The following is a 63,852-nucleotide window of genomic DNA, read 5'->3' as shown; positions in this document are numbered from 1 at the left end:
TAGTACGAATTAAATATAAGCAGTGGGCATGGCTCACGTCTCTCCTTTTTGGTGAACAAATGACTTTTATTTTTTGGGAAATAAGTGGATCATTGACACCTTTATCTCAATTAATTGTCTGGAATCATTTCTAAAAATAAACACGTACCAATTTGAAATTTATTATGTTAGGTTTTTGGTTGGCATATTTCATGTGACAAAATCAACGGATGCATTTATCTCAATTCTAATTGATACTGAAAAAATTCAAGTTCAAAGATGTTGGGTTTAGTGTTTAGGTTAACAAACTGTGAACAAAATGTGTCTTGTAAGTGTATGTTCTTTTAGAAGTTTATTTATGAAGACAAGACAGCTGTCAAGTTTTGCATTTCAGTTTCTAGTTTTTGTAATTTCAAAAACTCTTCTACCGTTCTTCGATCAATCGAACATTAATTTGGATCGATCAAGCTAAAATTTAGATCAACCAAATTGCAACAGACCAGCAACGTGTTTCAGCCCTTGCAGCCCATCAAGTCACTAGGGTTTCATGTTTCCAAGCCTATGTATAAGAAGAGCCTAGGGTCATGAAATTTTTTTTAGAGCTATACTGATTGTGAATCCGAAAGTATTGGGGCCTCCTACTCTCAAAAGCCTCCACCAGTTATTGCAAATTCAGATCTGGTGGTGTTGAAGTTGTTGCAAATTCTAGAGTATCAAGTGTTGGACCAAAATCTTCAAGTAGATAATTGAAGTCATGAACGGAGGTTCATATGCAACAAACTCCATAACTGAAGAGTCTATGGATTCGGAGTTGTGTTGGGTAATGTTAGTAGTAGCATATACTACTAGGTTGTATTAATTTAGAATTGGGTAATTCTATGTTGTAAACACTTCAATTCAATTATTGGATTTGTTTTGCCTTGTGGTTGTTAAGGTCAAGCCCTCCCAATAGTTTTTACTTTGAAATTGTTGTTCTATTGGTTTTTCCTAAGTCACCACATCGTGTGTTATTTATTTCTGCTGCACTCACTTGTTTACACAACATTGTTGTTGATTGCACAACCAAGGGCTTTTCATAATTTGATTAATAGATACCTTGTCCTTAAAATTGGTTACATGGTACTTTTTGGGGTCTACAAAACTAATAAAATAATTTTTATTTAAGTGAAATTCAAACTCGCTTTAGTGAAACAAATAATGCAAATAGAGACTTCGTAAGAATTTTGCTCGACTCTCGCTCAAGCAAATTCATGCATAAAGAGAAGCCAAGTTTCTGATGCTTTTTTCCCCTTTAATAAAATTTCAATTTGATGCCAGAAAAGGAAAAATCAAGTGACATTGATATTGATATTATTAAGTACCCCCGCCCCCCTCTAGAGCATGATTGCTTCAATAGAAAGGATAACATTCTTTTATCAAGAGCCTTCTTCCTGAGTGATATTATTATTTATTTGATCTCTTTTATGAGGAGAATCTAAGTTTAAATTCCACTCTCCTATTGTTATAATTATTAATTTATTAAAATAACCAAAAAAACAAAAATTTTCTTTTTCTCCCATGGTATGTATAGCCAGTGTGGGGCAGCTTTCATCTTTTTCCTCCTTTTGATCAAGAATGTCATGTCTTCAAAAAAAAAAAAAAAAAAAAAAAACAAAACAAAAGAGCAGGCCTAGATCCACTTAATCCTTCTTTACTGGCTTATTTAAAATAACATGAGCAACCGTATCAGCTCATGAAAACTTACTGTTTATTTTGCACAAAAAAACTACTTTTTCTATTTTATACACTTATTTTTACAAAACACTCACATCAGTCTATCTATTCTACACATCTATTCAATAAAATATTCATTCTTTTACAATTTTTATTATTTCCTCACTCACTACCCCTCTCTCTCACAAACCCAACAATACCAAAAAATACTAAAATATTAAATGCACAAGCTACATTAATCGTGCATATATGCACGGTTACGGTAACACTTGTGCATTTATGCACAATTTTACATCCACTGAGATGGGTGTTTTTTTGCTTAAAATGTGTAAAATTGACTACTTTTTGTATTTTGCAAGATTATACATGATCTGATGCGATTGCTTTGAAAAGAGGATCCACTATGCTTGGCTTTGCATAAAGTTTACAAATAGTTTTTTCTCAAAAAAAGAAAAAAAAGGGTTTACAAATAGCTATATATAAACAAAAATCTTCAATCTTGTTAAAGAATAATGTTTCCTTTTATGTTCCATTACTGTAGTATGTTGTGTGTCGAATTTTTTATTTATTAAAATTTTGATTCTTTTAAGGAAAAAAAAAAAGAAAAAAAAAAAGAAAAAGAGGGGCCTGTAGTTGTGTGGCATTGTTTCTTTCTTTCTTTTTCTATTTTTATTTTATCTTATTAATTTGCTGAATATTTATGTTTATTTATTCTTCTTTTCCTCCCTTTTTAAAAGCAGTCACAAGTTTCTGATGCCCTTCACTTTTTTTTTTCTTGAATAAAGTTTCGATCTGATGCCAAAAAAGAAAAATAAAGTGACATTAATATCGATATTATTAACCCATCCCCCATCCTAATTAGCATGATTGCTATAATAGTAAGAACAATTTTCTTTTATTAAGAGTCATGTACTTGAATGATATTATTTGATTCACTTGATGAAGAGAACCAACGTTCAAATTCCCCTCTCTTATTGTTATAATCATCAATTTATTAATAAATAAAAAAAAAACAAAATAGCTTTCTTTTTCCCATGGTATTCATAACCAGTGTGGGGTGCTTTCATCTTTTTCTTCCTTTTGATCAAGAATGTCATGTCATGACTTAAAAAAGACAAAACACAAAAAGCAGGCCAAGATCCACATAACCCCTTCATTACTGGCTTACTTAAAACAACATGGTTCGAAAAGAGGATCCAATATGCATGGCTTTGCATAGCCATACCAATAAAATTTACAAATAGCTATCAATATGAACAAAAATCTTCAGTCCTGTTTCCTTTTATGTTCCATCACTGCAGTATGTTGTGTCTCTAATTTTTTATTAGGAAGAGAAAAGAGAAAAAATGACCTGTGGTAGGCCAGGCCACAATGTGATTTGGACTTAAAATGGATCACACACATTAGGATTTATTCACCACAATTTAAAAAGGGCAAAAAGTTTTACCAAATTCACATTTGTAATCTAAAGCATCTTTCCTTTTGCAAAATCTCACATATTGCATTTCAAACGTGCATTTGAAGCCAATAAAACGAAGTTGGAGCTAGTTGTAAAACCACTTCCACCCTGTCATCTCCAACAAAATATATTTGTAGATATAGCATCTCATCATGTCAAGAATATGAGTGGTGCATAATTGAATTAATCTGCTTGGGAGTCGTCTAATAAGCTCGATGGCAAAGGTGAAAGATGCATAATAGAAAGTAAAAAAAAAAAAAAAAAAATTTGTGTGATCAGCTGAACCACTATCTAATGTTAGTAGTGTTAGGCTGGAATTTTCAAAGTATATTTGAGTTGAGTCCATACTCCATAGTAAGCAGTGACAATATGTAACCACTCTCTCATGGGGATGGACCCTGCTAGCATGGGATTTGCCCCTATGTGAGAGGGTAATTGAGTCTGTTTGAGAACAGCTTATTTAGTTGAAACTAAAAACTTTTTGTTGAAAGTACTGTAGATAAAGCTAAAAGGTAGTTGAAATAGTACAATGTGACTCATGAATAGTACTAAAAAGTGTAATGAGACTCATGAATAGTAGCAAAAATAAGCTAAATAGTAAAAAAAACTAGCTTTTTAAGTCAATGCCAAACACAACACTTTTGCTCGATACACCAAGTTAATAACATCTTAGTGTTAATAGTTTAACCTTAAAACTCAAAATTCATCAAAACTTGAAGTTATACGTAGTACACACCCATTTAGCTTCAGTCATTCTAATTGTAACAAATCTATTTCAAATCCTCAAATTTTGAAAATGAGCCCATTATCTTTCTCATATCATCATAATCCAAGAAGTTTGGCACATTATCTTTGTCATATCATCATAATAAGGACAAACGTTGTCTCTTGAAGAGATGATTTCAGCCCTTGTACTCATCTTTGCAAGATATGATTTTATGAAAAGGTTATTTAAGAATTATTGCAAAATAGTGCAATTTTGTCAAATAATTATTAAAATTATATTATTTATATATAAAAAAAACCCTTAGGGTTCTTAAATTAAATCCAATGAAAACTTAACTAACCATCATTGAACATACCACAAGCCGATTAGAACCTTCAATTTTATGTAGGTGTGGCTTGTTTTGAAAAATTATACTTGGATGACAAAACCCCAATTTAAGGAAAATTTTCTATCAATTATATTCCAAAAATAAAATAATCATAAAGCTTAGTTCTTGTCATCAAAATGTACTTGTATTTGCATGCGTCAATTTCAATTGTGCACTTTAAAGTTGATAGAAAAACATTCAAATCATCAAAACCCCAAAATTTGGCCAAGTCCTAACCTTAACGTTTTTCATTCTTTGATTACTCTTACATATATTACGATTTCACCCAATTGCTATCACAAACACTACTTAGATGCCCTAGTTACATATTATTTCAGTCAGTTTAGTGCAAATTTAGTGAAATCCTTTTTAGATTGTAAACCCCTAATTTAATGTTGAAAGTTTAGTCCTAAAAGACCCCTACTTGACAGATCATTATAATCTGGTCATATCTGACCAAATTGAAAGTTCCATTCTTTATTTAGGAATATTAATTTCATTTACTAGCATTCAATTTAGTGAGATAATAGCTGGAAAACAAAAATCCCCAAATTAGAAATGCAAGTTGTAACCCTAACCCTAACCCTAATATTTAAAATCTTTAATAATTCACTAACAGCCACTATCTATCCTAATTAATGGTTTAAATGTTCAATGTGGGATCTCAATTACATGATTTAATGATCAACTAGAAGAAACTATAGCTAGAGAATACAAACCCCCAAATTAGGCACAAAATTTGGAATTTAGGGTTAGTGGCTTTGTGGGCACAAGTGGAGGTTAAAAGAAGGGAGAACAAGAACAATAGAGCGTCTCAAGCTGTTAAGGTTTCACTCTGCCACTGAATTTGGCTTGCTTTGATATATTAATTAGAAGAATTAGCCTTCCTCATTATGTGCTTTATATTCTTATTTTTCTCTATCCCATTACTAATTGTTTCATGGCAGTTCTTGAATAACTGTGGATACCTATAATAGCTCTTTGCATTATTAAAATCAAAATAGAGAGTTTTTTAGGTTTCCTCAAAGAGTGGTGTTTTTAGGCTTTGAATCTTGGTTTGTAACTACGTATGTAAAAACACTGCAAAAGGAACGCTTATTCTACTTCAAACATTATTGACATTTGAAGTAGAATAAGCATTCCTTTAGTGGGTTTTTACATACAAACATCTCTTTGAGATAAGTTGATATCCTATTGAAACTTTTTAGCTTATTTGCTTAGTACAGCTTTCTAAAATCTTACTACTTGTAGGTACACATTTAACTTTTGTCAACTTTCAATAAATAAGTAAATAAACTTTAAGCAAAAAGCTATTCCAAACACATGAGAAGCTTAACCAATGGACACCTGCCAATAAGTGGCTGCTATTTGACAATCTACAGTAATTCGTACCACTTATGAGTTTGACAAAATTTCAAACCTGCAATATCCATTACTTCTTGTGTTCGATTCTATAATCTGCTATCTATTCCATGTTCAAATCCGTTAACTGCAATTTAAAACCCTGGCTACAAGATAAAGTCCTTTAACCTCAACAGTCATCATTTGCTATGAGTTGTTTGATAAAAAAGGCTAGAGTCATGGAAAGTGTGCTACAAGAGATTAAAAAAGCGCCACATGTCATTCTGGAATCATTCTGGAAAACTATAAGTAGCTTAAGGAAAAATTGTCTACAATCAGTTTGGCAAAAAAAGAGGGGGGGGGGGGGGGGGTGGGGGGGTACGAGTTGCAGAAGGAAAGAGTGCTACATTTTATTTAGCACAAAATGGGGCAAGTATAACGTCTTATTGTCTACCATTTGTCATCATTCCAAAGCCAATGTAGAGTGAAACTATTTCTGAACTAAGCTGTATTATTAGCCATAAATTTTAAATAGATTGATAGTTTTGGACATTGTCATCGATCTGTTGAGACTTTGGACGAGGAAAAAGCCATTTTTAAGGTTCAACCCCAAAGCATTGCTGCAGTCTGGGAAAAAAGTGCATACGAGAATAATCCTATCTTCAATAAAAGGTGGAAATTGTAGTCCGTAAAAGTGGAGCTCTTAAAAGTTTTAGTGGAATTCATTGCATTTTGGAGACAAGGATTCATGCTGTTTAAATATGTCTGAATACATTATACAACCCACAACATGGCCTTCCAATTCTCATTTTCCTCTCTCTGTCCCCATTGATACTGTAATGTTATTTATACTAAATATACTTATTTTCTTCCCATTCTTTCATGGTACCAAGCCAGAGCCACAAAAAGGCTATGTTGTTAGGTTCAATATGATCATGCAGTCTGAAGATTAGACCAGTATTCCTTGACAAGCTGCCCAAACAGGGAACCTTCTGTCTTCATTAACTTCATTGGTTCATCATACTCCACTAGTTTTCCTGAAATAAAATAGAGACATTTCAGAACATGCTTCATGCATCTCTATTAAATATCACAGTTTTATATTTGGGTTTTTGTTACTTAATTGTATATAGTATTAACTTCAGATCCTTCTATAAAATGCATACTGCACATACAGTTGACACACATTGTTAAAGAAGTAGACAAGTACAACATGACACATCTGCACATTGTGAAGAGAAAAGTGAATTGCCTTCTCTACACTGTAAACATTGTGAAGTCAGATCTAGCAAATGATTATGTCTAAAACAACACCTTAGTTCAGAAAATTAGGATTAAAAACTTTAGAAATTAGCAAAAATTGACATAATGAATGGCATCCACAGAAAAATAGACGATTTTGGTGCAAAAACATGGGGAATATTCAATAGAAAAGGGTTGAAGTAATGTATGTGACTCACCATCACTAATAGAGAGAACCATTGTGCAATCCATCACTGTAGGTATCCTGTGAGCCACAGTAATCACAGTACAATCAACAAATTCAGTCCGAATGGTTTTCTGAAGAATCATATCAGTTGCATTATCAATTGATGCAGTTGCTTCATCAAGCACCAATATCTTACATCTCCTCAAAAGTGCACGCCCTAAACAGAAAAGTTGTCGCTGCCCCAGGCTCCAATTTGACCCATATTCCACAACTGAGTAGCAGGTTTATTTTTGATAAAGATCGAAATCTCAAAACAGAGAACTTTCTGCATATTAAAAAATATTGATATGTTACCTAAGGAGTCTAGGCCATTTCCTTTCTCTTGAAGACTCTCTTGTAGCTGGCACTTCCCAAGAACCTTCAAATGGAAAAATTGTCACTTCAGTCATGTTTGCAATTCATGCAGAAATTTATATATATATATATATATAAGTATTGTTCACCCAATGGAAGATTAATAAATACTTCTGATGTTAAAGCAACCAGAAGTGGAAAAGGACCAATGTAATACCTCCCAAATTTCTTGGTCAGAATGTTGAGACAAGGGATCCAAATTGAATCTCACAGTCCCATTAAAAAGAGTAGGATCTTGAGGTATTATTCCAAAACGTGACCTCAGATCATGAAGTCCAATTGTAGAGATGTCAATGCCATCAACAATAATCTTCCCCCCTGCAGGCTCCACAAGACGAAAAAGAGAACTTATAAGGGTTGTCTTCCCACTCCCAGTTCGGCCAACAATACCAATCTTGTGCCCTCCTTCTAAAGTACAACTTATCCCACAAAGAACAAGTGGTGCATTGGGCCTATATCTAACCTGTTTTCAAATAAATTTTCTCAGTATATACAGGAACCTTCCTTTGATTTAACATTAAAGGAATTAAACTTTACCTGCAAATCTTGTATCTCCACTTTACCCACAGCCGGCCAATTAGTTGTGGGGCGGTTTCCTTCTATTACTTCAGGGGCCTCACTGGGAATATGCATGTATTGGCTTAGCCTTTCTACACAAATGATGTTATTTTCTAAACTGCACTGCTTTTGAACTGAACGGACAAACATCATGTTTAAGGAAAGACCATAAGAAAGTGCCATCCCAATGAATCCTGCAATTGAAAATTCATATGGGAGATTCAGTAGTTCAATATCATTCTATGTTTAATATTTCCCAAAAAAAGAGCATAAAGATTTTGTAAATAAACAAATGATTGCAATGGTCATACTTCCAAGAATGATATAGGTAGACTGACCAGAGCTAAAAGTTCCGGGAGGAAGCAAAACCATGCAAAGTGCAGCAGAGGCAAAAACCGTCGAACTGATCACTTCTATCCATTGAATCAGCCACTCGTTTGCAGAAAAACTTTGGAAAAATGGACTAGCATTTCTGTCAATGAGGTCAAGATTCTTTGTGAAGAACTGGTCTTCCTTCTTAAAAGCCCGTATTGTGATGACTCCTGCTGCAGACTCTGCTAGATGATTTGCTACTAAGGACTTGGTTGTTCCATTGATCCGCATCATCTCTTTTGCAGAGGCAAAGTAATATCTCTAGTAATGTAAAAGGCAATGCTATTTTCTGTCAAATATACTCGCTAAAACAGAAGAGAACACAATTACATTTCACTTGAACTGAAAGAACCACCCCCCCCCCCCCCCCTCCCCCCCAACGGCCAAAAAAAAAAAGCCCCCTTGAAGAGGGCAAAAAAGGACAATTGCTACTCTGCAAATTTGTTCCAATCAGATGAGCATTATCATCAAATTCTTGAACCCTTTCACGGCATACCTTCAAAAGTAATTTGGTCCTAGAATGAAACTTACAAGTTCGGTACTCTTATCTAAAATGAATGAATCGTTTACTAAATAATAAATTTCATAATTTGGTGGCACATATTTCATCTAGAGTTATTCATATTACCTTGCTGATATGATTTTAGACATTGAACTCTTATTGATGCGAAGCAATCCAACATCCAAAATTTGTTTATATGCATTATAATAAAGTTCACCCCACTTCATGCACTTATCTATTATATTAGCATCATGAGCCAAGGATATTGGTTCATAATTTTCTTAAGTATTATTGGTTTAAATGGCTTTGAAAGAAAATTTTTTCCACAGAATATAATTCATGAAAGGACCACGTCTGTTGTTTACCTGCAATCTGATTACAACATAAACAAATGGTACTGCGACAAACAAGACCTGCCAGGTGACAACAGCGAGTACCACAAGAATAGAATATGCATTAATGAAAGACGAAACAGAGAAGTTAAGGCTGAACGGGACATCAAGATCTATGATACACAGGTCAGAAGACACCTGCACATAATACCAGGAAAAGTGAAGAAAAATGAGTTGTAGAAATCAAACAACATGTTCATTTACATTTTATGTTTGTGATGCTTACCCGACTAAGTATCCTTCCTAGAGGTGTGGAATCGTAAAATGAAGTGGGTGCATGAAAAAGGGAGTCTAATAACTGTGAAAACAAGGATTTCGAAGATTTAAGTCCCATAACAACTGTAGAAATAGATCTACAGGATAAAAACATTATTGAGGCTAATCCAATCAACATATAAACCATGACCAATCTCAATGTGCTAACATGAGGATTATCAACATTAGCAGCCATCCATGAATTCTGTAATATCTGACCAACTGCAAATATAAGGTGAGAGAGACTGGCTATGAAGAAGAACAAGAACCCTTTGTTTTGATTCAGATATTGCTTGTATGGTTTAAAGCCGGTGTCTCCTGTTTCTCTCTCTTCTTGCTTAATGAACTGATCCCCTTCACATGCTTTTAATTGCTTCTCTACGTAAGTATTCTTAATCTCTCGGGAAGATGTTCCACGTCTATGGGCAGAACCAACAACGGCAACACTTTCGGAACCTGCCGTCTCTTTGTGTGCATTAACAAGGTCCTGAAATACTTTGCTTGAGGCCAACAACTGATGATATGGAGCTTGTTGTAATATTTCCCCGTTTGACATGAACTGTGCAAAAAATCAAACTCACACCAAATCAGCATTTGAAACTAACAGATTCTAACTAATGATAATCTCAATATTGAATTGCAAAACAGGTAAAGATCAATATGTTTTGCAGGCTAAGTGGCTCTTGTAGTGCATGATTCATGACATAGCTAAAGATGACTGGAGCTCAACCAAATTGAGATGAGTGATGGAGAGATTGAGAAAAACAATGGTAACAGATAAACTACCACCATTTAAAGACAAGATTCAACATCAAGCCCACCTACTCTTATGCTATCATAAACTACAATTTGTCCTAAAAGTTAAAGTTGTTAGGAATTGAGAAATTTAATCATTTGACCATTATTCTAACAGTAGAAAATTTAAATTCTTCTGCAGGTTTTGGAGATTTTTAATAATAGAAACAGACAAGTTGGCCATTAAATGCCTCAAACATAGTTGCTGTAGTTCTAATTGGGAAAATAAATACCAGATAAATAAGATTTCTATGTACTTAAATAGGAAATTAGGTATACTAACCAAAACAGAATTGAAAGCAGGCAAGAAGTCTAGTTGATGGGTCACAAGTAAGACTGTCTTCCTTGAAAGTGCGCCCATAACATATTCCTGTCACAGTTGAAGTAATCTTACATTTAAGTTAGTAATTGAACCCAAATAAAATTGTAAAAAAAAAAAAAAAAAAAATATGGAAGGTGTTTGGAAAATTAAATTACATTAAATATGCTTGTTGCAGTCTGGGCATCCAGAGCACTTAATGGATCATCTAAGAGAAATACATCAGCATCCTGATAGAGAGCACGGGCAAGTTGAACACGTTGCTTCTGACCACCACTCAAATTAACACCTCTCTCCCCTATTACAGTGAGATCACCAAAGGGAAGCAACTCAAGGTCCTTAACCAATGAACACCTCTCTAGTGCTTCTCTGTATCTGTCACCATCCATAGCAGACCCAAATAAAATATTCTCTTGTATTGTCCCGCTTTGTATCCATGCTGTTTGAGAAACATAAGAAATCTTCCCACTGACTTTTATCTGTAATTTCAATAAATGAACCGGATGGCTTAGTCAGAATGCTTGAAATTTTTCCAATTTAAGATGAGCATTACATTTACATCATAGGGACACATAGCAATGCCTAGGCATTGAAGTGTTGGAATACTTATAATTAAGAGACAACTCAGAGAGAAGTTGAATAGTAACTTACGGTTCCCTGAATTTTTGGAACTTCTCCGAGAATTGCTGCTAGAAGCGTTGACTTGCCTGAGCCAACTTCTCCACATATGGCCACCTTTTCACCAGGTCTAACCTCCAAATTTATGTTTCTCAATGTGGGCTTCAATGAAGTCTCTTCCCATGAAAATTTGGCCAAATTGATAAAAAGGGAGTAATTCACATTCTCCGTGTTGCAATTGTTCTTAACATGTGCATTCTGCAGCTCTGGTGCTTCAAGGAATTTTATAATACGTGCAAATGCAACCTTGGCTTGAATGACAACCCCTATGACATCAGGAACAGTTCTAATCGGATCCTGAACAAGGCGAAAGGTTGCTACAAAGGTGAAAACGTTATTTGCATGCAGAGGAATTCCAAGGAAATAACATGCTCCAAATGTTGCAGAAGAGATCAAAACAGGAGTTGACCAAAAGAGAATGCTATGATATGTTTTCTCTGACTGCACTTTAGATAACCATTTGTACTCCATCTTCCTTAAATTTTCTATGACTTTCTTGAAATGGGCTTGCCAAGCATACAATTTCAAAACCTTCATGTTTACTAGAGCCTCAGAACTAGCCTTCAGTCTCTCATCTTGTGCCACTGTTAGCTTAGACTGAAACTTATGCTGTAACTTTGAAAGTGGAATATTGCAAAGCACGGTGAGAATTATCACCACCAGTGCTGCAATTGTTGCTAGCCCCACCGCACGAAAAAGAATCAGTATTGCAATACATAGCTGGAGGCTTGTTGTCCATGTCTGATGGAACCAAAATGGAAATTCTCCAATTCTATAAGCATCTACTGTAACATAGTTCATTATCTCAGCACCTGAGTGCATTAACCTGGCAGAATTGGATAATCTCAGCTGTTTATTATAAATGGCTGCTAAGAGCAATGATCTCACTTTCAGTCCAACAAGCCTGCTTCGGAAGAACCACTGCCTTTGTGAAATGGATTGTATGCACTTTGAAAAGAAAAAGGCTATTGCCAATACATGTCCTTCGTACTTGAATTTTCCTTTTCCCTCATAAGCCAGTATGAAGGCATTTAGAAGTACTGGACCACTAGACAGTGTGAGAATATATAACAAAGCAAAGCACCCAGATAAGAACATTTCTTTACAATGGATTAAAATTATTGCCTGTAGGATTGATGTTTGGGATGCTGGTTCTGCTCTTTTCTTCTTATTCAATTGCTCCAAGAACTGAAAATAACAATTTTCTGCTCGATCTGCCTTGCGCAACTTGGGTATATGTTCATCCTCAAGATTTTTCTGCCTTCCCATTTTCATCAATGGATTCATCCACCAAAACCACAGTCTACTAAAGAATCCTGCTTTGGCATATGGAGTTACTGTAGGGAATTTAACCAAAAATCCCAACCTGTGAGAAACAAAACAAATAGAGAAAACACACGTCAAAGAAAATAATCACACGCACAAGACAATATTTACGTGGTTCGGCAATTTGCCTACGTCCACGGAGTTGCAGGGATTTCACTATTATCAGGGAAAATACAATAGTGCACAAGAACACTCTCAAGAAACCCAAATCCCAATTACACCCTAGCACTCTCTCACATAAAAAAATAAGAATAGAAGCTGACTGCCTCTCTTTTCTCTATTTTCTCTCATGCGGCTGCTCACTAGGTTAATTAGGATTTCTCTCTTTTTAATCTCTCGGCTGCACCTGCTTGCACTTAATACAATATATATATATGTATATGTTAAAGTCGGTAGAGACAAAAAGAAAAAAGGTTTCCTATTACAAATAGGATTTGGCAACTAAGGACCGACGTGGGCTTGTGGCAATTCAAGCCACACGGCCCACTTCAACAAATCTCCACCTTGGCTTGAATTGATCAAGCTACATGAGCAAACTCCTCCATCAGCTCCACCTTAGCCCTTAAGGGCTCACAAGCTGCAAACATCAGCCACAATCCTCCATAACACAATCCCTCATCCCTGCAACTCATCCTCTTGTCCTCAAGCTAGAAGACCAATTGAAGCTGCGCACAGCTTCAACTTCTCAATAGTGACACCCTTAGTCAACATGTCTGCCGGGTTCTTAGATCCACAAATTTTCTCAAGCATTACCAGCTTATCTTCAACAAGATAACGGATAAAGTGGTATTTTGTCTGTATGTGCTTCGACTTTGAATGAAAAGCCGAATTTTTGGCAAGAAAGATTGCACTCTGACTGTCACTGTGTAGAATGCCCATCTTCTGCTTCTTACCCAATTCATCTAAGAAACCATGTAGCCAAATCATCTCCTTTCCAGCTTCAGTTGCTGCAACATACTCAGCTTCTGTACTAGACAAAGTAACAATCTTCTGTAGATTTGAAGCCCATGATATAGCTGTACCACCCAGAGTAAAAACAAACCCAGTAGTACTCTTTCTACTATCAATATCACCAGCAAAATCAGCATCTACATAACCCTGCAGTTTCAAACTTGCACCTGTGAAGCAAAGACATGTATCTGATGAACCCTTCAGATATCTCAGAATCCACTTGACTGCCTCCCAATGCTGCTTTCCAGGCCTACTCATGAATCTGCTCACAACTCCCACTGCATGTGCAATGTCTGGCCTTGTACACACCATAGCATACATCAAGCTGCCAATAGCTGAGGCATAGGGCACCTTGCTCATGTGGTCCCTTTCTTCTTCTGTCTTCGGTGATTGTTCTTTGCTTAGTTTGAAATGACTACCCAAGGGTGTGCTCACTGGTTTAGCTTCATTCATGTTGAACCTGCTGAGAACTTTCTTCACATACTCTGACTGTGAAAGCTTCAATGTACCATTAGCCTTGTCTCTAATGATTCTCATACCAAGGATTTGCTTTGCAGCTCCCAAATCCTTCATTGCAAACTGTTTGGACAATTGCTTCTTCAGATTATTAATCTCCTCAATGCTAGACCCTGCAATAAGCATATCATCCACATACAACAGTAATATGATGTAAGAATTGTCAAAAAACTTAACATAGCAACAGTGATCAGCTTCACATCTCTTGAACCCAATTCTGTGCATAAAACTGTCAAATTTCTTGTACCACTGTCTAGGAGCTTGTTTTAGGCCATACAAGCTCTTTCTTAGTTTGCAAACTAAATTCTCTTGTCCTTGAGCAATGAACCCTTCTGGCTGAATCATGTAAAGGTCTTCCTCCAAGTCACCATGAAGGAATGCTGTCTTCACATCTAACTGCTCAAGATGTAAGTTTTCTGCAGCCACCATTCCCAGTACTAGTCTGATTGTTGACATCTTCACAACTGGAGAAAATATCTCTGTGTAGTCAATGCCTTCCTTCTGCTGGAACCCTTTAACAACTAATCTGGCCTTGTAACGTTTGCTACCATCATGCTCATTCTTTATTCTGTATACCCACTTGTTGTGCAAAGCCTTCTTTCCTACTGGCAATTCAGTCAGTTCCCATGTCTGATTCCCCAACAAGGAATCCATCTCATCCTTCATGGCTAACTCCCACTTGCTTGAATTCTCATCTTGCAAGGCTTCATCATAACACTCTGGCTCACCACCATCAGTCAACAGGAGATAATTTAAAGTGGGTGAATAACGCTGTGGAGGTCTAATGTTCCTGGAAGATCTGCGGACTTCAGCTACAGGTGTACTTAGATCTACCTGTGAATTTACATTCTCCTTATCTTCTTCACCCCTTTTCTGGACAGTACCTTCAGTCAATTCATCTAAGTTGACAAACTCAGATTTCTTTTGATCTATCCCTGTAACATCTGACACTACAGTAGACCTGTCCTTGTACATAACCTGTTCATTAAATATCACATTTCTACTTCTGATGATTTTCCTGTTTTGTTCATCCCAAAACCTATAGCCAAATTTCTCATCACCATAGCCAATGAAAAAACATATTTTAGACTTTGCATCAAGTTTACTACGAGCATCAGAATCAATATGAACATAAGAAACACAACCAAAAACTTTTAAGTGTGAAAACTTTACCTCTTTACCGCTCCAAACCTCCTCAGGAAGTCTGAACTCCATGGGAACTGAAGGTCCTCGGTTTATCAGGTAAGCTGCAGTGCTAACAGCATCAGCCCAAAAAGTTTTTGGTAGTCCAGCATGCAACCTCATACTCCTAGCACGCTCATTGAGAGTTCTATTCATGCGCTCAGCCACACCATTCTGCTGTGGTGTCCCAGGAATGGTCTTCTCCATCCTAATTCCCTGTGCAGCACAATACTCACTGAACCCTCCATCTATGTACTCTCCTCCATTATCTGACCTCAAACATTTTACTTTCAAACCTGTTTCTGTCTCAACCATGGCCTTCCACTTCTTAAAGGTTTCAAATACATCTGATTTATTTTTCAGAAAATAAACCCACATCTTTCTACTTGAGTCATCAATGAAAGTGATGTAGTACCTTGAACCTCCAAGGGATGCAACCGGAGAAGGCCCCCACAAATCAGTGTGTACTAACTCCAATTTTTCAGCCTTCGGTGTCCTGCCAGTTTTCAAGAAGCTCACCTTTTTCTGCTTTCCTAAGATGCAACTTTCACACATGTCAAAATCAATGGACTTTAATTCTGGTAATTTTCCTTTTGACAGCAGCATCTTCATCCCTTTCTCACTCATGTGACCAAGTCTTCGGTGCCATAGGCTTGTATCAGTACTTGCATCAGCAACTGCAATTGTGTCTCTTGGACTTGAGGTCATGTACAGAGTACCAGTCTTCTTTCCACGAGCCAATACCCTAGCTCCCTTTGTAACCTTCCAAGTACCACCAACAAATAGTATTGCATGTCCTTCATCATCAAGTTGTCCAACAGAAATCAGATTCCTCCTCAGGTCAGGAATATGTCGTATCTTCTCCAGTAACCAAACAGACCCATTGGGCAACAATATTCGAACATCTCCCATACCCACAACATCCAAGGCTGAACCATCAGCCAAATACACCTTACCAAAATCACCTGCAACATAATTCTGTATGATTTCTCGGTGTGGAGTGGTATGAAACGAAGCTCCTGAATCCAAAACCCAATCATCAAGTGGACTGTCTACTGCAAGAAGTAATGCATCCTGTACCTCTTCTGTTACAGCATTAGCAGAATCATCTTCATTCTTCTTCTTAGGACTTTTGCATTGATTTCTAAAGTGACCTGTTTTCCCACAATTCCAGCATTGTACTTGTTGGCCTGATCTAGATTTACTTCTATTCCGATTAGAATTTCTGGATTTTGATCTGCCCCGATTTGAATTTCTGTTATTACCTCTGCCTCTTGTCTCAAGGTTTAGGGCAGAACCAGATCCTGAGGATTCACCTGCATCTCTTCTGCGAATCTCCTCAGCCAGAATTAAATCTCGTATATCATTGTACTTAAGTTTTTCCTTTCCTGTAGAATTGCTTACTGCCATCCTCATTGCCTCCCAACTGTTTGGCAAAGAAGCCAAGACGATCAGAGCACGAATCTCATCATCAAAATCAATTTCTACAGATGACAATTGATTTGTGATAGTATTAAATTCATTCAGATGTTGTGCTACTGATGCATTCTCTGCCATCTTCAGATTGAACAGTTTCTTCATCAAGTGCACCTTATTGTTTGCTGACGGCTTTTCATACATACCAGACAAAGCTTTCATCAGATCTGCTGTGGTCTTCTCCTTTACAACTGTAAGGTTGAATTTATTCAACCATCTAATTGGCTTTATTCCGTGCCAAATTTGCTTGTAATTCAGCATTTAGTAACCCTGTATTTAGGTGGGATTGTTGTAAGGGTAGTGAGTGAGATAGTGTGAAGATTGCTCAAGAGTGTGCAAGAAAACAGAGAGTCGCGGCTGGGACTCGCGACTGGACTCGCGGCTTCAACCCGCCAGAATCTGCACACGTGCCAAGCATGCTGGAAGATGAACAGTCATGCTAGCTGGAGCACTACAGGACAAAACAGGACAACTGGCCATACGGTTAACTCGCGACTGGAACTCGCGACTTAGTCAAGCCGCGAGGTCAAGCCGCGAGCCACCCCTGTTTTGGAAAAACCTGACGTTTCGCATTCCACTCCTCTTCAGTATAAATACCCTTTTAACCCACGATTGAAAGAGAGCTTCCAGAGAGAATTTTGAGAGAGAAACCCTAAAGAAAAACCAGATTGTTTTACCCACAATCTCTACCTTAGAGTCTCATCAAAATCCCTCACTCTCTTCCTCTCCATTGTCAAATCCTTGAGAGGCCTTTATACCAAACCTGGTTCTCACCATTATCATCTCTGTGAGACAGACGTTTGGAGTTCTGGGAAGCAGTTAGGAAGGAGCCAATATTCATTGGTTGATGCTACGGTGAAGTAGCGGAATCCGGAAAGCTAGAAAAGAAAAAGGTTCGGCGCAACCTCGTTGGAGCAAGAAGCTTGGAGGGCTTAGGTGCATTGGGTAGATTAGGCTTGGAGGGTCTATTGCTGTCCTTGTATCCCAACTGTATTTTCTAGTGGATTGATTACCGCTTGGAGGGCGGCGGAGAGGTTTTTCGCCGAGGTCTTCGGTTTCCTCTTCGATAACATATCTGGTGTTATCGCTGTGTTTGCATCTTCCTTCCTCTCTATCTCTGCCTTTACATTATCTGCTGTGGTTTATTTTGTTGTGGCTTAGATAGTTGTTTAATCAATACCATGTTATAGCATATGTTAAGTTTCCGCACACTATTGTTTAACATATTGCGTGTGTTGATTAAATTGGTTTTTGGGGGTCTAAACGTTCAAAAGTGTTTTTGTACACGTTTTTGAACTTTCAACAACATTGTGTGCAACAGACCTAGACAGAGTTAACCTGATAACTCCTAGTGCCTGTCTGTCAAGAAGAGCCCATTCCTCAGCCTTCATAGCCTCAGGTTTTTCCCCTAGAAGCGGTTGATGCAATTTCCTCCCATAAAGGTAATCCTCAATCTGCATCCTCCAATACGCGAAGTCTGTGCCATCAAACTTTTCTATTCCAGACGCCTTTCCTGCTTCCTCTGTCATTGCTCCCACTCAAACCTAACCCTAGGCTCTGATACCAGTTGTAGGGAATTTAACCAAAAATCCCAACCTGTGAGAAACAAAACAAATAGAGAAAACACACGTCAAAGAAAATAATCACACGCACAAGACAATATTTACGTGGTTCGGCAATTTGCCTACGTCCACGGAGTTGCAGGGATTTCACTATTATCAGGGAAAATACAATAGTGCACAAGAACACTCTCAAGAAACCCAAATCCCAATTACACCCTAGCACTCTCTCACATAAAAAAATAAGAATAGAAGCTGACTGCCTCTCTTTTCTCTATTTTCTCTCATGCGGCTGCTCACTAGGTTAATTAGGATTTCTCTCTTTTTAATCTCTCGGCTGCACCTGCTTGCACTTAATACAATATATATATATGTATATGTTAAAGTCGGTAGAGACAAAAAGAAAAAAGGTTTCCTATTACAAATAGGATTTGGCAACTAAGGACCGACGTGGGCTTGTGGCAATTCAAGCCACACGGCCCACTTCAACAGTTACAAGTCCTACTGAATCACTTTCAAGCTTCATCTTTTTGTTTTCTCTTTGCTCTTCAATCTCTCTGTTTTCATACAAAAATAGAATTATATGTTTATACGGAAAACTTGTCATCCAATTACTTATAGCACTCAATTAACTGAAAGAAAAAGATTCATAGAAATTGTATATTTGATATTATTTAATTTGAAGGAAAAAGAGGAGAAGAAGAAAAAAATCAATATGCACATGCCATGTAGCTATGGTAGTGCAGGAGTACCAAACAAAGGATATATAGGTGCATGTATAGGAGGACATATAACTATAAGAGATCTGATTATTTTCATGAAAATTATTATTAATAGTGCTAATTTGGAAAGTTACAGGATACATTTAATAGGGCTAATCTCATATGAGTGAAACACTTTGCATGTTCTTGTTCTTAGATTAGCCTGGAATATATGTATAAATCACCTATAAGGATAGGAACATAGAGCTTATCATAATATCTTTAAAAAATGAAAATAAGAAATATCTGTAAAGGTGTCTATAATTTTCTTTCTAGTATTTACCAGGATGTCAAATTACAGTACTGCCAGCTGCTAAAAAAAATTGACAGACTCAAACTAGAACCGGGTAGTTTCCGATAGTTGGGGTTATCTCTCATTGTTCTGTCTAGTAATCTGTCTGATGTTTGTTTTCTACTGATTGCTAGTGCAGATTTTTTTTTGCTTCTTGTTGTTTTGGCTAACTTTCTGTTTATCTCATCTATTGGTTTGCAGTTGTTAAACTTCACTGTGGTTCGGAACAAATACTTACTTGTCCAAAACATGAAGGATAGCTCAAATTAACTATTTGCTTGTGAATGAGAATTTCAAAGTGCTTCCGTGCGAAAATATTAATTTCATGACTGTGACATACCTGAATATGCGTAAAAACAGGTTCTTTCTCCTTCACTTAGCTGGTAGTTTATACAGAAAGCTTTGCTGCATGCTTGTATCCTATTAGGAGAAACCAATTCAGCATTAAGTTTATCCGCTTAGAAATATAAGCAATGCCATCTTTCATTAAGCATATTTTCTGTCAATGATGGGGGAGAGTTACTGAATGGTCTCACATTATAAAGAAAAATAAAATCACAGCAATAAGTTTATTGACAAAGATGGTAATAACGAATCCTGTATGGAATGCATGTGGATGTAAAAGTTTTGATTTGTGTTAATCATGGACCACCAAATGAAAACAACGTTTAAAAGAGTGTAGGTGAATCATACAAGACAACAGAAAAGAGGAAGCATACCTAAAGGCTTAATTTAAACAACTGACTGAACATAAATTGTTAGAGAATCCCAATTCCCAGAAATAGTTTTGTATGGAAATTGATTATATATTTGTTTGGCTTGTCGATGAAATAACTTATGTCTTTGGGTTGGATATTGCTCTAAGCCTGCAACTTAATATAAAGTCCTGGACTCTTGGAATCTCACGTAAATTGAATTTTTGTTGAATACCCACTAAAAAATGTTTTCCTTGAAAATGCTGGGTAGTGATCTGCTGTTGGATTTTCCACTATGGGATATTCTATTCTTTAAAAGAAGTTGGAGAACCATTGACGAGTGCAACCAAGTAAGAAATCACTGAACATTAAATACAGATATTATGGTTGGTTGTTCTTTGTAGATGTTCAGTGGGATGTTGTCATGGCTCACGTCTCTCCATTTGGAGGACAAATGGGGTATTTTTGTTAAATAATTGGATCATTGTCACTTTTATGTCAATTAATGTTCTGGAACCATTCTTAAAAATAAACAAAAACTGAATTGGAATTTATAATGTTAGGTCTTAGATTGATATATTGCATGTAACAAAATCAAGGGTTGCACTTATTTATTTATTAAATACATTTTAAGTGGGGGAGAGGGGATTTGGATCTTGAACATTTCCGTTAGAAACAATGTCATTGAGGTACAAGTCTCTTCGCAAGTTGCTTTTATCTCAATTTTGATCAATGTTGAAGAAATTCAAAGTTCAAAGAATTTTGCTCAAGTTAAAATCAAACTTAGTGAATTTACGAGTATTTCACTCACTCGAATAAAATCGTTTTGAAATAGAATTCGAGTGCTACTAGAAGAAGAATTCTTGCCAGCCTTTTACCCTACTTTGTGCACATGTGTGAATCACATAATGCACAACTTTTTAAAGTCTAACTACAAATCTTTTGTATGTTTTGATTGATCATAACTATTTTGTTATAGTGGATTTTTTAATGAGATTGAATCTCTGAAATAGTTTTTCCATTAAAGAAACTCTTCATTGATTTTTAGCTTAATTTGTTACAAAAAATGGTTGTGCTTGTTTAATTTATTGCTTTTATTAATGTGTAATAATAATAATAATAATAACAATAAAAAAATAAAAAAATAAAAACAAAAACTGTTAGAATCAATTTGGGTAATAGTTAGTGTGGTTACACTACTAAGTTTATAACTCTAAACTTAGTCCAAATAGTTGAATCTTTCAACAACTCCACTACATAAGCTTTTATGGGTAAATATATATGGTCATAGCGTAGGATTATCAGCAACGCTTAGATGTGATGGTCATAGAGTGGGTAAAAGTTAATGGCTTCACATACTAATTCTTGTTAATTGTAATATTATTTTTTGGTTAGAGGACCTACTATTTTGGTGCTGTTTTTACAATCTCTTTAAATTCATGAATAAAATTTTTAACCTTTCTAAAAGAGGGGAAAAAAAGTTATTACAGGTAAAAATGGAATTTCCATATAAAGCTATGTTTTTTAACCAGTTGCATGTACTTGAATGGAATACACAATCTGGAGAAATAAATCCATGACAGTAGTCTTTATTTTCTACTTGGAAAATCTTTTCTTAGAAAAAGTAAATTACCGAATTTTATGAACAAGCTGTGTTAATGTTATAGACTATCTTATCTTACCACTAATCTATTCATTTGGCTTGGTTTGGAGCACGTTGCCTCATTAAGATTTTTTTTTTTCTTCATTTAATTCGTTGAATATTCATGTTCATTTATCTTCTTCTTTTTTTCTCCCTCCCTTTGTAAGAGTGGTCCAAGTTTCTGAAATTTTTTTTTCAATTAATTTGTTGAATATTCATATTCATTGTGGATCCAGGGCCAGTTTTTCCTTGGACTTGGAGTCCCACAAAGTCTATATACAAACATATATATATATATATATATATATAAAATAAATGAAGCTAAGATAAACTCAAATTAGAATTTCAAATTAGAGTTCTAATTTTGCACATCCTCACTACAAAAAACATGACTTGTTTCAACCCACTTTTTCCAAGGGTTCAGTGAAAATAGTTGAAATAAACACTAAAAACTGACGCGCTAATTAAAATATGACTAATTTTGTTGCAATGGTCATTAAAACCCTTGAAATAAACTAAAACACTAAAATCCCGCTTAATTGTTGCCTCCAAATTTTTAGGATTTTTTAAAAAACTAACTATAAAACCCAAACAATATCATTAGTTAGCAAACGTTTCAAACTAATTTCGTTTATAATAATTCGAGCTCAGTGGACTCGATTTAGGAAAAATTGATGTGGAGAAAACATGGAAATCGAGTTCAACGAACTCGGTTTCCATGTACAGAAATCGAGTTCATTAAACTTGGTTTCCATGTACAGAAACCGAGTTCAACGAACTCGATTTCCATGTATGGAAAACGAGTTCAATGATCTGATAAGAAGACGATCTGAGCACGATCTGATAAGAAGACGATCTGATAAGGTCCATCTTCTGCAGACGCAGCCAAACATTAGATGGCACTAGACTTCGTTATCTGATCAAGCAAACCCAACAACAAGCTCTCTGAGCACGATCTGATAAGGTCTTCTGCAGACGCAGCCAAACATTAGAGGCAGAAAGTTTCACCTTGATTGGTGCCTCCAAATATGTTTCAAGATCAGTTTCATCCTCACTTATTGTTGGAGGCAGAAAGAAGACAACTAAGACCTATTATCGAGAACAAGTCAGGGATAGTTCTTGTGCATACAACATCAGGATACAAGTATGGTTGCTATCTTTTTTGCTTCTGGTGCTAAAGTTTTTAGAATAGTAAAGGAGATGGTCTGTGATAGTAACTAGCAGTGGGCTGGTAGATTGTTTTTGGTTCCTCTTTTATCATATCCTTAGAGCTTAAGATCATCAAGTACTTTATTCTATTTTGTGTACTTTATTCTAGTTGAAAGAAGAAGTAAAGCACCTCAAAAGCATGCTTGAACAACAAGCTATTCAAATGGCAGAACAAAGAAGACATTTTGAGGAACAACAAGCTAGTCAAATGGCAGAACAAAGAGCACATTATGACAATACGATGATGCAAATGTTGAGTTATATCACCTCGCAATCAGCCCAATCTAGTAGTGATCACTAAGGTATGAAGATCAACTCAAGCTAGCCACTGTTTTAGTACTATTGGATAAATTTGGAATGACCTGTTGAGCTGATTATGTGGATAGAATAGATAGGTACTAGTTTGCTTTTGCAATCCTTATCTTGAAAAATTTATTGTGGATGTTTGTTTTTTTGGTAGCTGATGAAAGTAGTGAGTAGTGACATTAGAACAAATAAGTGAGGTACAGTAGAGAATAATTTGGATGATGTAAGTTATTTTCAGACTCTGTTCATTACCTTAGAAATTGGTGAGTGTCTCTAAAATCATAAATCCAAAACCTTGAACCAAGACATTTATTTAATTCTTTTTGAAATTAAAAAGAATTATAGGAGAAACGTTGGTATTTGTCTCATCAATCCTTCCAAAAAGATCTACTATATATCTCATCTCTCTGTTCTGTACATGGATTTTTATATGTATGTGTTGAATTGACTTTCATTTTTTTTTTTTTGGTTGTGGCAGATTTTTTTTGCTTCAAGGTTGGATATACCCAGTGCTTGGCAATTGCTGTAGGTAATTTTTCTTTTTTGGTTTTATATTGATGTGTTGTAATTTGATTGCTTTGGAAACTAAATTGTTGTGTTTGCTTAGTGTGATTATTTGTGATATTAAAAATAAAATAAGAAATAATAGACAAGTACCCACGTATTTTATGGACCTATGTTCTTTCCAAGTGTTCTTCTTAAATTTTTTTTTTTTAATTTTTTTTTATGGATATATGGATTTTTATGAAAGAAAGTAATTCCGTAAGACTTTGTTGATGAATGACGTTTCTTTAATTAGCATGTTTTATTTAGATATATGAACTTTGTTGTGCCTTTTTTGTTCTTTTTAATATTGTGGGTATCTTGAATTTGATATTGTGGAAAGATGTGTAGATATATTTGTTGGGAAATTAACAAACTTTTGGTATCATTCTCTCTTTTTCAGAAACTTGAGGGCACCCATAATGGCTAAAATGTTCAATTGTACTAGCTGATAACTTCTTGCTTTGGAGATGATGATGAAGAATAAAATGTATCAAAACTTTTAACTATGAGACAGATTTGGTCTTTGTACAAATTGTGGTTGTTGATATCTTTTCTCTTAAACAATAATTGACATATCGGCAGTTTGTATGTGGCCCCTAATTTGTTAATTTGTAGGTTTGAGTTTAGAGATCAAAGAAAGTGTAATTGTAGCAATATACCACTTTTGCTATACATCAATATCATAACATATCATCTCAACAAATTGTGAATTTTTGTGTGTAATTGTAGCAATATATATATATATATATATATTGTGCATGATTGTGATTTTTTTTTTTAATAAATAAAATAAAATCTTATTTTGAGGGTCAAGAGACCCCTTAAATAACCTTATTTATCAAGGGTTGTAAATATAAATCTTTTAAACCTTGGTAAAAGGTTATTTAAGGGTCTCTTGACCCTCAAAATAAGATTAGAGAACTTGTTTTGAGGGTCACAAAGGCCTTCAAAATTTCATTTTCGACAATATATGTTTCGAAGGTTATTAAAGGTAAATTGGACTCTTAAAATAAAAAATTTCAAGGTTTTGAAATACTTTTTTAAAGTGTTTTGACCCTTGAAAAAAGTTAGATTTGTTGTAGTGCCTAAATTATTTATTCTTAAAGAGTTTTATTTCTTAATTTTAGAATCAAATGTGGGACCACATCATAAATATTCATCCAAGTGAGTTATTAAGTACAAAAACCAAAGAGTTTAGAATAAATGAATTGTTAAAAAAAAAAAAATGCTTCACAATAATATATATAAAAATGGACAATTTACATTTTATATCTGATAATATCCTTAGAAATTTTTTTAAAGAGTTAATAAAATATAAAAATGACTATCAATATTATTTAAATTATATATATACGAATTATATTATGCATCTTATTGTATATTTTTAAATGTATCCATGTTGATAGGCGAAGAATGTATTGACCAATTTGGTACCTTAATCAATTAATTAGCCAAGTGAATTAATTAGGTTCAATTATATGCAAAAAGCGTGGTAGCACAAACAAATCACCAACTAAGTTAAATGCAACGGAAAATAAATTTAACACGGGTGATTTGTTTACGAATGGGGAAAACTACCGAGGCAAAACCCCACCGAGTGAATTTAAGATCATCACTCCTGAGAATCCACTATTATCAAAACAAGCGGTTACAAGTAAAAGGAATCTCAGTACCTAATACCAACCTACAGTGAACCCTTACCCTAATACCTAATTGGACTTGTAATGTAGTGGCAATCTCTCCTTTCAATGCACGGCTTTCAGTACGTGACTAACCAATGATGCACAGATCGTAGTACGTGACTAACACACCAACTTGAGGAAGATATTAGCTACAAAGTTCTTCAATTCATCTAACAATGAAGATCAAGAAGTTCCTTAGTCACAAAACCCTTGGCGCAAAGACACAGTAGATTCTAGAGAAAATATGATGAATTAGAGCAAATTCTGTCTTCGGTCACAATTTGCATGCACAATGACTTTTCATCAAGTTGCATCACCTTTGACGACCCTTAAAATAATCTTTATATATGTTTAGGGCTGTGAGAAAAGAAACCCTACACAAATACACATGGATATGTGTGAAATCAGATCTGGAAATCTGAATTTCATAATTCTCGATAGATACAGTTTCTGTTGAGCTGCTGTTGAGCATCAACATTAAACGAGTGGTGGAGCCACAGGTATACATGGGGTGGCCTTGGCCCCTCCAAAATTTTTATTTATTTTTTACAATTTAGGTATATTTTATAAATATTTAAATGTTATATGAAAAAAAAAATAAGAGTTGGCCCTCCCAAAAGAAAGTATTAATCAAATAATCTAGTAATTTTTCTCAAGATTCCTATTCTCAAGATTTATCAAGAAAAAAAAAAAAAAAAAAAAGCTCATATGAGTCTTCAATTATAACATTATGATTTTGATTTGTCAAAAATGGATGAAGTTTTGCAAACAATTTATGCATTAAAATTTTTAAAAGGAAATTATGAATAATTTTGCTATAAAAATAATAATTGATGAAGTTTATTACGTAAAGTATTATTGTTGCGTATGATTTTGATGGAAGATTCTATATTCATTGATGATGCCGAAAAAATCACCAGTGAGTCATATGGTTCCAACACGCTCGACACCAGACCTGCCTAACACAAAAAAAGACCTTACAGAGAGTACAGGTGTGGTACCGGCCAAAGACCCTCCGAAGGTTAAGTCAGAAGAGAGCTTTAACAATGTTAAAGAGTATCAGTTTTAGTGAAATTGTGTGTTACCTTTTTCTTGAGGGTCTTTGGGTTTTTATAGTCGTGTAGGGTCAAACTCTTTTGCTTGCGGAACAAGTCTTTTCCTTATGGGGAAGATACTCATTAATGCGTGTATATTCTAGAATTCTATTCATGTTGGGATTCTACAAATCAAGGCTAATCTTGTGTCGCAAGTATTTTCCATTTAAGGTTCCTTGGAGACCACATAATAATGGGCTGGATGCCACGTGGTCGTTCGGTCTGTACATGCCACGTCTGTCCGTGCCACCTCCGTAGATAGCTTCGTCATGCATAATTTTTCCTCTTTAGTTGCCCCCTTCACCCTATGGGTCCGTGATCTCAGAGTGGAAGGACCCATGGGGTAACGATTCGATTTGGATCCTAAGAGACTTGTCAGTCTTTGACAAGCTGGCCTAAAATTATTTATGGCGCAGGGGACTTGAATTTTGACCAAGACCCTTTTGGGTGACATGGCTCATCTGTCCTTCTATAGGTAGGAAGACTTCGAATTTCCACCAAGGCACTCGTGGGCAATTTGGTTAATCCTTCCACCCGTAGGTAGTAGGACTTAAAATTTTCACCAAGGCACTCGTGAGTGACTTGGTTCGTCCTTCCACCCGTAGGTAGAAGAACTTAAATTTTGTAACAAGGCACTTGCTGGTGGCTTGGTTAGTCCTTCCACCCGTAGGTAGTAGGACTTTAAACTTCGACTAAGGCACCCGTAGGTGACTCGATTTGTCCATCCACCCACAGGTAGATGGACTTAAATTTTGACCAAGGCACTCGTGAGTGACTTAGTTCGTCCTTCCACCCATAAGTAGAAGGACCTAAATTTCGTACCAAGGCACTTGCTGGTGGCTTGGTTCGTCCTTCCACCTGAAGGTAGGAAGACTTAAATTTTGACCAAGGCACTTGTGAGTGACTTAGTTCGTCCTTCTACCCGTAGGTAGAAGGACTTAAATTTCGTACCAAGGCACTTGCTGGTGTCTTGGTTCGTCCTTCCACCCGAAGGTAGGAAGACTTAAATTTTGACCAAGGCACTCGTGAGTGACTTAGTTCGTCCTTCCACCCATAAGTAGAAGGACCTAAATTTCGTACCAAGGCACTTACTGATGGCTTGGTTCGTCCTTCCAACCGATGGTAGGAAGACTTAAATTTTGACCAAAGCACTCGTGAGTGACTTAGTTCGTCCTTCCACCCATAGGTAGAAGGACTTAAATTTCAACCAAGACACTTGTAAGTGACTTGGTTCGTCCTTCCACCCGTAGGTAAAAGGACTTAAATTTCATACCAAGGCACTTGCTAGTGGCTTGGTTCGTCCTTCCACCCGAAGGTAGGAAGACTTAAATTTTAAATGAGAATCAGGCGCCATTGGCATCCTTGGTCGTCAGTACCCTTGGTTGTTGATCCATCCCATTAGGATGAGGATTAGGTGTCCGTCGGCTTCCTTTTGTAGTGTTTAGCCCTGAGGTCTTATTCCAGCGTTGGCATTTGTCGTATGCTTATACGTAGGATTAGGCATCCTTTTGCACGGTAGGCCATGGATACACTACACCCGGGACGTGTGATGCCCGAACTTTCAACCTTTGGGATGCGTTGCAGTCCTCTATTAGTGTCCCATTCTTAAGGTATTTTGTCCGTCTACTTTGGGTCGTGGACTTTTCGACGTGACTGAGTGTTACCTTGCCATCATTTTTTTTTTTTTTGGACCACCTTTTTTTCATGGACGTGCATCCGTCCATTTCTTTTTTTGTCCGTCCACCTTTTTTCATGGACATGCATTCGTCCACACCTTTTTTTTTTTTTTTTTTTTTTTGATGGACATGCATGTCCACTTTTTTGGACATGCATCCGTGCACTTTTTTTTTCATGGACATGCATGTCCGTCCACTTCTCTTTTTTTTTTTTTTTTTTTTTTTTGTTTTTTTTTGGTCCACCTTTTTTTCGTGGACATGCATCCATCCATTTCTTTTTTTTGTCCGTCCACATGCATCCGTCCAACTTTTTTTTTTTTTCACCTTTTTTTCATGGACATGCATCCGTCCATTTCTTATTTTTTGTCCGTCCACCTTTTTTCATGGATATGCATCTGTCAAACTTTTTTTTTTTTTTTTTTTTTTTTTCATGGGCATGCATGTCCACTTTTTTGGACATGCATCCGTCCACTTCTTTTTTTTTTTGGGTGTCCGTCCACTTTTTGGGTTGTCATTTTTTGGTCGTGGATTTGTTGAGGTGACTAAGTGTTACCTCGTCACCTTATTGGTCGTTCGCTTGGGGTCGTGAACTTATTGAGGTGACTAAGTGTTACCTCGTCACCTTGTTTGTCATCCACCTTGGGTCGGCGACTAAGTGTTAGTCATCCACTTGGGGTCATGGACTTGTTGAGGTGACTAAGTGTTACCTCGTCAACTTGTTAGTCGTCCACCTTGGATCGTGGATTTGTTGAGGTGATTTAAGTGTTACCTCATGACCTTTTTGGTCGTCCACTTGGGGTCGTGGACTTATTAAGATGACTAAGTGTTACCTCGTCACCTTGTTGGACGTCCACCTTGGGTCGTGGACTTGTTGAGGTGACTAAGTGTTACCTCGTCACCTTATTAGTCGTCCACCTTGGGTCGTGGATTTGTTGAGGTGATTGTTACCTCATCACCTTTTTGGTCGTCCACTTGGGGTCGTGGACTTATTGAGGTGACTAAGTGTTACCTCGTCACCTTGTTGAACGTCCATCTTGGGTCGTGGACTTGTTTAGGTGACTAAGTGTTACCTCGTCACCTTGTTAGTCGTCCACCTTGGGTCGTGGATTTGTTGAGGTGATTGTTACCTCGTCACCTTTTTGGTCGTCCACTTGGGGTTGTGGACTTATTGAGGTGACTAAGTGTTACCTCGTCACCTTTTTGGTCGTCCACTTTGGGTCGGCGACTAAGTGTTAACTCGTCACCTTGTTAGTCGTCCACCTTGGGTCGTGGATTTATTGAGGTGATTGTTACCTCGTCACCTTTTTGGTCATCCACTTGGGGTTGTGGACTTATTGAGGTGACTAAGTGTTACCTCGTCACCTTGTTGGATGTCCATCTTGGGTTGTGGACTTGTTTAGGTGACTAAGTGTTACCTCGTCACCTTGTTAGTCGTCCACCTTGGGTCGTGGATTTGTTGAGGCGATTGTTACCTCGTCACCTTTTTGGTCGTCCACTTGGGGTTGTGGACTTATTGAGGTGACTAAGTGTTACCTCGTCACCTTGTTGGACGTCCATCTTGGGTCGTGGACTTGTTGAGGTGACTAAGTGTTACCTCATCACCTTGTTAGTCGTCCACTTTGGGTCGTGGATTTGTTGAGGTGATTGTTACCTCGTCACCTTTTTAGTTGTCCACTTGGGGTCGTGGACTTGTTGAGGTGACTAAGTGTTACCTCGTCACCTTTTTGGTCGTCCACTTTGGGTCGGCGACTAAGTGTTAACTCGTCACCTTGTTAGAAGTCTACCTTGGGTCGTGGACTTGTTGAGGTGACTAAGTGTGGCGACCGTCCACCCATAGTCAACTTTGGTCATGCATATGCCTGTAGGTAACTTAGCGTAGTGACTGTCCATCTGCAGGCGACTTTGGCTACGCGTCTACCCATAGGTAACTTAGTATAGTGACCGTCCACTTGTAGGCGACTTTGGCCATGCGTCTACCCGTAGGTAACTTAGTGTAGTGGCCATCCACTCGTAGGTGACTATGGCCATGCATCTACCCGTAGGTAACTTAGTACAGTGACTGTCCACCCAATGCATTATACAAATATTCCTTGTCTATTGCCCCCCTTCCATGTTTGCCTTCGCTACTTGAGTTGATCATCTCTCAGATTGTTCGTCACCTTGGCGACTTTGATGATCGGTAGTACCTCGGAGATATTTTAGAAGGGTAGGCGGTATTGGTTGTTCGCATTTCTTTTTTTAATCGCAAGTAGAGTATATATTCTTCAGGCATTCGATATTCTAAGGGTGAGGTAGCTTCTGCCCATCAAGTCTCTCTTGTAGGGTGGTTGTCGGCCAAAAAGTGCCTTTTTCGTGGGGAATTGGTCTTCCGTCTTGCTGGGTTGCTCCAGGTTGCTGCAACTTCCCTTGGCCTACAAGGATCTCTATTTGTTGTTTCAGATCATAACACTCCTTTGTGTCATATCCATGTTCATGGTGGTAATGTCAATATTTGGTGCTTTGATCGCTTGCTTGGATCCCCATTCATCCTCCTCGGCCATTCCAACATAGGGTCGTCTTTGATAAGTGTAAGTATATGGTCGATAGGAGCGTTTAGTGAGGTGGAGCGAACGGGTCGGCTGTTAGAGTGTCTAGGCCTCTTGCCTTCTCTTTGGCCAATCGTTCGTCGTCCTACAGTATTGTAGTCATCAGTCTTCTCTTCTATTTGTTGTTCCCTTTTGTAATATTTTGAAGGGGTGGATAGTGATTATGACCACTTCTATGTTGATCATGCGATAAGACTTGATGTTCTTGCGGATGCTTAATTTGCACTTCCAACACTTGGTTTTGTAGCATAAGAGCTTTATTTTGTTGAGTAAGTCGCTCAATTGCAGCCGAGAGTGTTTGCAGTTGCCATTCTACAACAGTGGGGGGATTTCCAGTTTCTTGGTTGGCTGATGCCATCGATCGAGTTTGGACCGTACGACCTTTTGTCTCAGGGATAAAGCAATGACTGATTACTCGTATTTCCCACAGACGGCGTCAACTGATGATGCCAAAAAAATCACCAGTGAGTCATATGGTTCCAACACGCTTGACACCAGACCTGCCTAACACAAAAAAAGACCTTACAGAGAGTACCGGTGTGGTATTGACCAAAGACCCTCCGAAGGCTAAGTCAGAAGAGAGTTTTAACAATGTTAAAGAGTATCAGTTTTAGAGAAATTGTGTGTTACCTTTTTCTTGAGGGTCTTTGGGTTTTTATTGTCGTGTAGGGTCAAACTCTTTTGCTTGCGGAACAAGTCTTTTCCTTATGGGGAAGATACTCATTAATGCGTGTATATTCTAGAATTCTATTCATGTTGGGATTCTACAAACCAAGGCTAATCTTGTGTCGCAAGTATTTTCCATTTAAGGTTCCTTGGAGACCACATAATAATGGGCTGGATGCCACGTGGCCGTTCGGTCTGTACATGCCATGTCTGTCCGTGCCACCTCCGTCCAGATAGCTTCGTCATGCATAATTTTTCCTCTTCATTCATTTTTTTTTTTCTTTTTTCCTTTTTTGTTCTATATATTTGTATGTTGTATACCCAATTATACAATGTTTGTATATTTATTAGAGTTTAAGAAGATTATAAGTTTCTCTTATAAAGAAGATCTTGTGTCTAGATATTAAACTTGATAATTTTGTGTATGTGTACATAACTTGCTTTAGAATAAGAAAATTAAAATTCATATTTTCATACACACATATATATTATGTGGATTTTTTTAGGGGAGTGTCTATTTGTGATTTGAGTTTATCTTGGCAGAATAGTTTGGCCCCCCCAATTCAAAATTTCTGGCTCCGCCACTACATTAAACCTCGATAGATATGATCCGTTGAGCTATTTGTCGAGCTTTAATGAATAACACATCTTCATTTGTTTCTTGGACAGATTTGCATGGCTTCAATACTAAACTTGAACTCTTGTTCCTTGAAGTACTAAACCTATTTTAGATCTACCCAATTACAAGTAAAGTACGTTTTGTCAAAGGATTAGCCAATTTACATAACATATGTCTCTAACAAGTTTCACATATATTCTAACACATGCATATGCATGGGTTACAAGCTAGTTAGCGTAATTGGGAGTATAGCTCACATTCATTTATCACTTTTTCTCCCTCCCTCCATAAGAAGAGTGGTCCAAGTTTCTATTTTTTTTTTTCAATTAATTCATTGAATGTTCATGTTCATTTATCTTTTTTTCTCTCTCCCTCTTTAAGAGTGGTCCAAGTTTCTGATTTTCTTTTTCAATTAATTCATTGAAGAGTCATGTTAAGAGGTGCCCATAGGGAAATTGTTAATAAACCATATTAGGAAAGATTTTAACATCACTTTTACAAGAAATATAAAAAAAGTTGTCAAAAGTGTGGTCAAAGTTTCTGATGCCTTAAATCAACTGACATTGTTACAAAACTCTGAACCCCCCACCTATCTCCAAAGCATGATTTTTACTATAGTAAGTGATAGAGAAGCGGAAAATAATCCATCTCCAGCTCGTCCAAAGGGTTCGTCCAGAGCCTACAGCGCAGATTGATCCAAGAGTCAACCCAGAAGGAGAGACGTCCATTAAATAATAGCACCACTCCATAAGTTTAAGTCTCCCAAGGACGAAAAGATCGTCCATGAGGTTCGTCCATGAGAAGTCGTCAAATATCCTTGGACGACTAAGCCACCCTACACCAGACGGACGAACCCTCAACACTTAGACTTTCAGCAACCCTCAACTATCTCGACAAACCCTTCGAATAAATTAACCTCCATTTAGCAGTTACCATTTTATATTCGTTGAGGGAGGTTACTCCGGAGTTGTTGGATTCCACAAAACCTGGGGAGGTTATCGAACAAATAACCGCCCCTGGCTCCCTATATAAGAGACCGGTCTGGACCCGACAGAGGTAAGTCTTTCCTCTCGGACACATTTCCAAAACACTTGGAACTTATTCTTCTACAAATCTAACTTCGCCGTCGGAGGGGGTTCGACCGGTCTTCTCCGGTCTCCTCTTTTGATTGCATTCTCTTCCTTGCAGGCCATCAACCGCTTGAACAGCCCACCGAAGCCAGGCCATTCTACCTTACTGATTTCGAACATTATCAGTTGGCGCCGTCTGTGGGAAGCGAAGGTTGTTTTGCGATTTTCTTTTCCGCGACAAAAAGGTTAGGATGGTCAGGACCAGGTCGAGGGCTACTAGCCCTGGCCGTCAGGGAAGCAGAGGCGCTTCAAGTGATCCTCAGCGTGATCGCCAATCCGCACCAGTCATGCAAACGTCTTCCGTTCAAAATATGCAATCCATGGCGGCTGCAATGGCGGAATTGACTCGCCAAAACCAGGAGTTAAGGATGGAGATCACTCACAGGAGACAGACACGTGAGGAGCATGCAGGGCAGACGCAAGGCCATGGTGACACACAGAATACTGAGATTGGAAGTCAGTTTAGAGGCACCACTTCACGGACAGTGCCACACCTGAAAGAGGAGATGGATCAAATGAAGAAAGTCATGGAGGAGATGAAGGAAAACATGAGAAGAACGAATCCTATAGAGGATTTGGTCCACAGGACTGACTCTCCTTTTACGGCTTCCATCAATGGCCACCCTCTACCATCAAAGTTCAAACTACCTTCCCTGGACTCGTATGACGGGACGCGTGACCCCTTCGATCACATTGCAACATTCAAGACAACAATGCACCTTCAGGGGGTCCCTGATGAAATCATGTGTCGAGCCTTCCCTACTACCCTTAAAGGCCCGGCACGGGTTTGGTTCAGTAAAATCCCCCCAAGTTCCGTAAGTTCTTTCGAAGAGTTAAGCAAATTGTTTGTTAACAATTTCATCGGGGGACAGAGGCACAAGCGCTCTTCGTCCAGCTTACTGACCATAGAACAAGGGGAGAACGAAAGCTTGCGGTCATTCATCACTCGCTTCAACAGAGAAGCCCTTAGTGTGGACGAGGTGGACGACAAGCTTCTACTGGCAGCCTTCCACAACGGGATTAATTCGGATTTATTTATCCACAAGCTATATGAGAAGGAGCCTCAAACCATGGCCGAGCTCGTCCATTCGGCTCAGAACTTCATGAATGCAGAAGATGCAATCATAGCCAAGAAGAGGAAAAGAACTGAAAGGATGGAAGCGCACCCAGCTCGACACTCAGAACAAGCCCCTCGTCCAAAGAAGGGACGGACGGAAGATAGGAAGGAACGAGATAGCAGGAAGACAGGTCCCTCGGGAAGAAGCCAGAACTATACGCCCCTGAATGCTCCACTTAATCAGGTGCTCATGCAAATCAAAGACGATCCTGCTTTAAAATGGCCAGAGAAGATGAAAGGGGATCCCAACAAGCGCAATAAGAACAAATATTGTCGCTTTCATAGGGACCATGGGCATGACACGGATGAGTGTTATGACCTAAAACAGCAAATAGAGAACCTTATCAGACAAGGAAAGTTGAAGCACTTTGTTGGAAGGGATCGTACAGATGAGAAGCTGAAAGGCAAAATGGAGGAATCATCCCGGCCCCCACTAGGAGAAATAAGGATTATCGTTGGGGGGAACTCGACGGGGCAGTCTTCCAAGTCAAAGAAGACGTATCTCAAAGCGGTACAAAGCGTCCAGCTCTCTGGACGATCACCAAGGACGAGATCAATGGACGAGCCAACCATTTCCTTCACCGACGAAGATGCTGAGAGGATCCATCACCCGCATGATGATGCGATCGTCATTACATTGCTCATTGCAGATTATACAACCAGGAGAGTGTTGGTTGACAACGGAAGTTCAGCAGACATATTGTATTACCCCGCCTTCCAACAGATGAGGCTTGGACGAGATCAACTTCGTCCAGTATGCTCGCCACTGATAGGATTTGGAGGAATGAAGGTGCAGCCTGTGGGTACCATTACATTACCAGTTGTGGTAGGGTCGTACCCGCAGCAGATAACCAAGGAAGTCAATTTCCTTGTGGTAGATTGTGCATCTTCATACAACGCCATTATTGGAAGGCCCACTCTTAATAGTTGGAAGGCGGTAACTTCGACCTACCATCTATCAGTCAAATTCCCTACGGAGTACGGGATAGGACAAGCACAAGGAGATCAGTTGGCAGCTAGAGAATGCTACTTAGCCATGGTGGCTTTGGACGAACAGGTGCAGACAATGAGCATCGAAGAAAGAAGAGTTATTGCAGAGCCCACGGAAGTGTTGGAAGATGTTATTTTGCAGGAAGATGATCCAGAGAAATTTACCAGAATTGGAACATGTATGAAGGATAAGGCAAGAGAAGACCTCATCCAGTTCCTGAGGAAAAGTATCGACGTTTTTGCATGGAGTCATGACGACATGCCTGGAATCGACCCAAGTGTGATCACTCATCGGTTGAATGTATACCCCTTTTTTAAGCCCATTCGTCAGAAGAAGAGGGTATTCGCTCCCGAGAGGGACAAAGCAATCAAGGAAGAGGTTCAAAAACTGACCACAGCAAAGTTCATCAAGGAAGTCTATTACCCGGATTGGTTAGCCAATGTGGTGATGGTGAAGAAAGCTAATGGAAAGTGGAGAATGTGCGTAGACTTCACGGACTTGAACAAAGCATGTCCCAAGGATAGTTATCCTCTACCACGCATTGATCAATTGGTGGACTCTACTGCCGGCCATCAGTTGCTGAGTTTCATGGATGCCTTCTCAGGATATAATCAAATCAAGATGGATGAAGCTGATCAGGAGAAAACTTCCTTCATTACCAGCCAAGGCTTGTTTTGCTACAAAGTAATGCCCTTCGGCTTGAAGAACGCAGGGGCAACTTATCAGAGGTTAGTGAATCACATGTTTCGTCCACAGATAGGACGGAATGTGGAGGTTTACGTCGACGACATGCTTGTGAAGAGCATAGACGAAGGAAGCCATCTAGATGACCTACAGGAAACCTTTGAAACACTTCGGCGATATAAGATGAAGTTGAACCCAAGCAAGTGTGCATTCGGAGTGTCGTCGGGAAAGTTTCTGGGGTTCATGGTCTCGCAAAGGGGAATTGAAGCAAATCCGGATAAGATCCAGGCTATATTGAACATGGAGCCACCGAAGAGTATCAAGGAAGTCCAATCCCTCACAGGACGAGTTGCCGCTTTGAACAGGTTTGTTTCAAAAGCCACAGATAAGTGTTTACCTTTCTTTAAAGTCCTCAGGAAGGCATTTGAGTGGACGGACGAATGTCAAAGGGCCTTCCAAGACCTGAAAGATTATCTTACAACGGCCCCATTATTAAGTCCATCTGTGCAAGGAGAAGAACTGTACCTATACTTAGCGGTGTCCCCACATGCCGTAAGTTCAGCTTTAATCAGAGAAGAAGGGAAAATACAAAAGCCAGTGTACTACACTAGCCGGGCACTCAGAGGAGCAGAGGGAAGATATCCGCTCATGGAGAAATTGGCTTTCGCACTAATAACGGCTTCAAGGAAGTTAAGACATTACTTCCAAGTTCATATCATTAATGTCATGACGGACCATCCGCTTAAGAAGGCAATGAACAAGCTGGAAGCCGCAGGACGACTCGTTCAGTGGGCAGTTGAACTTAGTGAATTCGACATTCGGTATCAACCGAGAAGTGCAATAAAGGCTCAAGCCTTGGCAGATTTCATTGCGGAGTTCACTCCACGTTATGAAGACCTGGGGGAAGGCGAGTACAACAACAAATGGGTCGTCCATGTTGATGGATCGTCTACATTATATGCTGGAGGAATAGGAGTTGTTTTGCAGTCGCCAGAAGGGGACAAATTCAAATACAAGGCCCGTCTGCAATACCAGACTACTAACAATGAAGCGGAGTATGAAGCCCTTTTAAAGGGGTTGGAACTGGCCAAGTCTGTAGAAGCAGACTCAATACTTGTCTTGGGAGATTCTCAACTGATCATAGGCCAAGTCAATGGGACATGTGAAGCGAAGGAAGACAGAATGAAGAAATATCTAAGGAAGGTAGTACGCCTTGTGAAGAAATTCAAAAAAGCAGATTTTGTTCAAATCCCAAGGGAAGAGAATGTGGAGGCAGATACTCTGGCGAAGGAAGCATCTGCGAATGAGGCCTTGGACGAGATGAATGATGTACACTACATGCCAAGCATAGACCTTCCAGAACTGATGCAGATAGAGGGAGAAGGAAATTGGATGACCCCGATAGTGTCATACTTAAAGGACGGAATGCTTCCAGAAGAGAAGGATGAAGCTAGAAAGCTCAGAGTCAAGTCAGCAAGGTATGTGCTTATGGACGAGGTGTTATATAAGAGAGGTTTTTCCCAGCCTCTCTTAAGATGTTTGGCTCCAGACGAGGCAAACTACATGTTGAGGGAGATTCACGAAGGAGCATGCGGGAACCATTCGGGAGCCAGGTCACTCGTCCATAAAGTCATCCGAAGTGGATTCTATTGGCCAACCATCCAAGCTGACGCTAAAGCATATGTCAAAGTCTGTGATCAATGCCAACGCTTTAGCAACATTCCCAGACAGCCAGCAGAATATCTCACGCCAATGATGGCCCCTTGGCCTTTCGCACAATGGGGGCTAGATATTTTGGGGCCCTTTCCGACTGGAACTCGGCAAATGAAGTTTCTGGTAGTGGGAATAGATTACTTCACAAAATGGGTGGAAGCCGAACCCTTAGCCAAAATTACACAGCAGAATGTCAAGAACTTCGTCTGGAAGAACATTGTATGCAGATTCGGAGTACCTAGAGTACTAGTGTCTGACAATGGACGACAGTTTGACAACACACCCTTCAGGGAATTTTGTGAACAGCTTGGAATGAAGAACCATTACTCCTCACCCTCCCACCCACAGGCCAATGGCCAGGCAGAAGTAGCGAACCGATCCTTGCTAAAGATCATCAAGACTCGGCTCGAAGGGGCAAAGGGGATATGGCCGGATGAATTACCAGGTGTTTTATGGGCTTATAGAACTACAGCGAGAACTCCAACAGGAGAAACTCCTTTTAAGCTAGCCTACGGAAGCGAGGCAGTTATACCAGCAGAAGTACACATGACGAGCCACAGGGTCAGGAAGTACCAAACTGAAGAAAACGACGAACAGCTCCGTCTTAACCTTGACCTTATGGACGAGGTCAGGATGGATGCAGAACAGAGGACAGCAAGGTACAAAAATCTCATGGCAAGACAATATGATGCTATGGTAAAGCCTAGGCGTTTCAACATTGGAGATCTCGTCTTGAAGAGGGTTACCTTGGCAACAAGAAACCCGGCCTACGGGAAACTTGGCCCAAATTGGGAAGGACCTTATAGGGTTGTCAACTGCAAAAGGCAAGGATCCTATTATTTGGAAGCTTTGGATGGGCGGAGGCTGGAACACCCTTGGAATGTTGAGCACCTCAGGAAGTACCATCAGTAAGTGCTGACCCTTCACCGGTGTCCTTGGACGAGATGTATGGACGAGAAGAAGTATTTTACTACTGTTAAGTGTTTTTAAGTATTTTAATAATCCCCTAGAAGGTACATTAGTGTTTTCACTTTTGTGCTATTCATGGACGAATTGGTTTGTATTTTAAATTCAATAAGGCACTAGCTAATAAGCATGTGCCATGCCTGTGGACGAATGATTACATAAGTTTGGGTTTTCAAATATATATATATTGTTTTCAAATATATTATTGGAATCCTTATATGTTCATTCAGATTGATCCGCAAAAAGAAAGCATGGACGAATGAAATCCTTGGACGCAAGGATATATCGTCCATGAACCTTTCTCCAAAGGAAATATGAAAAGTTTCATCCGTCCAGAACATGGGACGAGGTGAAACCTAAGCTAAAATACGGAGGTTCATCCGTCCAGAACATAGGACGAAGATGAAACCCAAGCTAAATACATAGCAAGTTTCATCCGTCCAGAACATAGGACGAGATGAAACCTAAATACAGAGGTCCATCCGTCCAGAACATAGGACGAGATGAAACCCAAATACATAAGTCGATCCGTCCAGAACACAGGACGAGATGAAACCCATGCGAAAAATAAAGCATGATTCATCCGTCCAGAACATGGGACGAGATGAAAAGGGCATACTCGTCTAGACCCCAAGACGAGATGAATTCCCAAAAGTATTCGTCCGAAACGCAGACGAGCCAAGACTTCAAAATTAGCTTAACAATCCATTACCTTGGACGAGAAACGCTAAAAGTCTAATCATCCAGGACGACAAAATGATCGTCCATAATTTCGGAATGATGGAAAATCTAGCCAAAGGAATCAACATACTTTATCTTGGTGATGTAATAAAATTCACCCCCATGACCAAGATGAGGTGAACTGAATTCCTAGATGGACGAACCACATTGCTGATATAATAATAAAAAGTTCATACATAAAGCTGAAAACATATATATTCAAGCAACAATGGAAGTGAAAATAGAATTATTCATTTCTTTCATTTAAAGGGTGGACGACCAACGTCCAAAAACCCATTTAGTTTTGAATGTATATAAAGCTCGTCCACAATCCTGGACGAGATGATTGTACTTGCATGAGCTTTAAAAAAAAAAAAAAAAAAAAAAGGATAAGTAAAAAGCCCAAAACAACGGGCACTTCCATGAAAAGCAAATAAAAACAAATTCTCTAAGGAAATAGACTTCACTTGGGTTCGTCCTGAGTAACTTCAGTGTTAGCATCGTCCATGATGTTGACGTCCTCGGAACTCGTCTGCAACACAGAACTCTCTGTAGCAAGAGGAAGCTTGAACGAGTTAAAGTCCAAATCAGGATACGCGTCTTTGGCATCAGCACGGAAGTCTTCATAACCAGCTGCATAATGACTGTCTAGACGATTCTTATACTCGTCAGACTTCTTAAAAGCAGCAATTGCTTCTTCACGTGCCTTCTCCAAGGACGAGGTAAGCTCTGCAACTTGTCCTTCTAGATGGACGATGCGGGTATCCTTCTCTAAGTTGTCAGCTTTGAGCTCCTCAACATCGTTCTTCAGCTTCGTCTCGCTTCCCAGCAGACGATTAAAGTCCTCGGTCAACCTAATGACCTCCCCCTTCTTGGATAAGACCTCATGGCTTAGCTCCTTAGCCTTATCCTTGGCAGTCTTGGCCTCTGTAGCAAGCTCCTTGGCCTGGCAAGTCGCTGTATAAAACTTTGACATAGCCTGCACTTGGACGAAAAGGAGTTAGACATTTCATTCAAAGTTAAATGTTTACACACAAGGACGAGGAAAAAACTTACCTTGAAAAGGTCATGGATGCCAGAACGCTCAAACTCCTTCACTGACATGTTGTAACATTCGTTAACTTCATGATCAGTGACGATCCCTTTGAACGTCCTCCATGCATAACCCTCGTCCAGAACCAAATTAGAGGGACGATCAGAAGGCTCAGACGGGCTAGGCTTGTAAGAAGTTTTGGGAGCAGGGGAAGGATCAGACTGGACAGGATGAACTATTTGGACGGGCTCCACGTCCACAGGCTCGTCCAAGTTCACTGTTGGTGGTACGAACTTTGGAACCTTGGGAAGGGAATTCTTACTTGGTTTTTGCCTCTTGTGGCCACGACGACTGGGAAGGTCGTCCAGGTCCACATTGCTTGAAATACCCTTGGACTTCCTCTTCCCAGCCTGGACGGAAGCCACTTTGGGAGTTGGAGCAGCAACATCCTCGTCCCCGCTAGCCACTGTTTTTTCCTTGTTTTCCCTCATTGTGCTTATCCCTATGACGAGAAAAATTAATCAGAAAAATTGAAAAAAAAAAAAAAAAAAAAGAAGAGCTGAAATAATAGAATATTATGGACGACACTTACTTCGACGAGTGACCTCCTCGTGACTTAGGTTCTCAGCCGTAGGAAGTGGACCAAGTCCCCAAGTTGCTAGACGACTAAGAGTGACTAAGTCGTGGAAAGTCCTTCCTGGAAAGGTGCGAACCACGTCTATCCGGTCCAAAGAAAACTTGTCCAAGCGTGGACGAACAACAGCTGCATCACCAAGATAAATGGTTAGACGAGTAACAGATAAGAAATTTTAAGGGACAAACAGGGTAAAATGGAAAGAAAGACATACCCTCAGGACGAAGACGACCTAGAGGGCTGGTAAAAGGTGGGAAGAGGGGAATACCCACATCAGCTGGGTCCCCAGCCCAATTTCCAGAAATAATAAAAAATTCTTTTTTCCAAAGCCGGTCAGACGAACTACGGCCCGTTATTAAACTGTAATATGTACCTCTGGACGAAAACTGGTAGAACCCAGCAGATTTTTTGATCTCTGAGGGCTTATAGCAGTAAAGGAACTCGTCCACTGTAATTGGACGGTTCCCTTCCAATGCCTCACGCCATAATACTTGCATGGCAACAATCGTCCTCCAGCCATTGGGATTGAGCTGGTTTGGCCCAATACCCAACCTTTGGAGGAGTTCTCTGCAGAAAGAGTTTAAGGGAAACCTAAGGCCAGCTAATAGGTAAGAAGTATATACCCCTAAGCCAGAGGAAGGGGAACAACACCATTCACCAGGCTGGGGTAGACGAGGGTTAAGCTCTTTAGGGATTTGGTATCTATCTACAAGAGTTTTTAACTTAGCGCCGTCTAAGGTGGATGCTACCTCTGGGGCACAACTATAGATTACATCCTCTTCGTCCTCCTCTTCGTCTTGAGGAGGACTAGATGGCTCTCTGGACGAACTAGCCTTTCATCCAGAAGCTGCCCTACGTCGTTGTTCCTGAAATTCCTCTAAAGGAATGCCAGGAACCCCAGACGAGTAATGCTCGTCTGAGGAATCACTACAGGACGAACTACCTATACTACCCTCACTCTCAGAGCCGTCCAGGTAGTCGTCTATCTCTCTCTCTAAACTAGACGATGAAGACATGTTTGGAATGTAGACTTAAAATGAGAGCCTAAAAAAAAAAGAAAAGAAGAAATACCTGATGAAACTAGGACGAGAGCTAGACGAGAATCTTGGACGAATTGGCAGAAGAGAGAATGAGGAAAAAAGTGAGGGGCATGAAAGAGAATGTACTATTTATAGGCCCCAGCAACAGGGTCAACGAAACGACGTTCGCCACTCAGAGACAGACACGTGGCGATTCTTTTGGGAAACGAGATCGACAGGACTGGCCAACCAACAGTCTCGCGACACGTGGCGTACGAAAAAGTGAAATTTAGCCAAAATCACAACGATGTCCTGGACGACCCTTTGAACAAAGGGGCAACTGATAGAGAAGCGGAAAATAATCCATCTCCAGCTCGTCCAAAGGGTTCGTCCAGAGCCTACAGCGCAGATTGATCCAAGAGTCAACCCAGAAGGAGAGACGTCCATTAAATAATAGCACCACTCCATAAGTTTAAGTCTCCCAAGGACGAAAAGATCGTCCATGAGGTTCGTCCATGAGAAGTCGTCAAATATCCTTGGACGACTAAGCCACCCTACACCAGACGGACGAACCCTCAACACTTAGACTTTCAGCAACCCTCAACTATCTCGACAAACCCTTCGAATAAATTAACCTCCATTTAGCAGTTACCATTTTATATTCGTTGAGGGAGGTTACTCCGGAGTTGTTGGATTCCACAAAACCTGGGGAGGTTATCGAACAAATAACCGCCCCTGGCTCCCTATATAAGAGACCGGTCTGGACCCGACAGAGGTAAGTCTTTCCTCTCGGACACATTTCCAAAACACTTGGAACTTATTCTTCTACAAATCTAACTTCGCCGTCGGAGGGGGTTCGACCGGTCTTCTCCGGTCTCCTCTTTTGATTGCATTCTCTTCCTTGCAGGCCATCAACCGCTTGAACAGCCCACCGAAGCCAGGCCATTCTACCTTACTGATTTCGAACATTATCAGTAAGAATAACTTTCTTTTGTCAAGAGTATTTTACGTGATATTATTTAGTCTCCTTTATTAGAAGAATTGAAATAGCCATTAGATTATTAAAATAACGAAGAAAACTTTTCATTTTCCCATGGTGTGCATAGCCAGTGCTGGGGGATCTATCATCTTTTTCATCCCTTTGATCATGTCTTCAAAGATATAAAATAAAAAAAAATAAAAATAAAAAGCTTGCCAACATCCACTTAACTCTACTTTATTGGCTTATTTAAAATAACATGGTTAGAAAAGAGGATCCACTATGCATGGCTTTGCACAGCCCCCCATGCCAATAAAGTTTACAAAAAGCTATCATTATGAACAATCAGTCCTGTAAAGAGCGTTTCCTTTTATGTTCCATCACTTGTGTCAAATTTTTCTTATTATCAAAATTTAGATTCTTTTAGGAGAGAGAGAGAGAGAGAGAGAGAGAGAGAGGACTTGTGGAGTATAAATTACACGATGGAGCACACACGTTAGGATATATTCACCACAATACACAAATGGCAAAAAGTTTTACCAAACTCAAATTTGTAATCTAGATCGGATCTTTCTTTTTCCAACAAAATATATTTGTATACGTACCTAGCATCTCATCATGTCAAGAATATGAGTGGTGCATAATTGAATTCACATACTTGAGAATTAATCGTCTAATATATTCAATGGCATGGGTGAAGGATGGATAATAGAAGGTAAAAAAAAAAAAAATTTTGTGATCAGCTGGACCACCATCTAATGTTAGTAGTGCTAGGCTAAAATTTTTGAAGTATAATTGAGTTGAGTCCATAGTGATAGAGCATATGTAACCACCCTCTCATGGGGGTGGACCCTGCTAGTATGAGATTCATCCACCACCCTCTCATGGGGGTGGACCCTGCTAGTATGAGATTCATCCTATGTGAGAAGCTGATTACATATGTCCGATACATCAAATATCTTCTCATACATTTGAACAATGAAACTTTAGGGTCATAGTTAATATGTACTCAATATTTAACTGAAATACATGTATAACAAAGAATGATTGGCACAAAATTCCTATGACCAAGAAAGAAAAAAAAAAGTTCTTCTTTTTTTGAATTTTCTTTTTCTCCCCCTGGTGGGGTGACTAAAATATTGAATTAAAGAGAATGTGGCCTGTTTTCTGGACAAAATGGGCTTTTGTCCTTTTCGGGCAAATTAATTAGCTTTATACCCCCTTTCCCAAACTAAGTAGGGAAATGCCCCTCTTTTAAAAATTGATTTATGATAAATCGAGTTAGGCCCTATAGTGGCGTTTTAAGGAGTCTATAGTGACGTTTTTTAAGGCTTATAGTGACGTTTTTTAACTTGACCTCAATGAAATCGAGTTATAGGAAATTTTTTTACCTATAACTCGATTTCATTGAGGTCAAGTTAAAAAACGTCACTATAGGTTTTAAAAAACGTTACTATAGGCTCCTTAAAACGCCACTATAGGGCCTAACTCGATTTATCATAAATCGAGTTTTAAAAGAGGGGCATTTCCCTACTTAGTTTGGGAAAGGGGGTATAAAGCTAATTAATTTGCCCGAAAAGGGCAAAAGCCCATTTTGTCCCTGTTTTCTAGTAGATATATGGAAGAGTTTTGGTTTTGAAATTCTATGTACCAGTGACTATTTCATGCGTTGCACTGAATTGTTAAATGAAAATTATATATATTTTTCTTGAAGGTATAATCAACTTCATGCAATTTATTTAAAAGTAATGATGTTAAAACAAATGAATAACTACTCTAAAAATTATATTTGTATATTCATAGCCTTCATGTTTAGAAAGACTTTCACTTATTAGCAGAACTGAAGTGGACCAAAATACTATGTTAATGTGGCTCAACAATAGTGTAATAATAATAAATGTTATGCTTAAGATTTTAGATATTACCAATTTGAAATTATATATATATATATATATATATATATGGATTTAGATAGGTGCTCTCAACCCAAACTTGTATTTTCCCACTATGTAAGTGACAAGAATGGACCGAATGCACCAAATGGACCAAAATAGACTGAATTGAACCAAATTAATCAAAGAAGACCAAATAAAACTGAATGACTGAAGTAGACCGAATAGGACCAAAGTGGAATGAATAAGACTGAATGGACTGAATAAGACCAATGTGGACTAAATATGATAGAATGTACAGAGTGGGACTGAAGTAGACCGAGTAGGACCAAATTGGAACGAAGTAGACCGAATGGACTGAATAGCACCAAATAGGACGAAAGTGGATTGAATAAGACCGAATAAGACGAAAGTGGACAGAATGGACTGAATAAGACCGAAGTGGACATAATAGACCTAATAGGACCGAAATGGACATAATGGAACGAATAAGATTGAAGTGGATTGAATAGAACCGAATAAGACCAAAGTGGATAGAATGGACCGAATGAGACTGAATAAGACTAAAGTAGACATAATGGACCTAATAAGTCCAAATGGATAGAATAGAACCAAAGTGAACCGAATATGACCAAACTGGACAAAATTGGACTGAAGTGAAATGAATGGGACCGAGTGGACTGAATATGACCAAAGTGGACGGAATAGGACCAGAGTAGACCGAATAATGCCAAACTGGACCGAAAATATGTTTTTAAAATTTGTAAATATTAGTCTTTAGACACCCAAAGTATTTTTTTTTTTTATATGTATTTCCTAAGAAATATAAAAATAATTATCAAAGGGTTTGAATTTTATTGCAATTTGTTTACCCATGCTACTCCTTTTTTTTTTTTTTTTTTTTTTTTTTTTTTTTTTTTTTTTTACATATATGTTATGTGCATGACTCTAGTGCAATATGTGAGATTTTTATTAATAAGAAAATTAGACTATATAATAAAATGTAAAAAGTTAATCTATAGTGTACTTATTCAATATTTTGAAACCAAATAGGTTGAAAAAGAACCACTTAACTTTGTCAATAGTCTTCTATATTGAATTTTAGTTTTATGTTAAATTTAAAAAAAAAAAAAAAAAAAAGATTTCTAACACAATTTTGTGAATTTCACGACTTTCATTTGAAAAAATATTTTCCAAAACTTTTAAAATGCCTGAATTTGCGAAAGTTTCCCTTAAAAATTATAGTAGAAAAAAAGAGCTAGTAATAATCAATAATTGCATCAACCAATATACAATTTTAGTATATTTTATTAGAATTGTTCGCCAATAAATTGGAAAGAAATACCATTATGAGATTATGGGTGATATTCATCACAACCTGAAAAAATTATATATTTTTTATCATTTTTTTTAACAATTCTACGTTGTACATTAAAAACCAATTGTTAGTTTGTTTGTATCTATCGAGGAAAAAAAAATTACATTACAATAAATTCTGATTTTTTTTTTTCATTAAAAAATCAACAATAAATTTCATAATGAGAAATAATAACTATTTCTTTCAACAAAACAACACGTTTTAAGTAAAAATATCAGTAGCTAAGGGGAATGGTAACTTACCGCCAATAGTCTCACTAAATTACCAAAATTTCAATGTTATGGCACCCCAAGATCAAACTAATAAATTACCAAAATTTCAAAGTTATGACACCTGAAGATCAAACTAATAAAATTAATTACACAAATTAATTCACTAAGCCCAAACTTTAGCTTTAATTAACCCAAGTTTATGCATATTCCATCCACTTTGAATTCTTCCTCTCAAAACACCTCAACTAAGAGAGTACCAAAACTATGTTACTTCTTAAACTATTGTAAGAACAATTACCAATCCTTAGTCCCAAAAAACAATATTCCAAAAAACAAATCCGCAAAGTTAAATTCATCAAAAAAAAAAAAAAACCACAAAGTTAAAAAAATGAGCACATTATCTTTGTCATATCATCATAATAAGGGCAAAAATTGTCTCTTGAAGGGATGATTTCAGCCCTTGAGTTCATCTCTGCAAAATATGATTTTATGAAAATGCTATTTGGAAACTATGTCAAAATAGTGCTATTTTGATAAATAATTATTAAAATTATTTTATTATAAGAAAAACCTTAGGATTCTTAAATTAAATCCAATAAAAACTTAAATAGCCATCATTGGACATGCTAGAAACCAATTAGAACCTTCAATTTCATGTAGGTGTGGCTTATTTTGAAAAATTATACTTGGATGACAAAACCCCAATTTAAGGAAAAATCCCTTTCAATTATAATCCAAAAATGAGTAAATCATAAATCTTAGTTCATCTCATCAAATTGAAAGTTCATACTTGTAATTGGATGCATCAATTTCATATGAACACTTTAAATTTGATAGAAAAACATTGAAATTATCAAAACCCCAAAATTTGGCCAAGTCCTAACCTTAACAATTTTAATTCTTTGATTAGTCTTAAATATATTATGATTTCACCCAAATGCTATCACAAACCCCATTTAGATGCCTTATAGTTACATATTATTTAGTGCCACTGCCAATCTAGTGAAATCCTTTTTAGATTGAAAACCCTTAATTTAATGTTATAAGTTTAATCCCTAAAGACCCCTATTTGATAGATTATTATAATATGTTCAGAATCTGACCAAATTGAGAGTTCCAATCTTTAATTAAGAATCATAATTTCTTTCAATAGCATTCAATTTAATGAGATAATAGTTGGAACATAAAAATCCCCAAATTAGGAACGTAAGCTGTAACCCTAACCCTAAGACTTAAAATCTTTAATACTTCACTAACAGCCATAATTCAGCCTAATTATTGGCTCAAAATTTCAATTCGGGATCTCAATTACATGATTTAACGATCAATTGAAAGAAATTATTGCTAGAGAATAAAAATCCCCAAATTAGACCCTAAATTTGGGATTTAGGGTTATTGTTTTTGTGGGAAATAGCAGAGAACAGTAGAGGATTTAAAGCTGTTGAGGTTTCCTCAGCATCAGTTTAAGTGTGACTGTTGTGCCACGTGGGCCTATTTGGGTTTTGCGTGCGTGGTTCCAAAATAACAATGAGGCATGGGATTTCATGATTTGAGGTCCTTCAGCTGAAATAGCAATGCTTATGGCCTAGCAGGGGTTGGAGGTTATTACAACTCTCATCTCTACAAATGTTTTGAAAAGTTTGAAATTTCCCAAGGTGTAATATTTTGGAAGCTGTGGACTGTCCTAATAGTTCTTTCGTTTGGAACAGTATTATGGCTGCAAAGCCTATCGTCACGCATGGTACATACCGGAGAGGGACCAGATTTGTGTGTTACAGGATAGTTGTATACTGAATGACAAATGGAGTAACATGTCCTAGTGAATCACTTTCAAGCTTCATCTTTTTCTTTTCTCTTTGCTTTTCAATCTCTCTGTTTCATACAAGAATAGAATTATATGGTTATACAGAAAACTTGTCATCCAATTACTTACAGCACTCAATTACCTCAAAGAAAAGAAAAAAAGTGATAGAAATTATATAATTGATATTATTTTGAAAGAAAAAGAGGAAAAGAAGAAAAACTCAATCTGCGCATGCCATGTAGCTATGGTAGTGCAGGTGTACCAAACAATGGAGATATAAGTGCATGTAAAGGAGGACATATAACCATAAAATATCTGATTATTTTCATTAAAATTATTATTAACAGTGTTAATTCGGAAAGTTGAAGATGCATTTAACAGGGCTAATCTCATCTGAGTGAAATTTTTTGCATGTTCTTGTTCTTAGATTAGCCAGGAATGCATGTATAAATCATATGTGGAGGGATAGGAACATAGAGCTCATCATAATATCTTTAAAGAAATATCTGTAAAGATGTCTATAATTTGCTTTCTAGTATTAATCAGGATGTCAAATTACACAGCCAGCTGCGAAAAAAAATTGATAGATTCTAACTAGAAGTGGGTAGTTTCCAATAGTTCAGGTTTATCTCTCATTCTTCTGTCTAGTATAATGTTAATTATACTAAATAAACTTATTTTCCTCCCATTGCTTTGAAGTTTGAAGGTACCAAGCCAGAGCCTCAAAAGCCTACTTTGCTAGGTACAATGTCATCATGCAGTCTGAAGATTAGACCAGTATTCCTTGACAAGCTGCCCAAACAGGGAACCTTCTGGTTTCATTAACTTCATTGGTTCATCATACTCCACTAGTTTTCCTGAAACAGAATAGAAACATTTCCTTCAGAACATTGAAAAATAACGTTTTGATGCCAAAATTATTGCTTAGAATTATTATTTTATTTTATTTTATTTTATTTTATTTTTGTAAATTTTATATTATAAAGTGGATTATAAATATTTAAGATAGTTATTAATATTTAGAGTGTGAACTGTGTAATGATTTATCTTTATCTCTTCCTCTTTTTTTTTTTTTTTTTTTTGGTATGGTACTTCATTTTCAAGAAATCAAGTTTTAGGTAATTTTTTTTTTCACTTTTTTTTAAAAATTTTTATCTTTTGTAAATTTTATATTACTAAGTAGATTATATATATTTAAGATAGTTATTAGTATTTAGAGTGTAGATTGTGGAATGATTTATCTTTATTTTCTTTTTCTTTTTCTTTTTGTATGATACTTTATTTTCAAGAAATCAAGTATTGGGTAAATTATTTTTTTTCACTTTTTTTTTTTTTCTTTTGTAAATTTTATATTATTATGTGGATTATAAATACTTAAGATAGTAATTAGTGTTTAGAGTGAAGACTGGAGTGATTTGTCTTTATCCCTTTTATTTATTTATTTATTTTTATCTTTTTGTATGGTACTTTACTTTCAAGAAATAAAGTACTGGGTAAATTTTTTTTTTCACTTTTTTTTTCTTTTGTAAATTTTATTTTATTACGTGGATTATAAATATTTAAAATTGTAATTAGTTTTTGGAATGTGGATCATGGAGTCATTTATCTTTATCTTTTTGTATGGTATTTTAATTTCAAGAAATCGAGTACTAGGCAAAATTTTTTTTTCTTTTGTAAATTTTATATTATTAAATGAATTATAAATATTTAAGACAGCAATTAGTTTTAGAGTGTAGACTATGGAGTGATTTATCTTTTTTTTTTTTTTTTTTTTTTTTGTATGGTACTTTGAAAAAATCAAGTACTAGGTAAACTTTTTTTTCACATTTTTTTTTTGGGTAAATTTTATATTATTAAGTGGATTATGAATATTTAAGATAGTAATTAGTATTTGGAGTGTGGACTGTGGAGTAATTTATCTTTATCTTTATCTTTTTTTTTTTTCTTTTTTTTTTGTTATGGTACTTTACTTTCAAGAAATCAAGTACAAAGTAATTTTTTTTTCACTTTTTTTTGCTTTTGTAAATTTTATATTATTAAGTGGATTATAAATATATAAGATAGTAATTAGTATTTAGAGTGCGGACTATGGAGTGATTTATCTTTATCTTTATCTTTTTTTTTTCTTTTTCTTTCTGTATGGTACTTTACTTTTAAGAAATAAAGTACTGTGTAAATATTTTTATTTTTTTGTAAATTTTATATTATTAAGTGGATAATAATATTTAAGATATTTATTAGTATTTAGAGTTTGGACTATGGAGTAATTTATCTTTATCTTTATCTTGTTTTTTGTATGGTACTTTACTTTTAAGAAATTAAGTACTAGGTAATTTTTTTTTTCTTTTGTAAATTTTATATTATTAAGTTGATTATAAATATTTAAAATAGTAATTAGTATTTAGAGTGTGGATTGTGGACTGTGAAGTGATTTATCTTTATCTTTTATTTTATTTTTTTAATCTTTTTCTTTTTGTATGGTACATTACTTTCAAGAATCAAGTATTGGGTAATTTTTTTTTGTTTACTTTTTTTTTTCTTTTGTAAATTTTATATTATTAAGTGGATTATAAATATTTAAGATAGCAATTAGTTTTAGAGTGTAGACCATAGAGTGATTTATCTTTTTTTTTTTTTTTTTTTTTGTATGGTACTTTGAAAAAATCAAGTACTAGGTAAACTTTTTTTTTCACTTTTTTTTTTTGGTAAATTTTATATTATTAAGTGGATTATGAATATTTGAGATAGTAATTAGTATTTGAAGTGTGGACCGTGGAGTAATTTATCTTTATCTTTTTTTTTTTTTTTTTTTTTTTTTTTTTTTTCTGTTATGGTACTTTACTTTCAAGAAATCAAGTACAAAGTTTTTTTTTTTTCACTTTTTTTTGCTTTTGTAAATTTTATATTATTAAGTGGATTATAAATATATAAGATAGTAATTAGTATTTAGAGTGTGGACTATGGAGTGATTTATCTTTATCTTTATCTTTTTTTTTTTCCTTTTTCTTTCTGTATGGTACTTTACTTTTAAGAAATAAAGTACTGTGTAAATATTTTTATTTTTTTGTAAATTTTATATTATTAAGTAGATAATAATATTTAAGATATTTATTAGTATTTAGAGTTTGGACTGTGCAGTAATTTATCTTTATCTTTATCTTTTTTTTTTGTATGGTACTTTACTTTTAAGAAATTAAGTACTAGGTAATTTTTTTTTTTTACTTTTTTTTTCTTTTGTAAATTTTATATTATTAAGTGGATTATAAATATTTAAAATAGTAATTAGTATTTAGAGTGTGGATTGTGGACTGTGGAGTGATTTATCTTTATCTTTTATTTTATTTTTTTAATCTTTTTCTTTTTGTATGGTACATTACTTTCAAGAAATCAAGTATTGGGTAATTTTTTTTTTTTACTTTTTTTTTCTTTTGTAAATTTTATATTATTAAGTGGATTATAAATATTTAAGATAACAATTATTATTTAGAGTGTGGATCGATTGTGGAGTGATTTATGCTTTTTTTTTTCTTCCTTTTTGTATGGTACTTTACTTTCAATAATTCAAGTCCTAGGTTAATTCTATCAAAAAAAAAAAAAATACAGGATATAATTAAATTTTTTTTGACAATAAATGGGTATTAGCATCAAGTCATAACAAATATGTTGCTGTCAAGAAGCTAGACAATATGGTGAGGGAAGTTGAGAGGGAATTTAAAACAAAAGTGATTGTGATTGGCGAAAAACTGGTCAATCTCAAAAATAACAAAAAAGGGTAAGAAATAACAAAAATTGGCTTTGAAAAAAAGAATTAAGGTGTTGGAAAAAAAAAAAAGAAACTCTTTACTGTTTGAACAAAAGCAGCAACACCAATACCGCAAGGACAAGGACATCGTTTTCTATATCCTCCTTGAGTGTTCTGAGTAGGGATTGGAGAGAGAGGCCTGGCCAAGAAGGATAGGCCGTGGAGCACATAGAACAATGCTTTGGACTATGACATACCTCAGTAGGTGTTAAAAAAGATTTTCTGCATGTATAAGCAATGTCATCTTTCATTAAGCATATTTTCTGACAGCGATGAAGGAGAGGTGCTGAATGGTCTCACATTATATAGAAAGTCATAGCAATAATTTTATGGATAACGAATCCTATATGGGATGCATATGGATGTGAAAGTTTTCATTTGTGTTCATTATTGAGGAGACCACAATATGACTCCTTACAACTACTCTAAAAACAGGTCCGCGTGGCGTGATATCCAATGCTATAAAAGATTTGAGTATGTCTTCCTCATCACCAATTGGTTTTGAGATGAAATGGCATAGCTCATAGTTCGACATTCATCATGGACCACTAAATGAAAACAACGTTTACAAGAGTGCAGGTGAATCATACAGCACAAAAGAAAAGATGAAGCATACCTAAAGGCTTATAAACAACTGACTGACCATAAATTGTTAGAGAATCCCAATTCCCAGAAATAGTTTTGCTGCATGGAAATTGTTTCAAGTTTATATATATTTTTGGCTTCTCCATGTAATAAATTTAGTTTTTGGGTTGGATATAAAGTCCTGGATTCTTGGGCATCTCACGTAAATTGAATTTTAGTTGAATTTCCATTAAAAAATGTTTCACTCTTAAAACATTGGGTAGAGATCTGCTGTTGGACTTCCCACTATGAAATATTGTAGTCTTTTATAGAAGTGGTGTACCATTAACAAATAGGTACTAAGTTTCAATTTTTGAGCATTGAAAGAGAGAGACTGAGTGCAAAAAAGAAATGACTGAACACAAAAATGAATTATGTATGGTTGGTTGGGGTCCTTGGGGAGGTAGAGAATCATAGTTAAATGTAAGCAGTGGGCATGGCTCACGTCTCTCCTTTTTGGTGGACAAATGACTTTTATTTTTTGGGTAATAAGTGGATCATTGACAACTTTATCTCAATTAATTTTCTGGAATTATTTCTAAAAATAAACACGCACCTATTTGAAATTTATTATGTTAGGTTCTAGGTTGGCATATTCCATGTGACAAAATCAAGGTTGCATTTATCTCAATTCTAATTGATACTGAAAAGATTCAAGTTCAAAGATGTTGGGTTTAGTGTTTAGTTTAGCAAACAGTGAACAAAATGTGTCTTGTATGTTCTTTTAGAAGTTTATTTATGAAGACAAGATAGCTGTCAAGTTTTGCATTTCAGTTTCTTGTTTATATATTACTAAAAACTGAAGCGTAGTATTTAATGTTGCTACACTCCAGTTGAGCCACCTTATACTTTTTTTTTTTTTTTTTAAATCCTTTTTCCTTTATGATTTCTCTCTGTTTTAAAAGAAAATTAAATATAGATCATGGGCAAACATGTTGATGCACTCTGTTAAGATGACTATTCATCTCCTTCTCAAAAAAAAAAAAAAAAAAAAAAAAAACATATGACTATTCATCTGCTACTAATCTACTACATAAACTAAATCATCTCAATTGTTATCCATACAACATGAGTTATTATCTTTAGTTATGACTATTCACATCCTTTCATCCAAAATTGGAATTTGGAAGCAAAACAGTTTCTATGTCTATATATTAGTAAAAGCTTAAGCGTAGTATTTAATGTTGCTACACTCCAGTTAAGCCACCTCATACTTTTTTTTTTTAAAAATCCTTTTTTCCTTTATGATTTCTCTCTATTTTAAAAGAAAATTAAATATAGATCATGGGCAAACATGTTGATGCACTCTGTTAAGATGACTATTCATCTCCTTCTCAAAAAAAAAAAAAAAAAAAAAACATGACTATTCATCTGCTACTAATCTACTACATATACTAAATCATCTCAATTGTTATCCATACAACATGAGTTATTATCTTCAATTATAACTATTCACACCCTTTCATCCAAAATTGGAATTTGGAAGCAAAACGGTTTCTTTGTAACGTAAATGCAAAGTTAGAGTCTTCTATCCAAATCACCCATCCACTTTCAATGGCTAATCCAAATTTTATATATTTTACCTGTAAGTTCTCTCTCTCCATCTCCATTTTAGTTCTTCCCCCCCCCCCCCCCCAAATTTCTGTACTTAGCCAATGCCCAGTGAATATGCAAGACAAAGGTGTGCAAACTATCAAGAATTCAATTAAACTATTGATTATTGCTTACAATCCCAGAGGAATTTATTGATTCTTTATTGAAATTTTGGGTAATCAATTTCTTTTACATATCACTCTTGATTTTTGTTTAAATGCATTTCACAATGTTGAATTATCACTATATTTGTATCGCAACATTTGATAACTTTTTGAATGGTTAGTATTTTTTGTTTAACGTTAAGACTAAATGCTAATTTGCTCACAATGTGCATGATGTTATATTTCTAGAAGGTTATTTTGTGTTTTTTCATTTAGTCACAATACAAATTGTTTTTTTACCAACCATTGGCACTAGCACCCCTATCTATGTGTTTAGCAATATTCATGAACTCTTCTTTTGGCTATGTATTTAAACTTATTTTCTTTACATGTACGAATTTTGATCTGTAAAAAATGCATGCCTTTATTATTTTCGAGGTATCTCTCTCTCTCTCTCTCTCTCAATCATTACATTTTTCTTATGTGTCTCATGTATGTATTTATCAATCTAACTTTATATATATATATATATATATATAATCATTTGATAAATAGATTTCATACTAAACAAAAACTCAATTATGTTGTCATCATTTTTGTTTGTTTGTGTGTGTGTGTGTGTGTGTTTTTAAGGGATATTGAAGGAGAATAAAAGTGACTTTTAGAGTTGCTTGGAGTTCCAATCTTTCTAGCTAGACATAAAAGTTTGAACTATTTTATAAAAAAAATTATTGTGTATATATGAACAATTTTTCTCAACATAAAACTTATCTGGTTGGCATATTTTGTCTATGAAAGTCAAATAGAATCACTTGGCATTTCTTTAATAGCAGAATTGTCTCCCTCTAAAGAGTTGTATCTTAATGAATTTGACAGCTCTACTTAGTAAGCTTCTATTTTCTCTCTTTCTTACTTTATTCTTACAATTCAATATTTTATTACAATCAGCAGATAAAAAATATCTAGATTGTTATTTTGATTGTTTGGTCTCTTTGTGTTAATGGATTCTAATAATTTTGATCATATTTTATTCAATAGGTAATCGATTAGGGTTTGGAATTATTTTATGTAATGGGATTGTAATTATGGGTTACTTGGATTAAAATAATTCCTTTTGGAATTTTTTCTGTAAGGTTGAATTTAATCAACCATGTGTTGGCTTTATTCTATGACAAATTTGCTTGTAGTACAGCACTTAGAAACCTTGTATTTAGGTGGGAATCATGTAAGGGTAGTGTGTGAGAGAGTGTGAAGAAATGCTCAAGACAGTGCAGTGAAGCAGAGACTCGCGGCTAGGACTCGCGGGTGGCTCGCGGCTTGCAAGCCGCCAAAAGTTGCTCACGTGCAGAGCATGCAGGGGAGCTGAACAGTCACGCCACCTGGAGCACTACACGACAAAAATCCAGACTGACCATTAAGTTAGCTCACGACTTGAACTCGCGACTCAGTCAAGTCGCGAGGTCAAGTCGCCAGCCAGCCCTGTTTTTTGGAAAAACTGACTCTTCGTATTCCATTCTCACACCAGTATAAATACCCCTCATTCCCACAAGATATGTGTGGCTATTCAGAAAGAAAAACCCTAAGAGAGGTTTCTTCAAAACACCCACCCAATTAGAAAGAGCTACTCATTCTTAGAGAGAAATCTTTGTAGTCTCTTCTCATTCCCTCTCTCATTGTCATACCTATTGAGAGGAGATTTCTATCCAAACACTACCCACACCCATTCAGAGTGTTGAGTGTTTTTGGAGCTTTGGGAAGCATTGGAAGATGCCAAGGATGACGGATGCTACGGTCTAGTAGCGGAATCCGGTAAGCTAGAAAAGAAAAAGGTTCGGCGCAACCTCGTTGGAGCAAGAAGCTTGGAGGGCTTAGGTACATCGGGTAGATTAGGCTTGGAGGGTCTATTGCTGTTCATGTATCCCAACTGCATTTTCTAGTGGATTATTCACCGCTTGGAGGGCGGCGGAGAGGTTTTACGCCGAGGGCTTCGGTTTCCTCTTCGATAACACATCGTGTGTTGTCCTTGTGTTTGCATCTCTCTTCCCTTTATCTTTGCCTTTTATTTTCTGCTATGGATGTGATTTATAATTGGCTTAGATTGATTTCCAATTCTGTTTATAGCTTATGTTAAGTTTCCGCACACTAGTTGTTTGACATAAAACTTGAATTGGTTAAGTTGTAATTTGGGGGTCTAAACGTTCAAAGGTGTTTATACACGTTTTTGAACTTTCATTTTCTTGCAATGTGTCTCCAAGCAACTTGAAACACGGGTTGTCATGCCCAATAAAGACTAAAGTGTTTTTTTTTTAGTTGTTTAGAATGAAAAAATATCAATATATTTTGTGGGAGATATTTTTGTAACATTAAATTGACTTCATTCTTTTAACATTCATTTAGTGATAATCAAACCATAAATTGTTAGATCGATTTTTTTAGAACTCAAAAGTTTTATACATAACTTTTTTTTAAGAAATATTTTATACATAACTTATTGTATAGAAAATAATATTTAGATCTTTTTTTTCTTTAAGTAGTGAAATTGAAGTAAACGTGTTCTATAGACTTTGTTTGTTGTTTGAGGACTTAGAATGTGGTTTAGTTCGGACATATTCCAACTCTATAAATGTGTAATAATCATTGCTTTGATTTATACAAATTTCTATAATTTTGATAATATATATTTTTCACCTCTAAGTGTTTTTTTTTTGGTTACATTCGTTTGTGTGATTATGTTTGGTAATAATTTCTATGCAATAAATAGTCTTATTAATTGAATTTTCACTTTAACATTGTCCTATATTAGTCATTATCCTTTGTAAGTGAGCTATGTTTGCATGATAAGGTGCTAAGGTGCTGTGTCATATTTGGATTGACTTATGGAAAATTTCAACAATTAATTTGTCAGTAATTGTTGAAATTTGAAAATTTTCTTTATGATTCAAAATAATTGTAAGTAAATAAGAATCAAATGATTATTTTTGGGAACTGCTCATGTTAATATCTTTTCAAAAATATACTTAACTTTTCATCTAATTATTTGAAATTTGTTAAAAGAATCTTAAATTTCTAGAAATTGCATTTGACAATGCAAAAATTCACCGAGATAAAATCTTTAACTAATGAAGGATTAAAATATATTTAAGTTTCAAGACTTGCATTTCTTAATTTAGAATGAATGTTTAAGGGTTTTGTTCTTTGAAAAGATGTGGATAAAAGGTGGGCTTATTAAACTAAATATCTAATAATAAATATTCAAATTACAAATGTTACTATATATTAGATACAACTGTTTGACTATTTAGCCACCCAAATTGATTTCAAAATTTCATTTTCTTCTTTCTAATTTCAAGTAATTATTAAAATTGAATATGTTTATCTTCAATTACAATGTTTCCTCTTCCAAATTTTTAGTTTTTCACAACCGTATTTCTCTCTCACTCACACGTCAATCATTTTTTATTTAAGCTTTACAATATATCTACCAGTGTACATTCTAGATATGATCACCCCATCATTTACAACAAAAAAAATAGTTCAATACAATTTGTTCTCCATATTTTTCAATCAAGCTTTAGTTTTCACCATTTTGAGAAGACATCGATTGTTTTTGCCAGAGATTTTCAAAGTTAAGTTGGTAATAGGATGACTACTGAGGTGAACAAAATGCACAAATAGAAATGAACTTTTTTTTTCCCTTTCTTTTTGGTATTCTTACATTTAGTCTATGTGAAGTGATTTTGCTGTTTTCCTTCCCAAAATTTTTAATGATATTGACTTTTATTATTCTTAATTGACTTAGAATTGGCAACACAATTTTAGTTAATTTGATTTTGTTTTGGTAAGTTTTTACTTTGCTTAGTTGATCATCTTTGAGGAAAATATCAAAAAAAGAATAAGACAAAATATAATTTACTCTAAAGTATCATTATGCTATTAATGTTTTTAAGTATAGATATTTGAGGAACTTGTGATTAATTCTTTTTTGGAATTCCAATTATTCTTTTGTCTAGCATTCTAGATTAATTTTTAGGGGTGCAAATGATAGCCTAGAGGTAAATACATTCTTTGTGGTGTCCCATATTTGTGGTTCAAACCCCACCATCCCCCCTCCACCACTATCTACCTATGAAAAAAGAAAAGAAAAGAAGGTTATTGTTTGTGTTAGTTTGAATAACATTTTATGTCCCATTATTTGCTTAAATCTTTCATATATGCAATGCTTAATTCATATAACATTTTTGAATTAATCTTTTGTCCCCCCCCCCCCCCCTTTTTGGTCTCTTTGTGATTTTGAAATTGCACAAATTCTGTTACATAGAACCTGATTAAGCTTATGTTGTGGTAACAATAGAAACAATGCCTAAGGTGCCCCCACTTTTGACAAATTAAGCATTACACAACATAAACTTTTCAATAGGGTTGATTTCCATGATTAAGTCATTGGTATTTGTAATGCAAGCCTTAATGGAGAGTGAACTTTTAAATTCCATAAGCATGTACAACATATGGAACAAGAAAATGAACTTATTTGTACAAAGTTTTGAATAGTAGTTTTTGAATTAGTTTTGTATAACTACTCTATAATTGTCGTAGTTTAAATTTGTCAATGTCACCTTCATTTGGAAGAGAAACCATGAAAAACAAAGAGAAACTAACATAGTTGATAGTGATTAAAAATTCTTTGATTAATTCCTCTTGGTTGAATGTGTACACTCCTTATAAAAAATATCTTAATATCACTAAGCTGAAGGTAGTATACATTTAATCATTTTGCCAAGTTTTTGTACTAAAGTTACAAATTTTATCTTCTAATAGACGTTTGTGTTGGATGATTTATATATCTATAATCGGTTATTCAAACTAAGAATTCCTGGTCATATGTTACTCTCTAAAGATCTTGTTAGCTATATAGATGTTACTTTTGGATTAATGAGACAAGATCAACAAAACATGCCTTTTATATAATTATATCTAGACGATACTGCAATGTTATGATGGATAGGTTGGTCTTATTTTACTATATAATCTAAGTAATCATATGGTTTATGAATTTGAAGAGTCATATATTGCGGGATTTATTAAAATGTGTATATGATGAAAAAAAAATATTTTTGAATTTTATTTTATTTTATATTTTCACTTTATGATATATGATTTATTGATTATGAGGAAGAATGAAATGTTGATCTATGTTTAGGAGAAAAATATACCTATAAGAGTTGATTTGCATGTATCTTTATAGTAATTAACAAATTATATATGGTTACACCTTGGTCTAATAGTTCTCACACTATAAAATAAGAGAGAACTTTTTTTATTGCATTGTGTTTCATATTTTTCTGCACATCGCGCGGGTTTGTGACTAGTTTTTGTAATTTCAAAAGCTCTTCAATGGCTCTTCGATCAATCAAACATTAATTTGCATCGATCAAGCTAAAATTTGGATCAATCAAATTGCAATAGACCAAAAATGTGTTTCAGGCCTTGCAGTCGATTAAGTCACTAGGGTTTCATGTTTCCAAGCCTACATATAAGAAGACCCTAGGGGACATGAAATTTTTTTTGGAGCTATATTGATTGTGAATCCGAAAGTATTGGGGCCTCCTACTCTCAAAAGCCTCCACCGGTTATCAAAATTGAAGCATATTCAAATCTGGTGGTGTTGAAGTTGCTTCAAATTCTAGAGTATCAAGAGTTGGACCAAAATCTTCAAGTGGGTAATTGAAGTCGTGGACGGAGGTTCATGTGCAACAAACTCCATAACTAAAGAGCCTATGGATTTGGAGTTGTGTTGGGTAACGTTAGTACGTACTACTAGGTTGTATCAATTTAGGATTGGATAATTCTATATTGTAAACACTTTAATTCACATATTGGATTTGTTTTGCCTTGTGGTTGTTTAGGTCAAGCCCTCCCAGTAGTTTTTACTTTGAAACTGTTGTTCTATTGGTTTTTTCTAAGTTGCCATATCATGTGTTATTTATTTCTGCTGTACTTACTTGTTTACACAACATTGTTGTTGATTGCATAACCAAGGGCGTTTCATAATTTGATTAATAAATACCTTGTCCTTAAAATTGGTTACATGGTACTTTTTGGGGTCTAAAAAACTAATAAAATAATTTCTCTTAAGTGAAATTCAAACTCGCTTTAGCGAAACAAATAATGCAAATAGAGACTTCGTAAGTATTTTGCTTGACTCTCGCTCAAGCAAATTCATGCTGAAATAGAAGCCAAGTTTCTGATGTTTTTTCCCCCTTTAATAAAATTTCAATTTGATGCCAAAAAAAAGAAAAATCAAGTGGCATTGATATTGATATTATTAACCCCCTCCCACCTCCAAAGCATGATTGCTTCAATAGAAAGGATAACTTTCTTTTATCTAGAGTCTTCTACCTAAGTGATATTATTATTTTTTTGATCTCTTTTACGAGGAGAACTCAAGTTCAAATTCCACTCTCTTATTGTTATAATTATTAATTTATTAAAATAACAAAAAAAAAATGCTTTCTTTTTCCCATGGTATGTATAGCCAGTGTGGGGCAGCTTTCATGTTTTTCCTCCTTTTGATCAAGAAAGTCATGTCTTCAAAAAAACACAAAACAAAAAGCAGGCCTAGATCCACTTAATCCTTCTTTACTGGCTTATTTAAAATAACATGGTTAGAAAACAGGATCCACTATGCATGGCTTTGCATAAAGTTTACGAATAGCCTTTTTCCCAAAAAAAAAAAAAAAATTACAAATATATATAAACAAAAATCTTCAATCTCGTTAATGAATGTTTCCTTTTAAGTTCCATTATTGTAGTATATCGTGTGTCTAACTTTTTATTTATTAAAATTTTGATTCTTTTAAGGAAAAAACAAAAAGACGCTTGTAGTTGTGCGGTATTGTTTCTTTCTTTCTTTCTTTCTCTATTTTTATTTTATCTTATTAATTTGCTGAGTATTAATGTTTATTTATCCTTCTTTTCCTCCCTTTTTAAGAGTAGTCACAAGTTTCTGATGCCCTTCACTTTTTTTTTTTCTTGAATAAAGTTTCGATATGATGCCAAAAAAGAAAAATCAAGTGACATAAATATCGATATTATTAACCCATCCCCTGTCCTAATTAGCATGATTGCTACAATAGTAAGTGAAAGCTCAATTAGTGTGAAAGTAATAAATCTTGTTTAGACCCTCAAATTTAAATTATGGCTAGATTGTTTTTACTCTAACTTATCAAAGTGTGGAACAAGAGTAAATGAAACGCAATAAACCCGTAAGCCATAAGCAACCACAATGAGCAATAAAAGTAAAGCTTAAAGAGTAGGGAAGAGAGATGCAAACACAAGATAACACCGAAACGTGTTATCAAAGAGGAAACCAAAGAATTCGACGAAAAACCTCTATGCGACCTTTTAAGTCGAAATCGATCCACTAGTGAATAAGTTGGAATACACAAATATCAAAAAGACCCTCCAAGCCTAATCTATCCAATATACTTGAGCCTTCCAAGCTCCTACTACCAATGGACTTCTTAGAATCTTGTCTTCACTAGCTTTCCGAATTCCGCAATTCTATCTGATTGCATCCGCCACTCAATGGCTTCTTCCAATACTTCCCGAAGGCACCAAAACTTCTCTCAACACTTAGAATGGGTGAGGTAAGTGTTTGAACTAAGAACCTCTCAAGGATGTATAGATAGAGAGGTAGGAGTAGAGGAAAACCAAGAGAATTTGTGTAAAAGATTGTGGGTATGAAAATTTCCATCTCTCAAGTGTTTTGCTAGGGTTTTCTCTCTGAAAAGCACTCCATACAATTGCATGGGTAATGAGGGTATATAGTGTGTGTAAAGAATTTGGAAAAGCACTTTTCATTTTTACCAAACAGAGAGTTTTGCGGGTACCTCGTGAGATGACCTTTCTCACAAAGTACTCGTGAAATGACAGGCTGACATGACTCTTCAGCTTCTAGTCATGTGCTTCACACGTGGCCTTTTTGCGGGTTACTTTACTTGTGAGCTAGTCGCGAATCTGCACTGATCTTCATTGCATACTTGATTCTTTACCAGTCTCTCACACTCATCCCTTACAATTAAACTCATATAAATACAGGGAAAAATATTGACTGAAATACAATCAAATTTGACATGGAATTGAAGCCAACAAAGGCTAGTTGGAAATCGCAACTTTATAGTAAGAATAATTTACTTTTATCAAGTGTCTTGTACTTCAGTTATATTATTTGATTCACTTTATGAAGAGAACCAAAGTTCAAATTCCCCTCTCTTATGGTTAAAATCATCAATTTATTAAAATAACAAAAAAACAAAATAGCTTTCTTTTTCCTATGGTATTCATAACCAGTGTGGGGAGCTGTCATCTTTTTCTTCTTTTTGGTCAAGCATGTAATGTCATCTATAGATATATATATATATCTAAAGCTAAGATGTAGAATTTAATGTTGCTGTACTCTTGTTGAGCCACTTCATCTGTCATGTCATATCTTTTTTTTTTTTTTTTTTTAAATTTCCTTTATGATTTTCTATTTTATTTTATATAAAATAATTAAATATAGTTAATGGACAAACCTATTAATTCACTCCATTACTATTTAACATGTTACTATTTATTTGTTTTAAATGCAAATATTTGACTATTTAGCTACCCAAATTGATTTCAACTTTTTATTTTCTTCTTTCTAATTTCAAGTAATTTTTAAAATTGAATAATTATCATTTAGTGGATATATGCACATGTTTAGCATTCATTACAAACGTTACTATTCATTAGATGCAAATGTTTAACTATATTCAACTATCCAAATTGATTTCAACTTTTTTTTTCTTCTTTCTAATTTCAAGTAATTGAATATTTAAACTTTTCATCTTCCTATTATATATATTTAAAAAAAAAAGAAAAAAAAAAAAACTCTTCTTCTCTTCCTCCAACCTTTCCCCTCCCTCTTTGCCTCTTTATCACCCTACTACTCTAATTTACTTTACTATTAGAGTATCTTCATCATTTCCTCTTTCTTATATTTTAACCTTCTTCTCACCATCTTATTTTGTATAAATTTGATATCATTTATTAGATTCAATCCATATATTTTTCCACATAAAAACTATGAGTACTCTCTCTCTCTCTCTTGATTTTTGTTCTTTCTTATAACTTTAATTTAGGTTGATGGCTTTTTTATTTAATTTTTTTGTTGTATTTTTTAAATTTCCTATCACAAATCACTCTTATAGCTTTGGTTGAATTTTGGTTTGGGCTAGTATGTAGGTTTTTTTTATTTTTTTATTTTTTTAAAGAGAAATTTGATTTTATATCAAAACAAAAATATACAGGGCTAAAAATTTGAATGTGCCTACCAATGGACTTCCATTGAA

General features: G+C 35.9%; 2 protein-coding genes and 1 long non-coding RNA gene across 4 annotated transcripts; 1 reads left to right on the top strand and 2 right to left on the bottom strand.

Annotated features, from left to right (window-relative positions):
* Nucleotides 1–6,281: 6,281 nt before the first annotated feature.
* On the bottom strand, nucleotides 6,282–20,274 carry LOC126700271 (ABC transporter C family member 10-like). Of its 2 annotated transcripts, none has more exons than XM_050398345.1 (14): nucleotides 20,083–20,274; nucleotides 19,704–19,783; nucleotides 18,807–18,867; nucleotides 11,274–12,638; nucleotides 10,781–11,101; nucleotides 10,587–10,673; nucleotides 9,480–10,067; nucleotides 9,227–9,391; nucleotides 8,299–8,620; nucleotides 7,967–8,181; nucleotides 7,587–7,892; nucleotides 7,370–7,433; nucleotides 7,047–7,286; nucleotides 6,282–6,623 (listed from the first exon to the last, which is right to left on the bottom strand). In XM_050398345.1, exons 3-14 carry the CDS (start codon nucleotides 18,834–18,836, stop codon nucleotides 6,520–6,522), a joined length of 3,807 nt encoding a protein of 1,268 aa, XP_050254302.1. In that variant the 5' UTR covers nucleotides 18,837–18,867; nucleotides 19,704–19,783; nucleotides 20,083–20,274; the 3' UTR covers nucleotides 6,282–6,519. The 2 variants fall into 2 exon arrangements, with proteins under 2 accessions (XP_050254302.1, XP_050254303.1); XM_050398346.1 differs by having other exon boundaries at nucleotides 8,326–8,620; nucleotides 20,083–20,273.
* Nucleotides 20,275–22,702: 2,428 nt separating this feature from the next.
* On the top strand, nucleotides 22,703–24,463 carry LOC126700279 (uncharacterized). Its single transcript, XR_007647093.1, has 4 exons — nucleotides 22,703–22,844; nucleotides 23,019–23,211; nucleotides 23,694–23,744; nucleotides 24,162–24,463. It is a non-coding gene; the product is annotated as an uncharacterized LOC126700279 (long non-coding RNA).
* A 15,359-nt stretch (nucleotides 24,464–39,822) lies between these two features.
* On the bottom strand, nucleotides 39,823–40,633 carry LOC126700276 (uncharacterized). The gene is made up of 2 exons (XM_050398350.1): nucleotides 40,461–40,633; nucleotides 39,823–40,383 (listed from the first exon to the last, which is right to left on the bottom strand). The coding sequence occupies exons 1-2, from the start codon at nucleotides 40,506–40,508 to the stop codon at nucleotides 39,868–39,870; spliced, it is 564 nt and encodes a 187-aa protein (XP_050254307.1). The 5' UTR covers nucleotides 40,509–40,633; the 3' UTR covers nucleotides 39,823–39,867.
* Nucleotides 40,634–63,852: the final 23,219 nt, after the last annotated feature.

The sequence above is a fragment of the Quercus robur genome, chromosome 9 (assembly GCF_932294415.1).
Source record: "Quercus robur chromosome 9, dhQueRobu3.1, whole genome shotgun sequence".
In the NCBI taxonomy this organism is placed as follows: Eukaryota; Viridiplantae; Streptophyta; class Magnoliopsida; order Fagales; family Fagaceae; genus Quercus; species Quercus robur.
The sequence above is the reverse complement of the archived record's forward strand: the minus strand, read 5'-3'. Positions and strand labels throughout refer to the sequence as shown.

Bases quoted from the DNA above. Each gene is read 5' to 3' on its own strand.
- LOC126700271 (XM_050398345.1), bottom strand. From the start codon at position 18,836: ATGAAGCTTGAAAGTGATTCAGTAGGACTT. The intron at 11,102-11,273 runs GTAAGTTACTAT...TTGAAATTACAG, and splicing joins TTCCAAAAATTCAGGGAACC to ATAAAAGTCAGTGGGAAGAT. The intron at 7,287-7,369 runs GTAACATATCAA...CCTGCTACTCAG, and splicing joins AAATGGCCTAGACTCCTTAG to TTGTGGAATATGGGTCAAAT.
- LOC126700276 (XM_050398350.1), bottom strand. From the start codon at position 40,508: ATGTCAGTGAAGGAGTTTGAGCGTTCTGGCATCCATGACCTTTTCAAG. The intron at 40,384-40,460 runs GTAAGTTTTTTC...GTCCAAGTGCAG, and splicing joins GCATCCATGACCTTTTCAAG to GCTATGTCAAAGTTTTATAC.